Raw genomic sequence first — 68,902 nt, 5'->3', positions numbered from 1 at the left:
AAGAGCCCGGCACTGTCTCTGGTGTCTGAGGATCAAGGCACTCAGATCAGCTCTGCCTTTGACTGTGTCCCTACACACAAAAAACAAATGTAGCACAGACGCCTAACACACACACACACACACACACACACACACACACACATTGAGGAACGGCTGCTGTATGGGACTTTTTAGAGCCCACAGCTGAACTGCCGAATGTTGCTTATCTCTATCACTGCTGCAGAAACAGCACCAGTCTAGCTCATCAGTGCAGCCAGGGGCTTAACTGGCCTCTGCCATCATAAATGGTTAGTAGCGCCCCTGTCGGCTTCTGGAAGTCTGACACTGCTCTTTGCCTCACTGCCCCCACCCCCGCCCAGTGATTACTTTTGAGACGTGAAGTCCGTGTTATGTGCATTTGTAGCTCCTGTAATACGTCATAACACAGCGTTGTAGTGCTTAACTTGATGTCGTTTACCATGTAATTTCTAACTTGTGCAGTAACGTTCCTGCATGATTCAATGCTTATAAAACTCCGGTTCCTACCGGTACTGAAATATAGATACGGCAAAACAAACAAGTCCATGGGGTCAGAGAGTAACAGTTGGGGAGTGTAACTTTCCATAATTCTCAAATGCTCCTATTCCCTATACCATTACTCAATGCATTATATATCTCCCTTTCATGCTACAGGGTTTCAGTATTGGCAAGAGCTCTTGACATAGATACTTAACAGTAGGGAGTAGATGAAGCATTCAGTTGTATATATAAAAGGACGTTGCTTTAACTGCAAGTGCTTAGAAGCAAGATATTCTAGAACAGCAGATGTAGTGTGGCGGTTTATAGTTTGACTAATAGACACATTAAAGACAATTGTAACTGTAAATGAATAGCAAGGAACTAAAGTATACAGAAAATAATAGATGTATAGTGTAGCGGTTATTATTTAGTGTGATGCTATTGTTTTTGAAACTTCTTATTCTGGAATCACCTCACCCATCACACACCCATCTGCACTGCTTCTGACTAGCTAGATTGTCATTTTCTTAACAACTGAATTAAATGTGCATTAAAAGCTATTCCAGACTTAAATTTTACACCACAGTCTGCAACAAATCTGAGTGCGCCCAGTTACCAGTGTGTTGTACGTGTGACATAAGGGTTACTCAAGCTATCATGGCGCTGAATTCATTATTGATGGTGGAGGTGTAGGTTCTGTGTATGGGATCACTGCTGTTTTAAAAGTATTATGATTATTGAAGATGGGACTTGGCTGGCCAGATATTTTTAACATTTAATAAAGGTGAAAAAGTAAACATCAGTCCTTCCCTGAATGGGGGTTGTGGCAAGAGCGGAGTTCTGTTTGGGAGCTGCTGGTGTGGGGTGGATAGAAAATGGCTTGCTCCACATGGAGTGCTGTTTCTCCCACAATCCCGAGCATCTTCCTGTCTTTACCCAGCTTGCACTGCTCTCTTTGATCATTCCATGTCGTATGTAGTTAGATTTACACGGCTCCCCAAAGGCATCGGTTCAGGTTGGCTTCTGGGGCCCGCATGTGCGTTTTCTTGGTCTCTTGACCCCAGTGTTTTGATGCCTGACCTGCTGTCTCATTAAGTTAAAAGCTTTCCCTGGACCTTCTTCTTCATGTCTCTTTTTTAGCTTGTTTTTTCTAGAAAGATCCTGTGGCTCCAGAGCCCTTCAAGAATGTGTGACACATGCTTTGGAATCCAGTGACATCAAGACAGTCTGGCAACCTTGACAGACTACGTTTGATCTGAGGCGACAGAATCTTTTGTAGTCCCTGATGGGTTTGTAGGTCATAATTCTAATATGCCCAACAAAAACCAGACATTTGCGGCGTCTTTGAGGTGCAGAAGGCAGCAACTAAAAGCACTCATTCTGTAGGACGGTAAACACACCAGTCTGTAAACACAACGGCTTTAGCCTTCTCTCCACAGTCAGGACATCCTTAAGGAGATCTAAAGCCAAAAGACCCGTTTCAAGCGACGGTAGTCCAAAACTAAACTCGTGCGCGCACACCCTCAGCCTACCGCAATACATCATATCCGTTCATAAATTCCCCCATCCACATCATTGTTACGCTCATCAGTCAGCAGAAGTTCACCTAAACCAGCTTGAAAGCATTCCTTCCACGCCATTCTGTTGTTTGACCAGATCCCACACACCGCTCTACGTTCTGTTCTCGCACGTGCCTCTCCGAGGCGTGGCGTACGGCCCGCCTCGCTGGGGCAGCGACACGAGCTGGGAGCGTGAGCGGGTCCTGCGCAGGGGGAGAGCCGCTACACGGGGCCCGTTCAGGAAAGCGGTGACGGCACGGCCCGGTACGGCCCAGCTCCAGGGAGATCGTGGCCGCTCCGCCTGCCTGAGACGGGCAGAGAGAGGTTGATTGCGGGTCTCCCGCCCCCCCGGCACGGGTGCAGCGTCGGGTCGACACCTCCAAGTGACCTCATAACCAAGTCTGGACTGATGAAAGGAACACCAACACGGAGAAGCTGGGCTAAAGAGAGAGAGAGAGAGAGAGAAAAAGAGAGAGAGAGAGAGAGAGGCAATGAAGGAGAAGAGAGTAAAGGGTGAAAGGGTGTGTGCATATACAAAGATTTAAAGTTTCTTTTCTGCCTCCCACTCCTTGTCTGCACTTTCTGTCTGTCTCCATCTGTCCTTTTCTCTCGAACAGTGTCTTTCTGGATAGCCATCCTGAAGAGATTGGATAAGAGGCAGGACGGACTGGCTACACTGAGAAAGGGCTCCGAGGACTTGTGGTAGAGAATATTCTCCTCACGTGAGTCGGATGTCTGCGTGCCTGGACTGTCTGGTCTTCCCTGCTGGAATCCAATTTTCCTCTCACTCTGTCCACGTGAACGAAGTAGCCCCCCCCCCCCCCCCCCCCTTCCACTGCCAGCATGCACCGTGAATCAGAGCTGGGCTCCGGGCTCTGGCACTGGGCCAGACTGGGGCTTCTCATCAAGCCCATGTCATTCCCACACCCTCCCCTGCAGGTTCATTGGAGGAGTGTTCTGGTCTTAGCCCTTAAGTCGCCTAATGACTGATAACCGGATGGTCCTATTAACTATGTGATGCCTGTGGTGGCATCACATGTGGGAAGGTTAAAGGCAATGCCTTTGTGATGCAACATTTGGGGAAAACATGGTAATGAATAGCCATCCAATAGCATTCCACCTCTTCTGTGTGTGTGTGTACACTGTCCATCTCACATTTGACCTGTATGTTTGGGAAGTGCATATGTTTGTTAAATAAAATCAGGTGAAACCATGTGGGTCAGGTGACCCTGCTCACCGGATATGAACATATATATTTATAGCTAATGCGGGTTGTACCCTTTACCTCAGCTGTGTGTGTGTGTGTTTGTGTGTGTGTGTGTGTGTGTGTGTGTGTGCACACTAATTTGTGTAGGTTTTGTGTGTGTATGTGTGTACATCTGCAAATTTGTGTAGGTGTGTGTGTATGTGTGCTAATTTGTGTATGTGTGTGTGTGTGTGTGTGTGTACGTGTACAAATTTGTATAGGCTTGTGTGTGTGTATGTGTGTGTACATGTGCAAGCACAAGTATTTGTTTTCTGCAGCCTCACCACCACTCGGCCCAGTGTGGCTATAAAAAAAGTCTCTCTTGGCCGAGTGTGCAAATTTAACAAGGTCAAGAAACTGTGCGATTAGATAGTGTATTTGATTAAGAGCCCAGTCACCCCCACTCACACACACACACACACACACACACACACACACACACACACACACACACACACCACCACCACCACCACCCACCCACACACCCGCACCACGCTGGGGTTGGCCAGCCCAGCCAGCCGTGAGTGTTACACATTAACCCTGAAGGATCTGCGACCTGACCAAGGACGGTGGTGGCTTTCAGCCAGCGTTGTTGCCGGCTCCCCTCTCCCGGCCCACGCGGGACCACGGAGGCTCCAGCCGTGCCCCACACCGCCACGTGAACAAATGTCATTTAACCTCCTGCATTTTTCACTGCATGCTCAAAGTCTCGCGCATCTCAGGATCTTTTGGCAAAAGGGAGCGTTTGCACTGCACTGGCCTTGATCTAGTTTGAGCCCGTCTGCAAAAGGTTGGGGTCGAACAGGCCGGCTTTGTTACTCGCTATCTGTGTTTTTAAAATTTATCTACAAGACTGGATGAGACAGACGTTCGGTAGATCAGAAAACAGCAGGAACAGGAGAAGCTTTGCTTTGGAAAATGAACCTCCAGCTTTGACAATATTAGTAAGGAGGTTGGAAAGTTACTAATAAACTTAAAACAGGATCATGCAATAAAACATTATAGATCATGCAATTGTGTGAACCAGGATAGGATAAGAGATGATAGCATATTGCTTTTCATTAATATAATAAATTAATTAACAAAGCAAGTAGCAAGGCTTGTGGATTTCAAGTGCTAAATGTGATAAATGTAGCTAACTAACATTATGTTAATTTGTCCAATTATTTTTGACCCTCTGAAATGCAGAACTGTAGGTCTATGATCTTATATGGTTTGCTCAATATAAATTAAAAGTTCTTCAGCTGTTTTACATTTTAAATCCAGTGCTCTGGCTAATTCACTACCGAGTTTTCTATAGACTGCAAGGGAAGTTAGCATCTGATATATTATGATTGTCAGCATGTACGCTTGGCAGTTACAAGCTGAAAAAAAACACACACACACACACGCAGTCATTGGACTCATTGGACTGCCGAATGACGTATGGTCTCGTGTTAAAGAGGAACCTGTTGGAGTGTAGATACACCAGCCTGAAAATGTTTATTGTGGTTACAACACAGCAGAGGTGTCAGACAGACTGGTGGGTGAGTCATGGGGTAGTGGTAGATTGTACATTTACAAGTGCTCTGACACTTGCCCTTATGGTCTGAAGGAACTGGAACAACACGACTGCCTATGTCATGATGACTGCCCTTTTCTGACCTGAGTCACTATCACATGGTGCTTCATTCTTTCACCAACTGAGCGTTGGCTATTTTTTGCCAACTATCTTACCAGATAAGCATTTACTAATGTATTGAAATTTTTTTTTGGTTCCTGGTGCAGATTTGTGCTAAACTTGAGTTGGATGTTTGGGGGAAGTAGTTTCTCTCCTCCAAGCGTTCTCCAAATGTAGAGCAGCACGTCATAATTCTAAACACTGGAGAAGTTCCTCTACTGGGCTGAAATAAGCAAAAATGTGCATTGTTTCCCGGAATCCAAAAGCTCATACGTCCTATAGAAGAAACAAAATTCCACAGCATGATCTCCCTCTCTCTCTCCCTCTCTCCCCCTCTCCCCCCTCCCTTCCTCCCTCCCTCTCTCTCTCAATCTTTCATTTTCTCTCAGCCAAGGTCCCAGAGGGGGGATCTCTGTCTCTTTCTTGTCTCCTCTTGTCTCTCTCTCCTCGTGCTTTTCTCGCCCCTTTCTTAGTGGTTCCATGTAAAGTAGATTTGCAGCTCTCATGACTGCTTTTGGCTGGAATCATATTAACCACCTGTTACTAATCCAGGGCCCTGAATATGAGGGAGGGAGTCGCGTGTGCTGCCCTTGGTTCAGACATGCCCCAGCTCAGAGCGGGCACCTACTCCCCAGGCAATGAACTGGAGACTGTCCCCTACCAGGGAGACATGCTTGAACTTGTCTTGCTAGAAAAATTAAAATGTTAGGAAAAAAAAAAAACACTGCGTGCACACACACACACACACACACACACACACACACACACACACACACACACACACACACACACACACACACACACACACACTTTCCTCCCACTCCTCCTCGAATGGCACGCTATAGTTGCGTGGGCAGGACAGGCATATTCTGAGGGCATCACTCACTGAGCTAATTTTAAAAAGGCGGGCATTACTTCAGGTGGAAATGAGTTTTTGATCATGCCACTACTCTGCGGTTTTCCGGGACTCTGCATGAGGGCTCAGATGATCCAGGTGGGGTTGCAAAATATCCTGCAGTTAGCGTTCAACAGCCATTAGTTAGTCAGCTATCATCAAACCATTTCCTGTAGAGTTTTCTCTTTAAGCTCCCTCTGTGAGGTGCTTGTGTGGGCCCGGTCTGCAGTCCACATCACTGAGCCCTTACCCTTCACCCAATTGTGCAGGGGTTCCTTTATTTCAGTAGGATAAGTGGTAATGGTATGCAGCGGTTGTAATAGCAAGTTCAAGTCAAGCTAATGGTTCCTTTGGGACTGTCTTTACATTACCACACACACCACTACAGGGAAAAGAAATGAGAGGAGAGAAGAGATATATCACGACAACAACAACAAGAAAAAAAAGCCCTCTCCGAGACTAACGCGAGATTAAAAACCATTGCTCAGACGTCTCGCAGCCAAGACTTGTTGCCAGGCGACTGCAGCATGGCCTTTCGGAGGGCTGTCCGTCCTTAAATAAACGGAGCTGGAGCCTGCTGTCTCTGCCCTGACCACAGCCTCTAACCACAACTCACACGGCGGCTGTCGATGTGCACCAGCCATGGTAGCCCCCCCCCCCCCCCCCCCCCATGGGTTGCCAGGCTAAATTACAAATCAAAGATGGAGGACCACTGGAAGGAGGCAGGAACTGGTTCTGGAGGTTACAGAACATAATTGATTTTTATGAATGATTTCGAAGCCACCGTGTGCCTTTAAGCAAAAATATGAATGCTTTTGGGGCGAAGGAGTACAATTTTTTATTTTAGTTGACTTTCCCATACATCAGAAGGAGGCACGAGTTAGGAAGCTTTGAAGAATTACGTTTGAAAAAAGCCTAAAAACCTTTTTTGTCCCATTCTCTTTTTCCCCCAATCATTTGTCATGTGTAAGAAAGTTCCCTGCATCCAAAAGGCATGCTTCCCAAACAAGATCAGTATGGGGGGGTTGGGGGGGGGGGGGGGGGGTGTAGTGAGGCCAACAGCATCTCACACATTCTCCTCCCGGGCTCGTCCAGCATGGCTGGGTCGGAGTGCCGCGGCTCCCCGCTGAGCTGTGGGAGGCGTTAGTCACGGGCCACTGCCTCTCCCTTAACACGATACGGCTCTTCTGGGAAGGCCGCTTGTTCGGGGCCGATCGCAGGGATGACATCACTCGCCTAACACGGATCCTTATGTCACCGCTCCAACACCCCAGACACTCCTGGGCCCTGGGTGTTTGCGTTTCTGGACCGCATTTGTAGGCCTGTGAGGTCATCGCTGGTGTTTTCCGAGCGCACGCTTGGTATATCGGTACAGCTGGTGTTTGGGTCTCCTCCCACAGTTTTGTATACCATGAGGGTGTGTTTGTATTAAAGAAGTATAAGGGACACAATGCGTGTGTTTGTTTGTGTGGGTGTGGGTGTGTTTTTTGTGGATGTGGGTGTGGGGATGAGGGTGTGTGCGTGCGTGCATGAGGGCTGTCATCAAGGCTCAGGAATGATTAAGTTTACCAGTTGGCTCACATGCCATTAAAGCTATTATGCCAAAGTGACTAAACTCCCTTTTCAGGAATGCCTAGCCCCTCACTTGCTATACATGGCATTGTGCAAACACCTAACTTACTATCACTACGAAGACAGGCTTCTGTCTGTAAGCAGACAGACAGGTCAGAGACACGTGCAGTGTCAGTTGGTCTGCAGGCACAATTCCAGTTTGACAGTAGAAGTTAGTGTCTCAACTTACAGATTATTGCATTTCATTTTGTGGTTTAACAGCGTGGGACGCAGCCAGGCACTTATTGTATGTCACCCCCTTGCTGTGATCCCTCCCCTGTTTCATTGTAGCTGCTTGCTTCGGATTTTAAAAACACTGACGCTCGCCTACAAAGCCAAAGCTCAACCAGCTCCCACATACATGAAATCATTAATCATCCGCTTCTCCACACCACGGTGCCTTCGAGCCTCTAGAACAGCCTCAACTTGAACCACCATCACTCAAGACACATCACGACTCTGCTCTGGTGATAGAAGAACTTCTCGTGGCTGGCTGTACAGATGAGACATGGACTGTCTTCAAACGAAGACTGAAGACTCACCTTTTCGACTCGCTGAGCACTCAGTTATGCTCTTAAAAAAACAAAACCCCTTTTACTGTCTTGTTTCCTCTTTATCAATGGCTTTAGCCTGATGGTATTCTTTACACTAACCAGCCTAGGCTAGTAGGAGGATATGACCAAGCTCTCTAAGTCACTGTAAGTCACTGTGGAAAAGGTCATTTGCCAGATGCAAATAAAATATAGATGTATTTTATCTTGTGTGTGTTATTGCTGTATATCATTAACATTTTATCCAGGAAGGGAGGCTGATTTGGGGGAATGATGCAACCTTGGATTTCCACACAACACGGCAGGTTTTAGGCATGGTGGTTTAATGGGCCTTTGTGTATGAGTTTGCAAGTTAGTTGTTGTTAATCCATAGGCTTACGGGTTTGGATGAAAGTCAGTAAAACATTTTGTAGTGTTTAGCTTGTGATATGTAGCGGTCACTGAACTTTACCACCAAGTTCGTTCAAAGTGTGTCACTCCGGCTCACAGATCCTGGGATGTGGTGTGTGCTGGAAGAGGGCGAAGCACTGAACTGTGATATGGTCCTTCATGGTCCCCAGACACTGTCACACCCTCCAAATACAACAGGACTTTTGTTCTTTCAGTTGTTGTTGTTATTGTCTGTTTATTTGTTTTGTCAGGACTGATAACAGACCCGACAGGATTGCTGACGTTTCTAAGACAAGCCCGGGTAGTCCGGTATAGTCGGTTCTACGAGTCAGTGTAGTGAGGCAGGATCCCAGGGACCTGGTAGAGAGACCAATGGACCTAACAGATGCTCCAGTCCTGTGAGTCCCTCATCCAAACACCAGAGGAAGAGCTGAGTTGCTTGTATCTCTTTCAGTTCTGTTGGCAGTGAACTTAATGACGTCTGGATGTCTGGAGACTGATATTCTGTTAATGCAGCAGGTAGAAATGACAGGAGATATATAAATAGGTTTGCTATCTGATCCTGTGATCATGACACACAGTGTTTGTTTTTTATTACAAAGGGCGTTGTGCACATAGGCCAACATGGGTATCAGTCTTAAATTTCTATATGGTTATCACTCATATTACTCATTCTGTTGAACTTCTGAACTTACAATGAACTAATGAACTTCTAATAATTTTAGTTATTCATTTAAAGGTATCTTATTCGGTAATGGCTGTGGTAATAACTAATTTGTTGATTTCCTTGGAAGATTAACTACAATGAAACTATACTGAGGATGGAGAGTCTGGACACATTGCTGGATCCGTGGGGTGTAAGTCCTTAAAGACTTTTATTCTAGAGTGGGCTGGACAATGAGCCTGTTTCTATCCACGCTCCCTTAAGAGCATACTGTACATTAATATAAGAGCTAAAGAGATGTGCTGTCCTCGGTGAACTGATTGATCACCTGTTAAACACTCCAGGAATGTAAAAAGCCTCTTTTAAGCCAGCATGACAGTATCACAGCTTCCTTAATCTCCCATATGAATGACGAACAGCCCAGAAGACCCAGTTCCTTTTTCACAAAACGCTCAGTACGCACAGACTCAGTGAAGTGGCCTGTTTCACTCATTTGCAGCACTATCAGAGCAGAATTGCCTGGTGCTTACTAAGCCTGTCCTGTTTTTTTAACAGGCATTAAGTGCTGCCAGAGAGTGGTCTATGAATACAGTTCCAGCTTTAAACCTCAGGACTATGATGTGGAAATTAAACACTAGTATTTGCCAGTGCTAAATATGTCTGGTAATAACTGAGACGGTCTGAAAATAGAATGGGTAGGGTATCATTATCATTAATGAAGTATAAATTTGTCAGAATAGAGGGCATTTTGGAGTTCCAGTGAATCACAGTGGGTAATTGCCACATGGAGCCTGCATGCTTCAAAAATTATGGCATTTATTTATTTATTGCTCTATTCTTTTATTTTAGTTTTTCTTCACAAACTACCCTACTGCCATTCAACTCAACCACCAGTGTCTTAATTCCAGCTTTTCAGTGATTTCATGAAAATACTTCATGATTTGATAATACTTCTTTTCTATTATGTATAGAAGACCCGGATGACCAGGTCAAAGTTAATGTCTTTTAGGATAAAAGTGGTTGCTATGGCACCAGAATGACAAACCAACAAACAAATAGTAGCCCATGAAACAATTTAGCCTTTTTTTGTATGTGTGGAAATTTCCAACTACCCTTTCTACACCCCCCCCCTCCCCCTCCCAATGCCACTCTAAAGTGGAGAGAAGCCCAGGGCCAGGTAATATGTGAGCTGGATTAAAGTTTGACACCAATTACTCTTGAAACATGTTGCATTAAAAAGTTAATAGTCTTGGAAATTTTGAAGGGAGTTCTCCATGCGATGGTAATGTCACACTCCTTAGGGGATGTTCCTTAGGGGACGTCCTCCATGACAAATTTGAGTCAGAGCTGAACTGTGAAGAACTTGTGTCATTTTCACCTTTCCCTCTCCACCACAGTCACGCTTACAATGACTAAACTGTGAGATTTCCAGAATTTTAATTTGCTAAAATTATTCAAATTGGGACACAGCTGGTGCTTTATTTTCACATCATGGGTGATTACAATTCACAGAGTCAATGTTAATTGTTTACATTTATTTACAATTTTTTTTATTTATACTTTTGAGTCCACAATGCTGCCTGTCCTAGTAGTTAAACCAGTAATGCCCTGGCAGTAGCAGCATTCCTGTCAGACATCCAGGGCACAGTGTAAACGCAGATAAAGTTGATGGGTGATGTATGGGCCACCTCGGAGAACTTGGCCTTGAGTTGGGAGTTGTCCGTTTGCCTCCCCTACTACTGACAAGAGCAATCTTATCTAGGGTTCTACTCCCTGCTGGCTGCCCTGTCACCATGGAGAAGATAGTGTGCTTTCCTGAAGTCACAGAGGGCACTCAGACCTCAGACTGCTTCGTGACACTCCTCCAGACATCCTGGGTGTCTCGTGTCTTGTTTAACTGAGGTGTGCATTCCGTCTGCAGCCATAAAGGTATAAAACAATTTCACGGCCTGCAGCCTTGTCCAGCACAGTATTCAAATATGCTCATGTCAGCTCTGACTCATTTTTGTGACAATCTGAGCTTCCACCTAATAGAAACTGATGTGTGAGTAAACAGGCATGAACTCAGTGTTTTAGGCCTTATTCATATATCATTACTGTCATCCATTTGTGACTTTAATGCTACTCTTGTATGTGGAGGGCTTATTTCTTTTGGGATTGTATCATAAATACGAATCTTTCCGAATGTCAAACAAAGCTGTTCCCTCAGAGAGCCAATGAGTCATTGAACATGATAGACTGCTGCTTTAAAAAATTTATTAATTAAAGAAATTACATCCAATAGGTTACAGTAATGACAAAGATGTAAGCAACACTTAAACTTGTAGCCCAGAATGAACATTTGAATTACTGACATCTTTCACAACATTGGCAGTTTTTCTATAATCTGACATCTGTTTTACAAGTTTCTCTCTTACTTCAAAACTTACTTCATGGTGACATGTTCAAACAAATTGCAGGCCCATACTGAATTATGTGAATGACAATGATGTTTACCAGTTAATTCCTGTGTAATCTTGCAAAGAAATATGAGTAAGCTACTTTCTTTTTAGATTTAGGGATGGTCAGCCTACAGCTCAAGGTTAAACGTCACCTATAATGAGTTTATGGGCACTGCAGTCAACCAAATCAAGAGATATGGTGCTAGAGGCAGCAGCATATGTGTCCGTGATGACAGTGATGTCAGCTGGATCAGGGCATAAATGTCACATGTGCGTAAATGCCACGTGAATATGGGGTGTGTCTGCATATGGCCTCTGTCCAAAATGTCACGTCTCTCTGGAAACTTTGTATAATATCCCTATATATCTATGTAGCTTAGCTAAGTACATAAGTATGCTGCAGTTACTTACATGGAATCTTATATATATCTATATATATATCTATATCTATATATATATATATATTGTGTGTGTGTGTGTGTGTGTGTGCGTGTGTGTGTGTGTGTGTTTCTGTGTGAGCTTAATATAAGCTTTATTGTACAAGATCATATTATTGTTGCTTGACAAATATTACAGTTGCAGTGCATTGGCAAACAGAGAGAATAGCAAGATACACAGAGAATATAATGTTCTCTCTTGTCATAACACCGTGACTCTCCAAGAATTTGTGAAAATGTTGATTAAAAACATCTTATTAGAAATACCTTGCATGGGCACAGTTTGGATGTCATCACGCTGCTGCTATGCACTGCCATTGTCACCACAGTCACTCATCATCTGATCTCCAACTCACCACTTAGTGGTGAGTTTCTGACCACAGACGCACTGTTGCCTGGATGATTTATGAGTAGTAGACCACTCTCAAACAAGCAGGGGCAAAGACGCTCGCAGAAACTCCCAACAGTTCTGCATCTGCTGTCCACCCTCCAATGCCACATCACCACTACGTCAGTGTCACTGTTGTGTGGAGAGTGGCCTGCTACAGCCGGAGCTCACAGGTAAAAAAAAAAAAAGGAACAGTTTGCACATGGCAAATAGTGAACTGCACCATTTGCTCCTAGATGGGTGCTCCTCAAAAAGTGCATCGCCATATTAACATCCGTCAGCTATAACACGAAGGGATTTTCCAGAGAAATTCCTAAATGTACCACAATTTGCACTGGTTTGCCTGTCTATATTCTCAGAACGAATACATCCAAAATGAAACGGTGCTGGCAAATTTAACAGTAAGACCTAAGTTCATGTGTCACAGTCCCCTCACTGTGGAGAGCTCCATGTAACACCAGAATAATAGGATTCTTGCCTACCACACTTCATCAAGCTTCCGCATATGTGGTTAGTGATTTGACCATGACGATGTTACTTTTTCTGACTGTGTGCTCTGTGTGAAGCATACAAACACAACTGGAAATTCTCGTTTGTTTAATGTTTCTGAAGCATTCTGTAAATTAAAAAAATAATTACGAAATCTTTTTCACTAAGTATCTTTTTCATCTGCTGCATTTAATTAGAACCCTTAATAACAGCGCACGTAAATCTTGACAGATTTATGTTAGTAATCTTTATTTTTTGTGAAGTTAAAGTTCAGTCCATATAAATGATAGACGTCAGAATCAGACCTCCTGATGTGGTCTTCTACTGCTAAAGTCTTCAGCAGCTGGACTGTTGAAATGTCTTACAAAGAGACAGTGCCTACTAAGAGGAGGAGCTCACAACCATTTAAGTTCCTTACAATCAACAAGTCTCGTAAAATCAAGCCATACTATTATATGACTCATTGTAGACAACAAACAGATAAACATGTCTTATAAAAAGACATTTCCTGTCTGAGGTGTCATTCTTAAAATAACTATATTCCTTTATCTTTCAGACAAGGCTACCTGCATTCTTTTGATGACAGTTCTAGAGAGAGGATCAATCAAAGAAAAGTGATGAGAGAAAAAATGTAAACAAGTCCAGAAAAGAAAATACATCTTTTAAAAGAATAAATGGGAAAGAGAAACCTGGAAGACAGTCAGACAGACAGACAGACACCCACCCACACACACACACAAACACACACACACACACACACACACACACACACACACACACACACACACACACACACACACACACACACACACACACACACACACACACACACACACTGCAATCTTCTCTGTAAGGCTCCATTCAGGCCACTATAACTGCTTAATTAAATTAGTCAGGGTTTATGAGCTGCCTTCGCCCTGACTGAAAAAGACCCTCCATAAACACGGACGCCGCCCCTTTCATCTAACTGCTCTCTGGAATCATCTCGCCGTGGGCTTCAGCACAAATCCCAAGCACAGAGCCTCCTGTCTGCCTTTCATTTCACCCTCCAAAGGCCAGGCTGAAGGCCAGAGGCGGATGGCAACCCGTACATCCCTGCAACAACAGCACAGTGCCCGCGTCTCTCAGCCTCTTTATAGAGGTCAGAGTGGAATTACTTGGTCCACTACTGGGGCCATGGATGGAGTTCTGGGACAGTTCCTGTTGTTCTCTTGCAAGGAGCAGCCCTTCAGGCATGGGGGAAACGCCCCGCACTGGAGCAGCCCTACAGGCATGGGGGAAACACCCCGCACTGGAGCAGCCCTACAGGCATGGGGGAAACACCCCGCACTGGAGCAGCCCTACAGGCATGGGGGAAACGCCCCGCACTGGAGCAGCCCTACAGGCATGGGGGAAACGCCCCGCACTGGAGCAGCCCTACAGGCATGGGGGAAACGCCCCGCACTGGAGCAGCCCTACAGGCATGGGGGAAACGCCCCGCACTGGAGCAGCCCTACAAGCATGGGGGAAACGCCCCGCACTGGAGCAGCCCTACAGGCATGGGGGAAACGCCCCGCACTGGAGCAGCCCTACAGGCATGGGGGAAACGCCCCGCACTGGAGCAGCTCTACAGGCATGGGGGAAACACCCCGCACTGGAGCAGCCCTACAGGCATGGGGGAAACGCCCCGCACTGGAGCAGCCCTACAGGCATGGGGGAAACGCCCCGCACTGGAGCAGCCCTACAGGCATGGGGGAAAAACCCCGCACTGCTGCCGACTGAGTTTCCGCTTTAGCCTTCATCATTCCGTCTGCTTTCTCAAGTTGTTGATTGTAGTGGATGCCACATGTTGTTCAGATCTTCAGATGATGTACTTAGAGCTGTTGGTCAGCGTTTGACTTTGTTTTCAGAAGCTGGAAAGGTTTTAGTTTGTTTCTGTTTGTGTGTTTCCCCCATGTCTGTAAATAATAGTAGTCTGAACAGAGACTTCAATACCAAGAAAAGATAAGCTTCAGTTCCAGAGCTCAGGTGAAACTGTTAGGAGTAAATAATTTCCTGTTATTTTTCATCTGGTGTGTGTGTGTGTGTGTGTGTGTGTGTGTGTGTGTGTGTGTGTGTGTGTGTGTGTGTGTGTGTGTGTGTGTGTGTGTGCATCTCTGTGTATGCTTTCTGTTTTTGAACAGTAATGTCTAGATGTCTAGACATTAGTTCCTGAGGTCATCCAAACCATAAATTAGGCTGATGGCCGACTACACTCAATAAATTCTAAAGACATAATTTACCAAATGTAGTCTATTCCTGTACTGTTTCTTTCTGTTCTGTAACTGTTTTTATAGGCCTATTACTTTATCTCTCTTCAAGTACATCAGGACATAGAAAGGAAATTCACTTTGTCATAAAAGCCTTAGATAAGATGCATAAAAATTCGAAGGGCTGTAATCAACCATAAAGGAGCTATATCTCATTTTAGGTCGCTGGGTCAGAGAGCTTCTGGGTCAGCTGGCAGTGTAGGAAACTCTTCTGAAGGGAAAGCTCAAATTCCAGCTGGTACTGAAAGTCCAGAAGGAGCTGCGAAGTCTGTGAGTTTTAATGTTCTTTAAAGGTCATTTGAGCTTTGCTTTGTCTGTGACAGTGGAAGAAAGAGAGTGAGATACTCACCATCCATCACAGTCTTTATGCCTCTGTCCAAACCAGAGCAAACATGTCTGTAAACAAAGACAGTTATGTGTTGACCAACACTGCTTTGCCTGTCACACTGTAGGTATCACAATCACACAGATGATTCTCTTACCCTGTTGTTTATTCAGAGACGACAGGTTAACTATATATATGTATAACATATATATATATATATATATATATATATATATATATATATATATATATATATATATTAATCTTCATCTCATTGATGGAATCATATGATAGGAAAGAAATTATCCCAGTCCTGAATTACCTTGACTTTTCTGTTTGAAATTATATCAAATTCCTTTATCAGTTAACTGAAAGCTAAACTTGTGCTCATTGTGTCAGATCTCACGTAGTGTGTATAGTGAGATGCAAACAGCCATGGAAATTGTGTCGGGATGTCTCTGAAAAAAAGATGCTGACAGTGTTTCCATGATATGGGCTCAAGGGTTCTCCATTGTGCTAGAGTTTGATTTGGGGCTGTTGGCAATTTGCCTCAGGCCCTCCCCACCCCTTTCCTCCTAGCTCTCTCTCTCTCTCTCTCTCTCATAGTGAGTACACTTCTCTATTTGCCAATACCAAGACATTCCACAAGTTGGTAGTAGTTTTTGTTCCTCTTTCAGCCAACCCCATGTGCTGTTACTCAATGAGAACGCATACTGAGGTCTCATATATCTGCTCTGTATTCAGGGACATTCATCATTCTTCCCCAGCTGGACTGCAGTAACATTTCTACACACACACACACACACACACACACACACACACACACACACACACACACACACACACACACACACACATGCCCGAATCCTACGCTGAGGACATGAATGATATTACCACCCTGTGCTCAACCATAATTAGAGGTCGCTATCAACCCAGCCCACAGATAAGATAGGTTACGGAAAGGAATGCCTTGGTCATTCTGACATGCGTGTGAGGTGTTCAGGTTTCTGTTACGCTGTCTGATAAATGGCTCTTCACGCACTTTCACTGCATTCTCTTTGCTACTTCCAAAAGAGGGCAGCATTATGGCAGCTCGAGATATTTCGATCTTGTTTTCATGACATATTGATTAAACATGTGTCATGATTCATTGTGAATATGTAATCTTGCAATTTTTCATCTTTATTCTCATATCCTCATACAGGAATATAACTCTTGCATATGAGGAATATTATCCATTTACCTATGAGGATTTGGTTAGATGCTTGGTGACTGCTGTCTTTGCCAGCCAGAACCCTCCCCCCCCCCCCCCCCCCGTCATTTGCACATAATGACAGAGGGCCATTCCACCCAGCCCGAGTTTACTGAGTTCTTTTCATTACTGAGTTAGAATGGCATACACTTCACTGGCCATAGACTGTCTTGGAAGCCTTCGTGCATTGGCATTGGTGCCAATACTAATTTTTCCATGTCATAAGCCAAAATAGATGTCTCATGTTTGCTTTAGTTCATTCAAGGACAAATGTGAATATTCATGAATTGATTTCAGGACTATGTAATGAATTATTTAGTAAGGCACCTGCCGCATATTTGAGAGGGTAAAATCATTGCCTTTATTGGGCAGGTAAAAACATCACAATCACAGATTCCTGATCACATCTGAATCCTGATTTTTTAAGATAAGGAAATGTACCCAATATATAACCCATAGTTATGTTTGTTTTAATTTTTTTTTTCCTGACCTGTACACTCAAAACAGGAGTCCCAGGGCCAGAGTCCCAGGGCCAGAGTCACAAGGCCAGAGTCCCAAGGCCAGAGTCACAGGGCCAGAGTCACAGGGCCAGAGTCACAAGGCCAGAGTCCCAAGGCCAGAGTCCCAGGGCCAGAGTACCAAGGCCAGAGTCCCAGGGCCAGAGTCCCAGGGCCAGAGTACCAAGGCCAGAGTTCCAGGGCCAGAGTCCCAGGGCCAGAGTCACAGGGCCAGAGTACCAGGGCCAGAGTCACAGGGCCAGAGTCACAGGGCCAGAGTACCAAGGCCAGAGTCCCAGGGCCAGAGTCACAGGGCCAGAGTACCAAGGCCAGAGTCCCAGGGCCAGAGTACCAAGGCCAGAGTTCCAGGGCCAGAGTACCAAGGCCAGAGTCCCAGCGCCAGAGTCACAGGGCCAGAGTACCAAGGCCAGAGTCCCAGGGCCAGAGTACCAAGGCCAGAGTCCCAGGGCCAGAGTCCCAGGGCCAGAGTCACAGGGCCAGAGTCACAGGGCCAGAGTACCAAGGCCAGAGTACCAAGGCCAGAGTCACAGGGCCAGAGTACCAAGGCCAGAGTCCCAGGGCCAGAGTACCAAGGCCAGAGTCACAGGGCCAGAGTCCCAGGGCCAGAGTACCAAGGCCAGAGTCCCAGGGCCAGAGTCACAGGGCCAGAGTACTAAGGCCAGAGTACCAGGGCCAGAGTACCAAGCCCAGAGTCCCAGGGCCAGAGTACCAAGGCCAGAGTACCAAGGCCAGAGTCCCAGGGCCAGAGTCCCAGGGCCAGAGTACCAAGGCCAGAGTCCCAGGGCCAGAGTCCCAGGGCCAGAGTCACAGGGCCAGAGTACCAGGGCCAGAGTCACAGGGCCAGAGTCACAGGGCCAGAGTACCAAGGCCAGAGTACCAAGGCCAGAGTCACAGGGCCAGAGTACCAATGCCAGAGTCCCAGGGCCAGAGTACCAAGGCCAGAGTCCCAGGGCCAGAGTCCCAGGGCCAGAGTCCCAAGGCCAGAGTCCCAGGGCCAGAGTCCCAGGGCCAGAGTACCAAGGCCAGAGTCCCAGGGCCAGAGTCCCAGGGCCAGAGTGCCAAGGCCAGAGTCCCAGGGCCAGGGTCCCAGGGCCAGAGTACCAAGGCCAGAGTACCAAGGCCAGAGTCCCAGGGCCAGAGTCACAGGGCCAGAGTACCAAGGCCAGAGTCCCAGGGCCAGAGTCACAGGGCCAGAGTCCCAAGGCCAGAGTACCAAGGCCAGAGTCCCAGGGCCAGAGTACCCAGGCCAGAGTCCCAGGGCCAGAGTCACAGGGCCAGAGTCACAGGGCCAGAGTACCAAGGCCAGAGTACCAAGGCCAGAGTCACAGGGCCAGAGTACCAAGGCCAGAGTCCCAGGGCCAGAGTACCAAGGCCAGAGTCCCAGGGCCAGAGTCCCAAGGCAAGAGTCCCAGGGCCAGAGTCCCAGGGCCAGAGTACCAAGGCCAGAGTCCCAGGGCCAGAGTCACAGGGCCAGAGTACCAAGGCCAGAGTACCAGGGCCAGAGTACCAAGCCCAGAGTCCCAGGGCCAGAGTACCAAGGCCAGAGTACCAAGGCCAGAGTCCCAGGGCCAGAGTACCAAGGCCAGAGTCCCAGGGCCAGAGTCCCAGGGCCAGAGTACCAAGGCCAGAGTTCCAGGGCCAGAGTCCCAGGGCCAGAGTCACAGGGCCAGAGTACCAGGGCCAGAGTCACAGGGCCAGAGTCCCAGGGCCAGAGTACCAAGGCCAGAGTCCCAGGGCCAGAGTCCCAGGGCCAGAGTACCAAGGCCAGAGTCCCAGGGCCAGAGTCCCAGGGCCAGAGTCACACGGCCAGAGTCCCAAGGCCAGAGTACTAAGGCCAGAGTCCCAGGGCCAGAGTACCCAGGCCAGAGTCCCAGGGCCAGAGTCACAGGGCCAGAGTCACAGGGCCAGAGTACCAAGGCCAGAGTACCAAGGCCAGAGTCACAGGGCCAGAGTACCAAGGCCAGAGTCCCAGGGCCAGAGTACCAAGGCCAGAGTCACAGGGCCAGAGTCCCAGGGCCAGAGTACCAAGGCCAGAGTCCCAGGGCCAGAGTCACAGGGCCAGAGTACTAAGGCCAGAGTACCAGGGCCAGAGTACCAAGCCTAGAGTCCCAGGGCCAGAGTACCAAGGCCAGAGTACCAAGGCCAGAGTCCCAGGGCCAGAGTCCCAGGGCCAGAGTACCAAGGCCAGAGTCCCAGGGCCAGAGTCCCCGGGCCAGAGTCACAGGGCCAGAGTACCAGGGCCAGAGTCACAGGGCCAGAGTACCAAGGCCAGAGTCACAGGGCCAGAGTACCAATGCCAGAGTCCCAGGGCCAGAGTACCAAGGCCAGAGTCCCAGGGCCAGAGTCCCAGGGCCAGAGTCCCAAGGCCAGAGTCCCAGGGCCAGAGTCCCAGGGCCAGAGTACCAAGGCCAGAGTCCCAGGGCCAGAGTCCCAGGGCCAGAGTGCCAAGGCCAGAGTCCCAGGGCCAGAGTCCCAGGGCCAGAGTACCAAGGCCAGAGTACCAAGGCCAGAGTCACAGGGCCAGAGTACCAATGCCAGAGTCCCAGGGCCAGAGTACCAAGGCCAGAGTCCCAGGGCCAGAGTCCCAGGGCCAGAGTCCCAAGGCCAGAGTCCCAGGGCCAGAGTACCCAGGCCAGAGTCCCAGGGCCAGAGTCACAGGGCCAGAGTCACAGGGCCAGAGTACCAAGGCCAGAGTACCAAGGCCAGAGTCACAGGGCCAGAGTACCAAGGCCAGAGTCCCAGGGCCAGAGTACCAAGGCCAGAGTCCCAGGGCCAGAGTCCCAAGGCCAGAGTCCCAGGGCCAGAGTCCCAGGGCCAGAGTACCAAGGCCAGAGTCCCAGGGCCAGAGTCACAGGGCCAGAGTACCAAGGCCAGAGTACCAGGGCCAGAGTACCAAGCCCAGAGTCCCAGGGCCAGAGTACCAAGGCCAGAGTACCAAGGCCAGAGTCCCAGGGCCAGAGTCCCAGGGCCAGAGTACCAAGGCCAGAGTCCCAGGGCCAGAGTCCCCGGGCCAGAGTCACAGGGCCAGAGTCACAGGGCCAGAGTCACAGGGCCAGAGTACCAAGGCCAGAGTACCAAGGCCAGAGTCACAGGGCCAGAGTACCAATGCCAGAGTCCCAGGGCCAGAGTACCAAGGCCAGAGTCCCAGGGCCAGAGTCCCAGGGCCAGAGTCCCAAGGCCAGAGTCCCAGGGCCAGAGTCCCAGGGCCAGAGTACCAAGGCCAGAGTCCCAGGGCCAGAGTCCCAGGGCCAGAGTGCCAAGGCCAGAGTCCCAGGGCCAGAGTCCCAGGGCCAGAGTACCAAGGCCAGAGTACCAAGGCCAGAGTCACAGGGCCAGAGTACCAAGGCCAGAGTCCCAGGGGCAGAGTCACAGGGCCAGAGTACCAAGGCCAGAGTACCAAGGCCAGAGTCCCCGGGCCAGAGTCCCAGGGCCAGAGTCACAGGGCCAGAGTACCAAGGCCAGAGTACCAAGGCCAGAGTGCCAACGCCAGAGTCACAGGGCCAGAGTACCAAGGCCAGAGTCCCAGGGCCAGAGTACCAAGGCCAGAGTACCAAGGCCAGAGTCCCAGGGCCAGAGTCACAGGGCCAGAGTACCAAGGCCAGAGTCCCAGGGCCAGAGTCACAGGGCCAGACTACCAAGGCCAGAGTACCAAGGCCAGAGTCCCAGGGCCAGAGTCACAGGGCTGAGTTAGTAGCTCATGGTGATTCACTTTGTCTACTCGTGCTTGTTGTTCTTTTGTGCTGGAGCTGTTGGTGCAAGTGTTATGTGCAGCACATCCTACCCACCCTGAGTGCTCCTCATATAGGAAAATGTGCTCTTTAGAGCTTTAGATGCATTTAGATGCAAGGGCAGTCATGGCCTGGTGGTAGGTAACTGGTCTTGTGACTGGAGGGTCGTGGGTTCGATTCCCAGACCTAAGGCCATGACTGAGGTGCCCTTGAGCAAGGCACCTAACCCCAACTGCTCCCCGAGCGCCGGGCTAGGGCTGCCCACCGTTCTGGGCACGTGTGATCCACAGCCCCCTAGTAATCACTAGTGTGTGTTTGTGTGTTCTGACTGCACAGATGGGTTAAGAGCGGAGGATAAATTTCGATTGGGGTGTACAAATCACAATTGACAAAATATGGAACATTTACATTTTAAGGTGACATTTACAGCATGTGTGTGTGTGTGTGTGTGTGTGTGTGTGTGTGTGTGTGTGTGTGTGTGTGTGTATGTGTGTGTGTGCGCGCGCGCATGTGTATGCATACATCAGGACATTCACTCTGCCATAAAAGCATCTGTGGTCACAGTTTGTTTGGTTAGACCAAGTCATCACCAAGTCAACACTTCTACAATTCCTAGAGGCATGTTATGATGTTCTGATGCAGGGAGGAAAATGAATTTTCTTTTACTTTCAAGGCTTGCTGTATGATTTCGCCAGTTATGTTTTGAAATGCCAATGGGAATTTTATCTTTTGTTTTGTGGCTCAAATGTTACCAAACCAGTGATTTCTGTCCTTTGTGCGAGGGGTCCTCTATTCTGTTTGCCTGCATTGCCAGTGAGTGTGTTGAGTTCGGCTCGGAGAACAGCGATTCGCACACACAACAGATTGTTTTCTTTCAAATGTGATTGGTTGCCGGTGCCCTGATGTGAGTTGTGGCTTCACAGCCACAGATGGACACCACTGGTTTCTGTTAGATGTAACTGTTTTCTCTGTTCTGCAGGGCCTATGTCTCTCTGTCTGTGACACATGCAAGGGTGTGGTGCCTCTTTGTGACAGAGATGTCGTTGCAGAGTAAATGTGTCCTCTCTGTGTGTGTGTGTGTGTGTGTGTGTGTGTGTGCGTGTGTGAGTGTGTGTGTGACTGTGTATGTATATTGAGGGGCAGCTCACATACATACCAACTCCCCAACTCACGTATGTTGTATGAACAATGTTGTAGTTCCAACTAGACTTGGGTTCTGTAGGATTGTCCACATCTTCTAAACAAGCATAGGTTGTTATGGAAGCTGAACCCCCATCTCCTGAGGACAGTTCAACAGTCTAACATTCAGCTGGTTAAAAAGCTTTAAAGAGTTATTTTTGTTGATCTCTGTCCCATTTCGCAGAGGTGATTAAATACTCCTGATAGTTAAAGCATTGCACAGTCCTCTAGGTCTATGTTCAAGCACTAGTCAACACACCCTGCAAACACTGCAGAGACAGAAATTAAGATGTGAATTCAAACAGGAACTAAAGCTGCAGGGTCTGGCAAGAGGACCAGGCTCAGAAATCTTTCTAAAAAGGGATAAATATTATACAGCAAGCCGTAGTCGGTGTTGATTCTGGGTTCAAATGAGTCCTGTTGCAGACATGAGCAACTTGTGCAGCTACGAAGGCATTTAGTTTGCAAACCAAAGCCGAAGTCAACATTTAGAGTGGAACAAAGTCGATGGTTTCTCTGTGATACCCACTGAGTGCTGTGCTTTCTGCGATAAAAAGGACTTCGTGTTGTGGCTTCTGCATACTAGCTCAGCAAAACCTGCTAATTTGTACTTTGCGTGTCCTTTCTAGGGCATCTCCATACACTGTCCTTACTGACTGGAACATTTTTCCTGTGGTTATTTGTGCAGATCAGAAACACCGGTTACTTGCTTTCTCTAAAGGCAGTAGGAATTCCAGAGAGGAGCCGATAAAACTGTGAATGTACGTAGGACTGCATGAGCCCTAAAAACTGTCTGAAATCAAAACAGAATTGATTGTAGTCACACATTCACCCTGTGTTCTGAGCTTCTGTGTGGCAGAAGCATAGAGTGCTGTATGCAGCATGGGTTACATGACCGAGAAGATTTGTGCCAAACTGTTTAAAGTTTATATTGGTCATTTGTGTCTATGTGAATGAGCTCACGTCTATCTTCATGGAATGGTAACCTGTAAATTCATGAATTACATTTATTACTTGAAATTTCCAGATTAAAAAGTTTTCTGGACTCCCACTGACCTGTTCTAAAATTTTACTAAGGTGCTGAGGCTGGTTGAGTTCTGTAGTACAGCATGGCACACAACCAAGTTATCTGTTCTGTATGAAAAAAAAAATTAAGGTGGCTGTTTGTGATTAACAGGAGCATGGGTCACCTCAGGAGTCGATTGTTGTTATTCAAACCATGACCCTCCGCAGTCACACACATACGGACACATACTTTTGTCATCAAGACATGCGGTGAGATGAAAGAATTTAATCTGTGATCGGAACAGAGGGGGAGGAAAAAGGGGGGAGGGGGGGGTAATATAGGTCACACTGTGAGTGGAAAACATGGAGAAAACCAAAACCACGCATGCTTGTGGAGTTCACAGCGAGACACTGGGCCCGAGATGCCAGAAGACATAAAAGGTCCCGTTGGCAAAACAGGGATGTTTACATCCTTCGTTTGGATGGGTTTTGGACGAAGTGAGCGCAGCTACCAGCCAGAGCTGTTTGCACTCCACGGCTGGTGCAGGTTTCTTGTCGACCCGAGCCGAGCCAAAGCACATGACCACTGGGCAAGTAGGGGTGGAAAATAAAAGTTTTACTCAGCCACATAAAAAATCATCCAGATTAATAACAACACGAAACAGATGAGAGGTTGGATTTCCAAAATAAGACAGACAGTTGCTAATGTTCTTTTCCCAGTGGGGAAGCCAAATATGAGGTCATGTTTGGTTCTGTTCAAAAATGTCTATTAATAGGGGCAGCTGTAAACATTTTGCAACTTTACAATCGCTCTTTCCCCGTTATCTGCCATGTTGTTAAATTAGCTGCCTGCTAATTTAGTCTGGGAAATGTGGTGTTATTTTGATGGAGTTCAGGGAAGCTTGGCCCGGGCTGCTTTTCAATGTTGTGTGAAGAGACGTGCTATTATGCTTTAGCCCCAGCAAAGGAGCAGCTCTCCATTATTGATATGTTTCCCTGGAACTGTTTGAGTGCTCTAATGATCTAACCCAGTAGACGATGGCAAATCTGAACGAGGCAGGACACACTTCCACATCCCATTTGTGAGGTCATATCTGGCAGAATATGTTCCGGTTGGCTTGTTATGCTGTGTGATGAGGTCACCCCCTTTCAGAGGTATGGGGAGGTGCCTCACAAGGCCCAACTCAGAGGTGGGAAACCAAGCTGTTGCTTTGTCCAACCAGTAGAGGTCCAGATGAGCTGGTCGTGGTGTAACTTCTTTCTGTCCACAGCTGCCTTAGGAAACATTTCCCACAGGCGCCAGAGAATGAAGATTATCATAATAAGCTATAGTGAATATAGCTTTGAACAGTGTTTCTAATAGTATTAACAGTGGGATGCTTTGGGGAAAATGGCCCCTGTAGTCTGATCTCCCAGCATTCGTTGTGATTTGGAGAATGTATTAAAGGCATTTTTCTGCATCTGATCCTTGTTCAGACATCTGTTATGATCATTAGCCAGTGTTCCTTGATGTGTGTAAAGCGCAGACCTAATGGTAACCATCTGAATATCCCTGGACACTACCTGCTACCCTCAGTATGAGAGGCTGAGTTTCAACCAAGTAAGCCTAATGTAATGTATTGATCAACCCTCTAAAGCAGAGATGAAACATAGTTCGTAATCACTCATATCAGATTCGGCAAACAAAATGTTTTTAAGCTGTTTGCATGCACATTAGTCATCAAGCTCATTTTATAACTCAAAATAAGAAAGGTCAACCAAAAAATGCTGAACTTCAAATTAAGCTCCTGAAAATATATGGAATCTATGATTAGCGATATCTCCAATCATTTAGATTGAATAGGGAATAGTAACGCTGATCAAAACTTAATTTAAGATTTCTCTTCTGACAAGGAAACCGATCATCTGAAATCACCTCATTACTCCACAACTTGCAGGTTAGAAATGGAGTCTCCTGCAACTTTGCTCCATGGTTGATGGGCAATACTCACTTTCTAAAGTGGAAATGTCTGGATTAGAGGTACATTGCTCATATCATAAATGATATAAAATCATCTCACCATCTCTGTCTATATTACCTTGTTTCTCTGTAGATCAATGTTATAGGTTCCTTTCATTTTTTTTGTTCACATGGTAATAGCTAGATCCAGAATCCAACATGTGATTTGCTCATTTAATATTAATTCTCCTTTGCATACCAGTATTTTTTATTCATTCCAAGTCCTTAGCTTGCGGCATGGAGCTAATAGGGGAAAGAAAGCCTTCTAGCCCTGTGGATTCAATGTATTTTTTTGCTATTTTAAAAGGTTTTACCTACTATTAGTCTGGCAATTTGTCAATAATGAACTTATTCTTGTCTTCAGGATTTTAGAGAAGGTAGTGGCTAAACAACTTTGTGATTCTTTGGAAACATAATATTTATGAAAAGACCCAGTCTAGTTTCAGGAAATGACACTCTACTGAGACTGCACTATTAAGAGTCTCAAATGATATTCCTGTCTTCAGATAAGGGTGATTGTTCTATATTACCATTATTTGATCTTAGTTCCGCATTTGACACAATAGATCATGATATTCTAATTAAGTGACTATGGGACTGGGTGGGTGTAGCTGGTATAGCATTAGATTGGTTTAGATCTCTTTGGCAGAAGGGAGGTATCTGTGATTTTATTTCAGTGTCTTCCCCATAGTCCCGTGGTGTTCCCCAGGGCTCGGTACCAGGGTCTATGCTTCTTTTCATTATATTTATTCCCCTTGGGACAGATTATAAGAACTTCTAATATTGCATAGGATGTATTTGTTGATGTTCAACTTTACTTTAGATGTAAATCCCAGGAGTTACACATGTTAACTGAGTGTTTAGTGTTTTTAGAAGTTATTATGGGATGGACAGCAGGTAATGATCTTTTTGCAGTTTATCTGATAAGACGGATATATTCACTGTCACTTCACACAAGGTTGTTCCTTTGATCAAAGTCTTGGTCTCTTCTCTACTATTCCTAGTCTACACGAAGGTGTTCAATTTCATCACTATTTGTCTTCTGTTACTCATATAAAACGTACTTGTGCTATTATTGTAAATATTGAATTTCTTGTTTTTGACTTTTGTGTTGTATTGGTGTTGCTGTCTCTGTGAACTCTGTAAAACTTCATGAAATCTATCTGGAATAGGTGCAATATAAATGAATCTTATTTAAATGAAATTGCATTTTTATTCAAATTACAAAATTTTATGTCTTTGATGTGTTAAATAGTTTTCAACAAGAATTTAAATATGTATGCAATATAGTTAAAAATAATAGCGAAATGAAATCTGCAATCAAAAATGCATAGGTTATACAGCAGTCCTCTAAAATTCTAAAATAAGAAAAAGGCATTGTTGTCCTTAAATTGAAATAATTGTGGATACTTCAACTGTTTATTTATAAATGACTGGGGTTTTAGAACTCCACCTGAAAGTTGAGCGTGTCACGGGATACCCACTACGGAATCCCTTGAGACTGTGAGAAGAATTGCTAGGCTTTCAAACTGGTTCATAGTGTAGCACTTGTTATTGCTTCTTAAAGTTGCTACAGTACTCACAACTCAAACAGCATCTGATTGTGAGTTTTGGGATCAATTCTATATATTTGCACTTTACAGACTCTCTGTATTTAGTTATTCACATTGTGCACACTGAAAAGAGTTAGATCAGAAGCTGAGTAAAGTAACAGGAAAGAAAGAAACAGACTAGTGATGAATGAGGCAGTCATTGGCTGACAAGATGAGCATTGCAACAGATGGATTACAGACTGTAATTGTACACCTATAAACTACACCTATATGGTATGCCTAATAAAGTGGTCATTAAGTGTATCGATGCATGGTAGTTTCTAATAAAGTGATAAATGTTCATAGCCTAAAATCAATAATCTATTTTTTTTTCATCCATGTCTCTTTAAAATGACAGGACTTTTTACCTGAACATTCTTTCCAACATACATTTTTGCCCAGGTTATTTCCACTCTTAGTAACTGCGATGCTGCATCGAGTTGAAATGGAAGAGCTTCGTCGTCTACGTCTGTGTCCTCTTATACCCACTACTACAGCCACTTGTGGCATACTGGTCGAGTTTTTTAGTGCCGGCTACTGGTAGCAACTCCGTCTGAAAGCTCTTTTCAGTGAACTATACGTGGCGGTTGCGTGGTTTGTGTGAACTAGCGCACAGATAAAGATGCGTATATGGCTGTATTACACTGTAGGCGAATGAAGCGAGCATGCACAGAACCACAGTACAAAAACCCATTCCAGTCAGTTTGATTCGAGTTGCTACCTGAACGTGCAACTTTAACTCACATTTCCCGGTTGATTTTCACGTTAATGCGAGTCGTGTTTCACGCAATGCTACGTTTTTGTTTCACCATCCCAGAGATGCCCTGGGTTCAGATGGTTATTTCTGATAAAAGGTCGATTTCGAGTGTATCCGATATAGTGCGTTTTCTCTGTCGACCGTTTTTTGCAAACATCAGCAAAAAAACAAAACAAAAAAAACCCAAATGTGACCAATGGTACCAACGCGGGGCTGTACTTTGCGAAAAGAACACCCTGTACCGACACGAGTTTACCCGCTCCTGATACGCAGTGAAGGCAGACCTCAGTGGCTGAAATAAGTGGTGTGCTTTTCTTAATGTTTGCCTGATTGGACAAACCCAATGTCAGTATCTTATCAGTTTTTTTCCCTTCATGGGACGTGTCCTTGTTTTTCTCAATTGAAGTAGGATAAGGATTTTGGAAGTCTGGAAGTTGGCCGAAAAGGCGTATGTAAAGTCTACAGTTTGTGAAAGTATCGATGGAATGAACAATTGATGTCTAATAATCCAGTGAGATTTGTTCAGTACATCACACCGTAGACGAGTGAATTTTAAACATTCGGCTATACCGAAAAACAAAACTGCGTGACTGTCTCAAGTGGGTATAGATCATATCCAGTAAGACACTGCGGGCTCCCTGTGACGAGACTCGTGTCCTCAAAAGAGATATGCTCATAATATTAGAGAAACTCACAGAGCCGATTCATACACTGGGATTAAACTAGTTGAAATAGTCCCCAATGGTGTAGCTGTTTTCAGACGAACATGTAGCCTGTGTGTATTAGTTACAATTAAGAATAACGTTATCTGCGTCATATTTAAACATGCATAACATATAAAATCATTTAAAAATCAAACACACAAAACGATTTGTAAGGATTGCGTATTGATCATTATTTGGCCTTTGCCCGGCGAACTCACTATAAGTGCAAAGTTTACTTAGTCTCAGTGGAAAGTGGATAAACTAATTGATCTTTATCTCTGCAAAACTAAACAATCACAAATTTTTTGTTATATATGTTTAGGCAGACAGAAGAAACATGAACTAGAAGGTTGATATAATGATTTTTAATCATCTCTTTAAACAAGCAATACAAAATCCACATCAAAATTTTATAGGCTCAGTTCGCAACCTTGCACAAATTCTATTCAAAATCTGAAAAATAAACTTATAAAAGGTTTATAAAAAAAAGCACAATGCCACTTTGGATAGTCATACACAAAAAAAAGCTTAACATAAATAAGTTAGTATAATTTCCTCAGTGTTTTTACAAAGCATTATACACAGGTACACTTCAAAGTTTTACACACATGCAGTGTAACGTCTTGTTTTGATGTTTTCTACATAGTTTCAGGACAGCACATCATGTTCAACATGAATGCCAGGTATGTGGTGACAAGTGACTAAATTTCATGGATTACTACGGTTCAAAAAATACTTGACCCAGTGTTTACAAATATATATTTTAAAAACTCTGCTACACAGCGATGTAAGAAAAAAGAAAAAAAAAAAACACAAAAGGTGACTAAGATTACAATTAACTGTTCATTTCACTTTCCCTTTTCAAATTCTTATTTACTCAGTAGGTTTTGTCATTCATAAACAATTTCCAAAATGTATTCTTGAAAAAGAAAAAAAAAATAGTGGAACAACCCAGGGATATAATAATACTGTGAAACACTGTCAAAACCGTAGACACACCCTTAAAAGTAATATCCCTGCCTGAACATGTTTGTAACTTTGGCAGATTTTTAATTCAACATCACAGAATCAAGTACCAATGCACACTTCTGTGGTATTATTGCTAATCCATAATTCTAATGTGAACTAATTCATAATTCTTATCTTTTCATGCAGACTATCTTTAGTTAAACACAAGTCTCCAGTTCTCTCGTCCTTTTCTATGTTATAAAATGTAGGAACCTTATTCTACTTTAGAGTACAGAATTGATCAATAATGAAATTCAGACTGACAATATGGAGATAGTAGGTTATGTAGAAGTGTGTTTTATAAGGGAGTACAATTGGGAGTTGTTTCAAAAACTGCACAGCAATTCTTCAAGTCATTCACACTATCTTATGATTTTTTTTCCATCATAATGTTATATTATGTGCTACATATAAAACGAGAATATGTACATAGGTAGTAAAGACCGAGGGAAAAAAAAAAAAAAAAAAAAAAAAAAAAACACCAATTGCACACTGCTACATTGTCTGCTTTTGAGGCAAATGTATTCTGTTGAGTGCCAGAACTTTAGTGTAAAAATTCAGTGCTTCTACTGCCTTGCACATCTTTAGGAGAGGCGATATGCTTTTTTTTTTCTTTCATTGCTGTCCCTGTTTACTTCATAAAGCTCTTGAAGTCTGATGGAGAAACACACATTCTTCATCTCTGTAGAAAACAGAACAACACCTATTTAGCAATAAAGTAAATAGTGACATGGTGAATATGTCTAAACAAATACAAGGCATCATAAGGCTTCAGGGAGTGTAAAGATTAATTGGTCAATATTTTAGGTAAAACCATTAAAATATGTACAAACAATTCATGAAAAAGGTACAGACTAAAATGTTCATTAGATGATTCAGCAAATGAAAATGAGTATTCCCAGTGACTACCGACGATAAAGTTCAATAGCAGGCACTACACGTACTTAGTATATAATTTTGTACACCCACCTGCAACACCACCCATCCATGCACCCACATAGTGTCGATGACGTGTTACTACACTGTTGTGCATTTGTTTACAACGTGAAAGTGACTTCTGAACCCGATTAGTGATCCTACGACGGACCTTAATGTGGCAACTCGGACAAAGCCGAAACGATACGACGTACGCTTTTCCACGTTAAAGCTACAGCAACACTACGCTTTCGAACGGCTTACGCTATTTGTAAACGGTCCCCAAAAGTGAAGTACTCACCTTTGCACACAAGTCCTAGTTTACGTCTTAGGGTCCGTTTTTCTGGGGGTCTGCTCTACCGAACGAGTCGCGTCCTGACGGTGGTTTGCTTCCTCCGGGTCGTTGTTTGATCTCTTACTTTGACACGGAGAATCTGATTTGAAAGGGAAAATTCGGTTAGATTGTCGTGCGCCGATATTACAATTCAGCACGTTATAATCATATGTGTACGAAACTACACAAGCCCATCAATCTACTGCACGTATCGGACTACAGGGACTATATCGACTGTACTGGGCCGGCAAATGGGCATCAAATAAGTTGGGCAGATGCTGAAGAGTTGTTTAATGGACCCGCGATGTCAGGGTAGTGTTGTCCAATATGCCTGCGGGTCAGAATCACCCGCCACACACCCAGCCTGCATTTACCCCGGTCTGATGATGAAGGTCTCTTCCTCGACGCGGCTCCTCTCTCCGTCCCACTCTCCGCCGCGGTGGTTTCACACTGTCCTCCGTCCTCTTGGGAGGGAGTGATCAAGAAACGACCGCGATTGCCGTTATGATCCACAGAACCCGCCGAGGTGGCCCGTCTCACGTTATGCGGCGGTCTCGTGTAAAAATCTGGCAGGACTTTGCCGTCCACCTCCTCCCATTCGTATTTACCCGGCGAAAGCGGCTCGTGTCTCGAAAAGTCAAAGTTCCACTTCTCAGTGGACACCTTCTCCACCTCCTGCAGATGCTCCAAACAATCCCGTTTAAATGCATCTGGATCTACAGATCCGAACAGGTTTCTGCACACCGGCGGCTTGGTGTGATCCGCGAGCCTCGCGTCCACCCTCTCCAGCGGTGGACTCCCATTAGAGAGACGCACATTTGACATTTTCCACATGAAAATTTGTCCAAAGCGGTAGTTTCTGTGGATGCAAAACGCGATTACAAACACGTACTCCAAGAAAAGTCGATCAAATCACAAACGACCATAGGCGCAGACATGCCAAACACGAGCATTGGAGTCGGAGGGAAGTCCAGTGGAGCCGCGCGCGCGTGCAGGTGATCGCGAGCGCACGTCAAGTGTGCAGCTGCGGAAGCCACTGCGATCTACTCCTCGTAGTAATTCCTACAGGAAAAAAAGACAAGTCATTCGAGCGCCCAATATGGCGATCGCAAGCAAAGCAACTGGAAGAGAGACTGACAGTGAAGGCTATTTAAACAGAAGAAGACTTTCATTGGTTGAACAACACGGACCGCCTATTTCTTAAAGGGAACGGGGACTCCGTCCGACTCCCCGGCCGTCCACCACGGCGTATTTGCACTCTCGCAGCACGCTTCGCCCCTCGTGGTTTTTTTTCACGATCACCAAGTTTGACTTATTGCGCAGCGAGGCGGCTCGATGTTGAGATTCTCTCGCAGCGAGCCTCCTGCACGGTGCTTGCGCGCGCCCTGCACGGTGCTGCGCGCGCCCCGCGTTAACACGTAGTCTCTTTCTGCCAGCGACTGAGGTCATAGTTGGCGAGGAGCTTATCTTCAGCAGCTCTAAGCTTATCTTCAGCAGCTCTGTCGTGCACGAAGGCGCTCAGATCCATGGATCATCTGATGGTCTTCGTGGCTGTAGTTTAACATAATGAAACTATTACCTCAGTTTGGAGGTAACAAGGAACGACTTTTGTTTATTTTTTTTTGTATATTGTGCACCTTAATTCTCATTGAAACACTCGATATAGTCACCAATCACTTCAAAACAAGGTTTTACGGTATATTTATCATATGGAGTGTATAGAGACGTTACAGACCTAACACATAATACAGATAGTACACTACAGACAAACGAGCATAATTTACATTCCAATATAAAGATACAACACTATTTAACCAAGGCCTTCAAAATGCTGTTCCACAACCCTACAAGCACACCGGCCCAAACGAATCACTGTAAATGTGACTGTGCAAGGGCCCTGACAACAATACGTACTCAGTAGTATAACAACACACTCCGAGACGTTATGACAAGCTAGGCAGGCCTTAAATTTTAGTTCGTTATTAATGCATACAGCCAGCGGGTAAAAACTATTATGAAATCAGTGGTTACATTATGAATAGTAATGGCATGACTACCACCACCGTCCTCGTAGAGCCAATAAAATGCGGGTTTTGGTGATAAGCACTCTTTATTATTTATTCATATTTAGGTCACAGAGTGAGACGATAACGTGAGGGAGGAGCAGATGTTAGCTATGAAACCACTTTAAAAGTGGGTCAGTTATGATTGTTGCACTTTTTAATAGCTATTCCAAAGTCGGACTAGCCATGAAAACACATTCAAATGTTCACGGGCATGTGCACGTCTTTGTCAGGGTATTCATTATCTTATGACTGTTGCTTTCGTCGTTTTCTTTCTATGGACAGATATCATGTACCTTCCTCATTCTACTCAGTGTTGCAGCCCAAGAAAGACTAAAGTTTGGGGTCTTGACATTGTCAACACAAATGCTTTTATTGACATCTAGTGGTCAAAAATAAATAGGAACCAACTGCTCAGTCTTAACTGTTATTAATGGTCTAACGTTGGACTGGATTGATCTTAGCTTGTTTTGAGAAGTGCCAAGTTGGTAAATTTGGGTTTGGTTGATCAAAAAAAAAATTAGTCATATTAGTCTCGTCTGTGAAAACACAGTAAATCCTAAAAAGTGTTCAATCCGTAGTTGTAGTATATATATACATACATACATACATACATACATACATGTGTGTGTGTATAAATATATATATTTTCTGCATGATCAAACCAGTTGATGTCTGCACCTAAAAGGCCATTTCTTCTTTCTTCCATGAAATATAACAATTTGAAATACGTGGATAATGCATTTAATGGCAAAAGGGCAGTGTTAATTTATGAGAATGAAGCCCTTTTACTCTAGATCTTTCACCTCTTGTTCTTGAAATGGTTCCCTCTATAATTTGCTCAACCCAGAGTCTTTTCTGGTTCATTGCTTCGATCAGTCCAATGTCATTTAGGTGAGTGGCCAGTGCCATCAAACAGGAGAAGAGGACGGAGGAGTGGATTCACTCTGAAGAACGGGGCACTCCCCAATTTGAAATCAAGCAGAACAATAAACATTAATCGTACTAGTTTACACACAGTTGTACAGCTTGGTTGTTGACATCAGCATGTGATGAAATAGGAGAACACGATTTAGGTTAAGGAGGGCCATCCAGGAATGGGACACTCCCCAGTTTGACAACAAGGACAATAACACTCTAATCAAACTAGTTCATCCAGTGTTAATATTTTGCATTTTAAATGCAGTTTGATATCAGCCTCTACGTAATGGTGAGATCTCAGTTTGCAGGATGTTTGGTGTAGCTTTTCTCAATCTGAGATCAGTTTTAAACCAGAATTTGAAGTTGTATCCTTCTGATAATGCCAGCATGTTCACTCAATGTTACATCCGAGGCATCACTACATAATCTATAAGCACATAAATGGACAACAGAGTAGGGTTTGAACTGCAGGACAACACAGGGTTTTTTCCCTCCAACCACGTCTCACTAAAAAGCCAAGCCTATTCTCAGTTACATTCTTGGCAGTCATGATTAATCCATCAAACCAAGACGTAGAATTCCAAATTTCCTCCCATTGAGGAGAATTTCTTTGTCAGTGACTTTCTCATAGGAACAGCAGGAACAAATGTTTCCAGAAGCCGAACTTGAACATTCCAGTCAACAACATCGTCAAACTACAAACAACAAACTACACTGCCAAGCTGCCACAAACATGCCATCATGGGCATTTGTCTTTTCATCATGTAACTTTATCTCCATCTCGTGTTACTAATTCTGTTCTCTTGCATTCGAGAGACCATTATCAAAAGCAGGATGGAGTCAAATCAGTATGCTCTTCAAAAAAGAGAAAAGATGAGCAAAGAAATGTTCTATGTTCAAAAGGTTCTTTCTCCAGTTTGCCGGACATTACGTTTTCTGGGCAGTTTTTTTCTTGGCAAGCTCCATCTGAATCTGCTGTGGAAACTGCTCCAGGTGGTTCCTCACACATGCCAAGCAGAACCGTTTGGTGTAGAAGATGCTGCACTCCTGAATTAAGACAGACATAAACAACACTGTAATGTATGGCTGTCCACAGCTGCTTCTCCTAAAACACACACACAAAAAAAGTAATGATTGGCAAAGTTGAAGAAACCTAAAAAAGGAAAAATAAAAAATATTAATTATGAGCTATATCTTTATGCCTTAACATATAGGATTTTTTTTTACTATAATACATTTCCGTTAGCTTATTTAAAATTAATTTTAGATTTTCTTGTTTATTTTTTCTCAAGGAAAAAAAAGCTACATGCATTAAAATGTGGTGTCAATAACCTCTGAAATCTCCTGTTCTTTTCTATTTCTTTATTTTGAATTGCAATACCGCAATATAAATAATGTAGCCTAATCATTTCAATGACAGACATGTGGCTCATACCGTTCCAACACACACAGTCTTTTTACACAAACAGCACTTGGAGCCCAACACAAGGAACTTCTCTCTTTCTGGGTTGAAGGGATCACGCATACCATAGCATTCCTCCAAGAGCCTGGGGGACAGAACACAAACAAGGTTTGTGTACAAATGTTAAACAGGGACACATTTATACAGATAGTGCCCTCCCTCAGTAGGTTCCCTCTGTATGATGTGGGTCTACAACAACAGTTGTTGCGCTTGTCACAACAGAAACATAAGCAAAAGCTGCCCGCTTTAAAACTTAAAGTTCAGCTGCATGGAATAATAGCTGTTTATCCTATTAGTGTCGAGCAATTACAAGCCTTCCCTGGCCCATGAAGGAGCAAGTTAATGACAGTTCATGGGACAGAAGGAACCATGTTAAAAACAAGTCTACACACTCCCCACCAAATTTATTATAGCTACCTTGCCCATGGGACACTTTATTAGGTATATCTGCCTTTCTTTCAGATTAATCCTAAAAGATGTTCTGCAACCATCTGTTCCTACAGACAACCAATTTATTTGGTTATTCATACACTGTAAAACACTTTGATTCTGGCACTGAATTAAACCTATAGCTTTAAATAAGCAAACTCATTTTGACAACATAACTGGATTAACAAACACCTATATATAACCATCATGAAGAATTTAACTTTCTTAATAATTTATTACTTTCTTGTGCTTAACCTAGGTTTACTTACACAATAGCTCTAGTGTTAGGTGGTTTTTGGCCATAAAACGTGTATGGACTTGACAAATCACACAGTTCACAAGTAAACGTTCCTATTGCAGTTCCCTCGCTTTTGTCCATCTTTCTTCTTCTGTTTACTGACGATTGGCGACTATTGTGTTGATGGTTTACTGCCACCTGCTGTAATGAATAGACCAGAGTCAACAATGCAACATGCAATTAATGAGTATACTATTTAGTATAGTAGTATAGTATTTTGAATATACTAAATATACAGCCTTATGTTCTAAAATTCATGTTAATATTCGTTTTGTTTAGTTAGTTTTGTGTGTTTACTCTGTTTCATAAAAAAGGAACCGACACAAGGGCTTTAGTATTGAAAAATCACCCACCGGAAGTGTAGAAGGAGTCTGGCTTCACACAATAATGGACGCGATTGGTAAGAAGGGAAATTGACAGTTTGCATATTCTTCTGCTGACTATATAATGTTTTCCACAGTTTAATTTATGTAACTCGGGACTTAAGTGTAACGTCTTGGACTTTTGAGAAAATAAAACAGTATTCTGTTCATGAAACAGCATAGTAATCGTTACCGTGTTTAGGCGTTTTGGCCTCGAGGTTAGCATGGAAACTAGCTTACCAAAGTTAGCGCACAGCAGTTTCGGTCTGGCTAAAACTTTCACTTGTAACGTCCCACAAAATCTAATTATACATTTGTTGGTCGCAAATATGTGGCATCGCTTGTTATCTTCTTTATGCAATGATTTTGTCTAAAATAATGCTGTTTTAGGTACTTACCGTGCTACATTCTGTGGGTGGATAGCTAGCTAGCGTAGTTCAACGTTACAAGCGCGCTTGGGCCGGGACTTCCCCCGTACGGTGCTAAGCGAGGAGCCACGCCTCCTGCGCTCGTTCGAGCCACGCCTCCTGCGCTCGTTCGAGCCACGCCTCCTGCGCTCGTTCGAGCCACGCCTCCTGCGCTCGTTCGAGCCACGCCTCCTGCGCTCGTTCGAGCCACGCCTCCTGCGCTCGTTCGAGCCACGCCTCCTGCGCTCGTTCGAGCCACTCCTTCTTAATTTTTAACCTAACAGAAAAGAGCGAAAGTCATTTAGTACAACTGCCAGACTCATGTTCATCCTTTTCATCCCTCCCGTTAAATTACAATAAATAATACAGTAATATTGTAAGTAATGATATTACTGATTATAACATAGTATCATTAACTGGCTAGACCAGGCGTACTCAACTAAATTTGTCCGCGGTCCAATTTTGCCAGATACCTGTGACATGAGGTCCGGTGCTGCGGGGGTGGCGAACGTAAGTTGTTGAGCGGGGGTGAGTGGGTGGGGGTGGCAAACGTAACACTCGTGATGGAGTGTTTTTTCAATAGCCCTGAAATAAATGCTCCGGTTTTTTTTGTGGTCCGTATCCAGTTAATCAGGAATGAGATTGGGTCCGGACAGGACTGCGTTCGGGTCCGGATCCAGACCGCGGTCCGCCAGTTGAGTACCCCTGGGCTAGACCATTTTAGTTTTGCATTTAAGGTAGGCATGCTGGTGTGGGCATAACCTTTTTGTCTGGAGCCTGAGTAGCTTACCTGTCAACCCTATGTTGTCTATCTGATAACACAACTTATTTTCTGTCAATGTTGCAAAAATATCCTTTTTAAGATGCATTTGAACTCACATAGTCATATTTATTTTAATTTACAGACAGTGACATGCAGGGAACAGAGGGGATATTAGGAGGTCATGAGGTCAGAAGAAGGATCCCCATCAAACTTCTTCCCAAACAGGCTAGAAGTAAGACTCAACTGAGGAACCTTTGGGCCAGAACAACATTGTCAATAAGATAAAAAAATATTTTTCTATTATTAAACATGCAAAACACACACATGTAATATAATGTGTGAAATAATAAAGGTTTTGTGATGGGTCTGTTGACAGAGAGTATTGCCTACAAGCAGGAGGAGAGATCGGAGTGTGGAGCAAAGGCGGGAGATGCTTTTGCAGGCCAGCGGCGATACCCTCAGCAATTCTACTGGGATTATAAGGTTTTAGCCTCTTCTATGAGTTTCACTTCCAAATAATTCCATTTTGTATCAACTGAACAAACAAATATTAACAATCCAGTGACTTGTGGTGCTCTTTTCTATTTTTTTTCCAGCTGAACCTGATTGGCGAGAGAGATGAGACTCCCATCCATTTCTGTGATAAGTGTGGCCTGCCCATTAAGACTTATGGCCGCATTGTAAGCTTTTCACGTTTTCCAAAGATATTAATTCTGACAGCCACTGCTATGATTCCTTAAACATATACTTTGTTTTTAGATTCCTTGTAAACATGTTTTCTGCTATGAATGTGCAGTACTTCATGAAAGAAAAGGGGATAAAATGTGCCCAGGGTAAGTGATGTTTTTAAATTATTTTCAAAGGATAAATATAAACTCTTACTACACGTGTCCCCTACTGGACAGCTGAACGGTCCCACTTTAGCTTGTTTTTCTCTGTGTCTTCAGCCTGACGCTGTACAGCTGCACAGACCCGGTCCAGAGGATTGAACAGTGCCTGCGAGGCTCTCTGTACATGTGCAGTATCATGCAGAGCTGCAAGCGCACATACCTGTCCCAGAGAGACCTGCAGGCTCACATCAACCACCGGCACATGCGACCCAGCAAGTCTTCGGGGCGTTCCGACCCCGTCCTTCCGGTCTCGTCGGAGGTGTCGGAGCGCTATCGCGTGCCCCCACCTCACCTGCCCAAGCCCCACGTGTTAATTCCCCCCCCTCTAGCGCACGCGGGTCACGACCACTTCGGTCAGCCGCCCCTCGCCCCCCACGACGACCTACGACAAAGCCAGCTGCCCGCGGCCGACATGGGCCCGCCTCGCTCTCTCGCTCAGGAACCCTTCCGAATTGTGACTACTCGTAAGCACAGCAACCTCATCACTGTCCCGATTCAGGACGATTCGGCGAGCTCCGCCCCTCGCGAGCAGCTCCCGCCTCCCGCAAACGCTCCCCCACCACACCACCACCCAGGGGACTACCCGGGGCACCCCGTGGGGCCCCAGGCGCACCACATGATGGCCCCGCCTCAGCAGCGCTACGGGCCTCCGCCTCCCATCGCTCATCCGATGCAGCACGCAGCGCAGGGCTCCAGCACACACATGGTCTTCAACCAAGCCCCGCCTCCACCTTTATCCTCGGTTCCGCCCCCCCTCAACCCTCCACCGGGACACCTCATGACTCAGCTCCCACCTTACATGAACCACCCTCCTCCAGGTCCACCTCCACAACACGCGGGCCCCCCAGTAAATGCCCCCCCACCCCACCACTACAACCCGCAGTACTCGGAGGACAAGGGCACACTGAGCCCACCTTTTAACCAGCCAGGAGGGCTCAGTCCAGGTTTATGGTCTGCCCCCAGAGGGCCCCCTCCCCCAAGAATGCAGGGTCCACCGGGCCCGATGCCTGGGCCTCATCATCCAGACCAGGGCCGCTACAGACCGTATTACCAATAGAAGAAAAAAAAAAAATTGTTTTTTTTTTTTTTTTTTTTTTTTTGTATGCATTTCTGTGAAAGGGTTTTATATGGTTGCATAGTTCACGCTTAGTGTAAATTGGGACTAAATATCTTCAAAGAAATTGTAATGTTGGATGTTAGAGTAAACATATGTTTAAATATAGCTGTTATTTTGGAATTAAAAAGGTTTTACATAATGCTGAATGTGCTCTTTCATTAATGTAATAACTATTTTTATAATTACTATTACTATTATATGTAATAATGAAACATTTCATTACCTCCCTTATTCATTCTTCAGTACAATTCAGTTTTCCTTCTTCCTTTGTCACTCTATTTAAATGTGCACTTCATGTTGCCAATCTACCAAATCTGTATTTGAACCCAAACTCCTACATGCAAAGATGTATCATGTCACCACGAACACATACACATACATACGTGTTTACCCCTACACATACAAAAAATGAGGGCACATGTATACAGGGTATCTGCACATTTTTAAATCTCAAATTCAATGACTTAAGACCTTTTTAATACCTCTCACAAGAAAAAATAATACTATTACTGGGGATGCAGGTGTGTTCCACATCGTTGACGGTGTGGCGAACGAGAATTGTTGACGTTGTTGAGGCCGTATACTCCAACGCTATTGAAATCAGTATTGAAAGTAACTTGATAATCCTTTGGCCTTGTGCTTAAGGAGACTGTGAAACTTGCACTATATTTTAAGAGAAATATGTAAATATGTCGCTAACGTTTAAGTCGTAGTTTAATGTCCCCACACCAGGCAGGTCTCCTCTCACTGTGATGTACGACCTTTACTGTGTTACAGTAGAATGATGTGAAACTTCCACTTTTGAGTGGCAGGGTAGTTCTATCCTTTTTAGCTTCAAGGCCATGGGCTTGGCAAAATGACTGGAGGCAGACATCCCACAGACTTTGGTTGCAGAAACCTGAGGATGAAGTGAGAGTTTATAACATACTATAACACAGCTGGAAATGACTAGTGTGAGTCTGCAAAGACAACAAAACCATTGCATATTTACACATGTTGAAAGCTGTCCAACTCATTGCAGTATCACTTTATGGTTAACTGAGTTACAAGAGGGTTTTAAGTTACAGGTCCACCTGTTTTTCCATTTCTCCATTTTGATTGGTCTAAACCAAAGACTTAGTTCTTATGTTCTAAATTTTAGAATATTCTTTATTCTATTTATTTTATTTAGACCTTTGTGCTGTCTAGTCTGTGTAGAGATAGCATTGAAAAATGGAAATCAGTCAATCAGTCACTACATCCAGGGTGGCCAACTTTTCAAGATCACTTGGAGTGAGATTTGAACCGGGGGGGGGCATAAATTTGACACAAATTAAGTATTATATCGCGATTGATCGCCAGTGGTTGGCGCCACAGAGAACTAGTAACCCATTGAATCATAGATATGGACAGTGCCGTTTCAAGGTATTTGGGGGCCCCAAGCAAAGACACCAACCGGGGCCCCCCCAACCTCCACACCAGAAATCTCATGCCCAAACCCCCCTCCGGCCAAAAAAAAAAACATATCTGGCCACGGTCCACCTTCAAGAACCACAGCATATACACCTCAAACTAACTACTTTACAAATTTACTACTTGTAGCTGAACATAGCAGATTTAAGTATGGGATTACCCGGGACGTATATATTGTTTTTAACCTACCTGCTGCTAAATTACACCATTTGTACTGGTAGGCCTAATTTATCCAGTGTAAATCATCACTTACCACTGTCTTGTGTTTTTTTGTGTTCCTCTTCCTTCTTTTGTTTTCTCTTTTGGCTTCCTGATGGATAAATTTGCTTCATGGTTAAGTTTCATATTTGCCGGCGTCTAAAACTTGACTGTCTGCCAGGACAGTGTCTGCCTGCCTTCAGCAGCTGGTGGGAGGGGCCCCCTTGAGGGGGATTCTGAGAACAGTGTCATTGCTCATGACTTTGAGAATGTAAAGGGGGGCTCACACAGTTTGTCGCTGCATTTAATTCTTAACCTGTTGTTGTCTGGGGGCCCCAGGCCAGCTTGGGGCCCCAAGCAATTGCCTGGTTTGCCTGCCCCATCGCGACGGGCCTGGATATGGATGAGAGGTAAATAAACTTTTTTCGGCGTGAGAAATCGGATGTGTGGCGTGTGAAGACAGTCAAATGCGTGTGTCTCACACTCATTGCGTGAGAGTTGGCAACCCTGCTACATCTATTTGAATCTACATCTATTTGATTTTACATCTATTTGAATCTAAATCTGTTTTTCCCTAATTGTGAACATCCTACCAGTTAATATACCAGGAAGATTTACCCTACAGTTTTCCTTGTATCTTTGTAATATCTATTATACATTTTTGTCAAGAGCTTTTGTTATTTCTGATAACAACAAAGAAACTGACAGGGAATTGCAGTGATTTGTATAATTCTCATGTAGCAACATTTTATTTTAATTAACAGTGATCTCCATCCACACATACACACTGTACAAATAATAGATTTTAGCAAAACTAACACACAATTTGTAGCAAACAATCCAACAAAGAAAATAAAAGACTGGACGTTCAGAAGTTTATTTTAAATAGTGGTATGCACTGCATCCCAAATATACTACACTATACTACAAAATCTATTCCAAAAATATTTTACATATACAAAAGCAGCTCTGAAGGACAGTCCATGTTTATCTCCAGTAACCCAGAGACATTATAAAGAGACCATATCAGTGTTTCCACTGATGCCTCACATTTAAACTGTACAGTATAACAGATTTTTTATTTACAAAATGTAAATTAAAAAATATTTGCAGCATCCAGCAGTCTCTGTTTCCAGTATATCTGGAAGCAGATGTGAAGGTGTTTGTTAAAATCTGGTCTCTGGTGCCTTGTCCTGCAAAAAAGAAAAATTTCTTGAGTACTTTGGTGAGGTGTTAATTAATTTCTTAAAATTCCTACAGAATCTGCAAAAATTAACATGCACTCACCGTTTTATCTCTGCTGCGCAAGCTGACTCCATTACTCAGCTCAGACGTGTTCTTGAAAACCTGTAAAAGTCGATTATTTCATCATATGAGGCGAAAGGATTTTCCCCCAAAGCCTAGCATCAAAATGTACTTCATTGCAAAGGTTTTATCAGGGCTTTGCACCAATGAAATGTAATCGTGCATCGTGGAGACTGGTAATAACACAGAAGCTTTATTATGCTGAAGCTCGCTCACCTTTTCACTCACGCTCAGGGGTGGATTACGCTGCAGGATGTGCAGCATTGCATCATGGGTGGTCAGAAAGAAGATTGACGTCTGAATCTCCTCATCAAAAAATTCACAGCTCTTGAGTTTCTCAAATATGTACGCTGCAAACAACAATTAGAAGGTTAGACATGGGTCATTATGTTCTGTTTTATTACATTTGGTAACATGACTATTGCGTGGTAGTTTCTCATGTTTCATGGACGCAGCGATAAGGGAAAGATGATTATACTTACGGTCACAGGCCACAATATAAACCTCAACGTCGACACGAATGAACTCCTTCAAAGCCTGCAAAATTTATTACACAATATTATACCATTTACAAAATGTAGAAACCCCCCCATGTCACCATTTCTTTTGCTTGTTATAAAAATGTATATAGACAACACTACAGTATTGAATATGTAGCTCGCACTGTACTTTATTGTTGCTCTATATTAATTCCTAAAAATGCTTATTTTTTATTTTTGCTGTCTTCCTAGGAAACATTAAGAGAGCAAACAACCACAATACCATTTTGAGGCCCTTGAGCGCTGAGACATCGATGAAGGAGACAGCAGAGAAGTCCAGGACCAAACTGTGGATGTTGACCGGAGGTACGGAGATGCTGGCAGGAAGCTCGGCTCTCCAGTTCACCTGGACAGGAAGCCCGGAGAAGTCCGCTGGCAGATCCAGGTCCTCTACACTGCTCTCATCCTCAGAGCCAGACAAGGAGCCTGCTGTCTGCAGTCCTTTCTGGACCCAGAGAAATGACTGTCAAAGGAGCCTAATAGCTTTACAACAAGTATCGTCCTGGAGTTGCCAGCAGGGACATTAAAGCACGTTACCTCCCATAAGGCCAAATTCCAAACTTAATACCAAAAGAAGAACATAAAAATGGTTTTGAGCCTCTTATTTACTGTCCCATAAGGCCATTTAAGCATGATGGCCACATGACTGGCGCACATTATTACACATTAGATTAGCATTACTAGTAAGTATCTGTCTTACGGAACGAAGGTTGAAGCACAGTTCACTACAATCGCTCTTTGCTGGACTTACAGATGTGAGGCTGAGTTGCCCTTTCCGTAACAGTTTCCTGATTTTTCTCAAGGCTTTGTTTCTCTTCCTCAAGACTCTCAGGGGACTGAACCCCACCTGTAACACATAAAAGATGACTGTATATTAAATGAATCGACAGATGGTGTCTGGTTCCATGGCGTACTGTTATGTCTGGCATGTCCATAACAGGTTCATAAGTTCATTATAAGAGGCAAGTTAGAACAGGGAAGAGTAAATTACAATGCCAAAACAGTGCCATAACCTTTTTAAAAATGATTTCTAATCATTTGATCTGACTTGTTGATGAAGCTACTATGGCTATATGTAAAGCTAGATGAGCTAGAGAACTGACTCAAGGTCAAGCTTTCATTACTAAGCATATTCAATACTTACAGCATCAATCAATTTCCCCCTTAAGAAGTCGATATTTGCAAAGAAGATAGGTGAAGGGATCCTGAAAATCTTGACACCCTCTGGTTCATATAGCTGTGTAAAGTTTAGAAGAAGAAAGGTGATCTTTTTTTTCTATGAAGTCTTATTCAGTTCAGTTAGCAGTTTCATCTCATTTATATGCAGTGATGCACCCGTTATCACCACTACATTGTAATCATCAGCACTGCAGACTTAAGTCAGATCGTTAGTATTGAAGCAACAGTGGGTTCAGACATCTTTTTGGGCATTAAGGAAAGGATCGAGGACAATTCAGTTGGTTTGAAGGGGCAATTGTGACTAAAATTCACTCACATCAACATAGTCCTTGCGGTCCCTGTAAATATCCGTCCCAACGATGTTTGCCAGGACACAACAGCGTGGACTGCAGGATGAAGATGGTTTTCATTAGTAACAAACTCAACATCCTGTAGGCTCAAACGTAATGCGTTTTTAAAATAATTTCCAACTTTAAAATATATGAACTTTTAAGTCGCAAATTGATCTTCTCTTTCGTTAACACCTAATCGCTACTTGGTACAGGCAGACAAAGGGCTCTTTTCATAAGACTCTTGAATTCAGACTACTGGTCAGTTAGCCACATTAGCACTTACAACTGTGTCCTGTAGACCACAGCAATCAGCTCTGCTCCGAGTCCAACAGCCAGTCCCAGATCTAGGCCCAGCAATACGGAGGCCACAAAGGTCACTAACCAGACAACCTGCAGGGAGGGAACGGACAGTGGTTTATAAAAGCCGCTACAAGTGCGCCGGTCAGAGTAAGTAAAACGGGCACTTACGCAGTCAGGCCGATCCTTCTTCCACAGATAAGGAACATGGCACACTTGCAACAGCATCCCCTTCAGATTCACCATCACCACGGCGCCCAGCACCGACTGCAAACACAGCACACAGGTGTGGATGAAACAGGTGTGGGTGGTTTGCCTGTGCATGGGGCACTTATGCGTATGACACCAACGCAGGCAAGTCTTACCTTTGGCAACGGCTCTAGCAAGAATCCTATCCCCAGGATTACTATAAGAACAATAACGGCAGACAGAACACCAGCAACCTGTAAAATGAAATGTAATTATTTCCTTTGCTTTCTTTTTGGTGGGAAAGGTAATAGAAATGTTCACCGGAATACGGTTCGGGGTTCAACCCTGTTTTGGTTACTCAAGGAAGGTTCAAGGATAGGCCACATATTAAATACTCTGACATGGATTTATTCCTTTTAAACACAGCCAGACTTGTGTTATACAGTACTGTTAAACTGATAATTTACAATTTAGAAAGTAAACTGCAAACTTTTAAAGGCACCTTTAAAAGTGAAGGTAAAGTGAGTCACTGTGTTTTTGTATATGGGCTCTTTCTGACCTTGCACCAATTAAATTCATTTGAACACTAGAGGGCAGTATCTTTGTGCTATTGAAAAATAATCTCACGTGGCAGTAACAGACATATCTTGTAGAATCTTATATATCTGCTGGTATATGGTCTTTGTCAAATAAATTCCTCTATTTAATTTTTTTTGGTGGGTTCATACATGATCATATTGAACTTGAAACACAACTCTGTAGAAATACTGTGGGTACTGTAGGTAGAATGGCTCTTAGTAAATGGCTGTACCTGTGTTTTCCCGCCTGTGCTCTCTTGCACTGCACTCCTGGAAAGAGCTGTGCTGGATACCAGAGATTTGAATGCTCCACCAATAATGTTACTTGCCCCAAAAGCAATAAGCTCCTGTAGAGACATTATGAGTCATTACCACTGCAGGTTTTAAGTTTGCTACATTTCTACTTTTCCATAAATGCATGCCTGTTTTGGGTATTATTTTATCACAACTAAAAAATATATATTTAAAATTATTAATTTCATTATTGATAAATTGTTGATAAAAAACACAAAAGAGCAAAACTGAAAACAGTAAACAATGTGGAGGTAGACCATGTGCTGCTATCTCTCCTAGGTAGTCATTTACAGGTTAATGGCACATGGCACAGATAATAGCACTGACCTGATTTCCGTCAATAACATAGTCATGTTTGTTGGAGTAGACCTTTGCTACAGCAAAAGCCACAGCAAACCCCACTATGGCCATAGGAAAAGCTTCTAATGCAGTCTCCTGAAAGATCTGGGGATTTGGGGCCATGGGAGCCTCGAATCTAGTGAAAGGGAAGGCATAGTATGTTATATATTATACTGATATGTTAGTTATAACATGGATAATTATGAAATATATATTTTTTGGAGTTTGTTACTTACTGATCTGGTATTCTTCCTACAATGTCCACACCATAATACTCGTTGAAACTGAAGGCATAGGAGACGCCGCATGCTATGATAGTCTGTTAGGATGTGATAGACGAATGAATTCTCAATTAAAATAATCAGCATTGTATCACATAAGTCAACAACAGTTATTCTGTTATGGTAGAATATATAAATGAATGGCACTGATATTAGTCTGCTTTTGTGGGTACTGGGTCACCACTCACCATGATGACCTCTATTGGGATAGGCACGGGAAGCTTGGACTTGAATCTCTCGTTGAGCTCCTTCACAGTTAACACCACGACCATCACGATGACGGATGTGACAAGGTCATGAAGGTTTGTGGAAGTGATCTGGCCGAAGATCTTCTCCAGAGTCTACAGTTAAAACGAACAATGAAAGCATGGCATGACAGCATGGCCACAAGTGTGCTGAGGTGTTTTAGTGCTGAGATAAGCTATCTATGATGTGTCATGATTGTGTGTGTGTGTGTGTGTGTGTGTGTGTGTGTGTGTGTGTGTGTGTGTGTGTGTGTGTGTGTGTGTGTGTGTGTGTGTGTGTGTGTTTGGTGGCTATATCAACCTGAGAAATCGGGAGAAAAGGGGTTAGCCCCAAGTATGTTAAAGTTCAAGGAAGATAGTGGCTAGATAATGTAGGCCTACTTTAAAGTATGGTCAACTAATGTGCTTGAAAATACGGTTCATTAATGACCTATGTGCAGCTTGTATGAGTAACTCAGAGCCTTGTAATATACGTAAACTTACATATATTATGGAGAGTGGTCCACTGAAGCCTGCTACCTTCAGCCCTAAAACGAACTTGAGCTGTGACACCAGGATGTGCACTGCAGCAGCTGTGGTGAACCCAGACACCAGAGTATCTGACAGGTAAATGACTATGAATCCCGCCTGGAGCAGGCCCATGGCCAGCTGAGAGAGAGCAGAATGACATTAAGGTGGGCCACGCTGCCTTTAATATCCAGGACCTGCAACAGTGTCTCAGAGCCTTGGTGTGATGCAGATTTTGAGCGAAAGACTCCAGTCGTATGGACTTAATGACCGCGACAAGTCAGTCAACTCTCGCTTTGATATCAGCAGCGTAGCATAACGTTTTTGCATCACGGAAAGGGAAGTAATAATAGTAACACATTTTGATTATATAGCACCTGATATATAGGCAATAAAAAAAAGTTTATTGTGAAGAGAGGCCCGGGCCTACCTGGAAAATGCCAATGAGGACAGTTAGTGAGGCAGCTACCACGGCCCTCTGCTCGTCCACTGATAGCCCTTCAAAGCCTGTAATGTTGGCCTGGGACCCGTTCTCAGGAACCAGCCTAGTCACGACAGTCCCTACCATCAGACTCAAGACGGGGAACGCTCCTGGCATGGAAACACAAGAGGAGACGTTAGGCAAGGCAAGGCAATACTTGACCCTCTGTCCAAATGTAAAATAAACAGGGCCATGTTTGGCTCTATTTTTCTTCTGTTTTGTAGCGGATCTGGGAGGCAGATGTCCACCAGTTAGCATCTTGCAAAAGGGTAAAAAAATCTAAAATAGCCTTACGTTGTCGAATAAGTGTTTATCTGGTTTATAATACTTCTGACATACTGTTTTCTATTAAAAGGACAAGTAAATTTAAGCTGAACCTCTATCTAAGCATGAATGATTTCTATTAAATATTCGCAGCTCCTTAGGCCATATGTATTCATATTGCTTCCCATATTCACGTTACTTAAGACAGTTGCCTGAAACTCACCCACTGAAATATGTCGAGAAGTGCCCAGGAAAAAGTAGATGACCACTGGGAAAAAAGCCGCATATAACCCATACCAAGCAGGAAGAGATGCCAGTAAACTATATGCTAGCCCTACAAAACAGTGAAGAGAAGATTAAGAGTCATTATTTACATTAGCACAATCTTAACATGAATTGTACATCTATCAATTTCTTCATCTGTCTTAAATTAGTCGTGATGTGAGCCAACATTTATGACTGTAAACTAAAATAAAGTCAGTAAGTGCAGTTCATAAAGATATAGTATCACATAATAAATGAGATAAAAGTGTAGAGGATCAAACATATTTTAGTAATGATGGTAGCATCAGCTCGCATTAATGTCTTAGATGCCATCAATAAAATAGCACTTATTTACATTTCAGCACAGATTATTATTACTTTGTTTGCTTGTTATTTGCTTTGTAGTTTACCTTGCAATACAGCCACCAGTCCAGTGCTGACCCCAGAAACTACATCTCCCATCAACCACTCTTTGATTCTGTAGATTTTCATCCAGGATATGATGGGCAGCACAGAGAGGAGGGCATTCTTTGCCCGTTGACGATTACATCTGTGTTATCACACATACACACATGGAGAGTAAACCAGGACTAGTCAGCCTTAGCTTTGTTCTCCTACATATTAATCACTGCTGCGTTTTCAAACACACCATCGGACTAAACAGACGTCTTCCCAAGTCTTCCCCATATGAGTGACTTTTTAAAAGAGACAACTTGCATCAATTCTTCACAAAAGGTTTACTTCCTTTCTTTATCAGACATGTTCTTATGTTCTGTTTGAATTAAACGGATGTTTGTGACTTACGTGAAGTATTGCTGAACGTGGTTCAGCATTGTCTTGTGCTGCCGGCACACTTTCTCATGCTCCTGTGTAAAATCATCCTCTGTGTAGAGTGGTCTCTTCACCATATACTGACTTACTGATGTCCGCATCATTGTGACTCCTCTGTCAGAAGTGTTGGCGATGAAATGGTTGTAGAATTCTGGGTGAGGACAGAACTCTTTTTATGAAACAATTCTAAAACAGCTGTAGAACACAGTTGTTGAAGGAACCTTTGCTGAAGAAGCAATTTGATGTTATCTGTATTGACCACCCTGCCAGCACATTTAATTCTACTTTAACTGTTATTGTAGTCCAGACAAGCAAAAACATTTTTTCTTAGTTATAGTCTACATGCTGATGGAATCTATTTGAATCTTCTTCATACTTCTTAAGCCTTATGTTCCACAAGTGTGCTGCAAAATCAGGTTCGTCTTCTCCTCTCATCCCTTTAGAAGAACAGGCCACTAAAAACTATTACTGTGACCCACGAATCTCTGTTGATTTATCCTTTAATCCCAAAATTCTTTGAACACCGTGTTACGAACAGGACAAATCACGAACTGGCAGTACAACAAAGGTGCAGCCCTGTTCTGGTGCAGATTAACTTCATTAGGTATTTTGTGTCATAAATTATATCTGTCTCTTGCAGCAAGTGGTGGAAGAAAGCAAAACGTGTGTTCACTCAACCACATTAACCCCACAAAAAAGAGGATGTACAATGTGCAAATTTGAATACATCTGTTAAATAAGCATGTTAAAAATTATTTTAATTGACAAAAAATAACAGTGATCTGCAGTTATAGTGTAACAGGATAATCTAACTAGCATAGATATAATATACATAGACCGCAAAGATATAACATTTTGACTTTACCTCAAATACTTGGTTATGTACTACAGTCTCTAGTGTCCCAGGTGTGTCCTCTTCTTACAAACAGCTCTCAAATGAAGATCTCAGTGTGATTCTCCCGAATATTTCCAGCCATAAATATCCGTTTTCTGTAATCATTAACAGCAGTCCTAATAGATCCTTTATGGGTTTCATCTCCTTGACCATTGTTCTTCTTGATAAAATCCTGATTACATACATTAATGACTTGTCTTCCATAGAGACCATCAAAATGGCTAAAGCCACTCTAAGTGTTTCAAAGAAGATTCAAAGAAGTCACACTGTTGATTGAGTGCTCTATTCAGTCATCCATTCCCCATCCATTTAAATTCTGGATTATTCCAGTTCCCAAAACATCTGTTAATCTGCCTTGTTTATGTGCATTGAGAACATATTGTAGGGTGATTGGATTATCTTAAATGATTGAATGACCATAGACATGAAGGGGGTTTTGCCTTTTTTTGTTAATAAATGTGCAACAAATCAGTCTGGCCCTTGTCAGCACCAGAACAAATCAAGCACTGTGTCAAATCCAGATTTTCCTTCATGAGTTCATGACTGAAACACACATCAAGCTTAGTCCACATGCAAGAGGCAAAATGTCAGCTATCTTCCCCAGCAGTCAGCCTCCCCTGTATTCTTGATACTTCTATAAACACACCTCTTTTCTTTCCTCTAATTTACTTTTGCTATAGATTCTCTTCATAAGATACATGTAGAAACATCTACACACATGCAGCCATTCAGGACTAGGAAATATCAACAATGTAATAAAGACAAATGAAAACAAGTTCATATAATAGAGTGAGAACAAATATAAAATATCATTATAGTTAAATAAACAGAGAAGTTCTTAGCTAATGATATGCTGGCCAAACAGTGTCAGAATACATGCTTTCTTATCAATCTTTTGAATCCAAAGGTCATAACTTATTTTATTCTTACCAAAATAATATTACTAACCACCTCTCACCAAATCTCCAGAAAGAAAATCATATAACTCAATATGATTAAAACATTTTAGAAAGCTATATGTATCTATACAGCAGTTTAGATTAATCTGTTGGCAAAATTAATAATTTTCTTAGTTACAGGATTGTTTGTATGATGCACAGTCAGAGTGCTTATCCTTACATGCGCAGCTAGAGATTAGACATAATCAGATCGGGACACAATGCATTTACAGAGCTTAGTGATTTTATCAATAATTAGGGCAATAATCACACTGAGTACAGGACTGTGTGGGTAATCTGTTCACAGAGACACACCCTTATCCTCCTAACACCATTTACACCTCACGCTGTCACCACCAGGGCATCCTAATGCAATTATAATTGCTTGACAAGTGTTAGAAAAGGTAAATCTATACAACGGCTATGTGACCACGTCAGAACCAGTGGTTTTCAATATTTGCACTTTTTCCTTAAGATGTTTCTGAATAGGTCAATTTGTTTGGTTTTGAAGGAACACACACAGGTAGCTGCAAACTACCTGGTGCTCTGTGCTCTTCACAGATGAACTACATTCGTATTAGATATGAAAGAACAGTCTAACTGTGACTTACCTCTCTACTAGAGTCAGGCAGTGAAGTTGGACTGGGTGTGGGTATAGATTTTAGGAGGTAGGTGTGTGTGTGATTGTGTGTGTGTGTGTGTGTGCATGCGCATGTATGTTTGCTTGTGTGATTAATGCCGTTAGCTACTGTTACTAAAAGTGAGGGGAGAAAAGCACACAACAGACCTTCAAAGTAACCAACAGAAGAATGTCAATGAACACAAGTGCTTTATTGTAGCATAATATGACCCCGTTTGTTCAAACATCGAAACTACTGCATCTATTCTACCTAATCAGAAACTACCAGAGCACTGCACAGAGCTTGAGAGTCTTACAGAGAATACAACGACTAAAACCTATGTGCATTTGACTCCCAGTGAACATCCATTTCTTTGCTGTTGTGGTGGAGAGAGACAGTGCATTTGTGGTAGAGAGAGAGACGGTGAGAGAGAGACAGTGCTGTTGTGAAAGAGAGAGAGAGAGACGGTGCTTTTGTGGTAGAGAGAGACAGTGAGAGAGAGATACAGTGCTGTTGTGGAAGAGAGAGAGAGACAGTGCTGTTGTGGTAGAGAGAGACAGTGAGAGAGAGAGACAGTGCCTTTGTGGTAGAGAGAGAAAGTGAGAGAGACACAGTGCTGCTGTGGTAGAGAGAGACAGTGCTGTTGTGGTAGAGAGAGAGACAGTGAGAGAGAGACAGTGCTGTTGTTGTAGAGAGAGAGAGACGGTGAGAGAGAGACTGTGTTGTTGTAGAGAGAGAGAGACAATAGAGAGAGAGACAGTGCTGTTGTAGAGAGAGAGATAGTGAGAGAGAGACATTGTTGTAGAGAGAGAGACAGTGAGAGAGAGACAGTGCTGTTGTGGTAAAGAGGAGTGCTGTTGTGCTGTTTACTCTCTGTTTGTTGACTAAAAACAGGAAGTTGAAGTTTTTTTTACTGAAATGGGACATTTCACAGCTTTTCTGTTGGTATGGCAGTTTTGGTGAAATTACTCCCACAATGTTAAATAACAAGAGATAGCAAAGAAAGAAAGTCAGGTTATCTCCTTTTGAAACTATATTTATTTCATTATGTTCTGACAATTTCAGTATGATTTCTATATCATACTTAACTTTGAAAAACACACAACAAGCAAATGTTATTACTAAGTGTAACCTCATGCTTTTCAAAATGTCATTAAACATGAAGAATTGGAATATGAATCTGCTGTTGCTGGACTCCTGTGTGTGTGTGTGTGTGTGTGTGTGTGTGTGTGTGTGTGTGTGTGTGTGTGTGTGTGTGTGTGTGTGTGTGTGTGTGTGTGTGTGTGTGTGAGTGTGTGTGTGTGTGTGCGTGCGTGCTCATTGACAATCCACCCTGGCAGTCTGTGGCCAGGGGGGACAACAAGTAAACTGTGTGGTAAACTGTGTGGTAAACTGTGTGGTAAGCTCTGTGTTGTGCTGCTTTCGTTGCATACAGTGGTCAAACAAAACCAGAAGGCTCAAGAAAGGACCAACATTAATGGCAAAATGTAATCTAGTGCAGAAGTGTGGTTAGCATATATATATGTGCTTATTGTTGTTTAAGTTTCCAAGACTGGTGAGTGCAGCAGGAACACTGTATCTGCCTCTGCCCATGTGTCCAACACTGGAAGTGCTTTGGGCTCAGTTTGAAAATCCACAAATAGCCTGTAAATGAAACGCAGAGGATTAGCTTCTGACGCTGTGTGACATTTGCTTGTGACAATGTGACATTGATACAGTGCTGCTTGAAAGTTTGGGAACCACCCAATCATTTTCATTGTTGTTAGGCAATTATTGATTGTTGACCTGTTCTTTACGCATTGACACAACAGTGGTTTGGTTAGTTTCCTCTACCTTTTAACAAGTGTGGCTCAAATCTTTCCCCATGGGCTTATCATTTGATCGGTCTGCTTAATTGATCACTTGAGCACTCACGTGTGTTTCACCTGAGTCTTTTACCTAATTGGCTGTACAGATGCAGCTGTGGTTCATTTACTTTTGCACATGCTCCGATTCCATGATTCAAGTAGTCTGCTGGCAACTCACACATTTCCCTCAATAAAAAGTAAATGGAATTGATGAACATAAACCATTTCATATACTAAAACTGATGATGATAAGAGATGGTAAAACATCAGAAACATCCAAACTACTCAAGAACTTCACAAACCCTCAAGCAGCACTTTATATTACCAGGAGTTAAATACATGAAGCAGCTCTTTTCCATCCTGCATTTTTGTAGACAAGGCAAGTATGAAATTACTGATCCATTATTATGATAATAAGTTAATTTTTTCTGTCATTTAGCAAACCAGAATTGTTTAGAAGCATCAATCATGTAGTGTATAAAAATGGCCTTTAAAGAGTAATTATGTCTCAAAGGTATTACATTAAGAATTTTGTCTGCTAAATGATATAAAGCAATAACATAAAACTCTATAGACATTGTTAATACATGCTTAAAGTGCCCTTTGACCCTTGCATATGTTGTCAAGCTAAATCTCCCATCTAACCTGGATTCAAGCTAATATAATCATCATTACATCCTTCCTGGTTTAGCATGTAACCTGTAATTTCCCACTGGAGGCTTTCAACATGATGAAAAGGATGGCATCATGGACAGAGATGAAGATCATGTCTGTGGTTATCATCTCATCAAAGAAGCCCATGGTCTCCATTCTCCTGACAGTCTCATCTCAAACACCAGGAGCCGCTCAGCCATTTACGCCAGGATGGAGAAACTGGTGGGATTTTGGCGTTTGTTATATAATGTGATTAATGGGAAAATGTTTTTAGAAAAATACTAAAAACATTATAATTTTATTTATTATACAAAATAAATTAGCATATGTGGCACGTGAGGTTTGAGGCAGGATACGGAGGCGAGAGCAGGTTAACATTCAACGTTTTATTTACAGTGACGTAGACTTAGTTTAATCACGCAATCGAATGATACCAATGACATTAACATTGACACCAAGATTCAAATATGAAGGCTGAAGCTGTGTGATTCTTATCTTGACTGATATGTGTTATGACACAAGCCGCACCATCACAACCTGCAATACAAACGCTGACTCCAATGCGTATAAATTCCTTTATGATCTGTGAAGGTCAAAGACATAGCAAATCAGTGACTAATGGCTACGAGAGGGCTATCACTAAACACACAAAGTTCAAAATGAATGGTACCTTTGTTATCTAAAAAAAAAAAGACTGTTGACCAACACAGTCATTTACAGTTTTTAATCTGATATGTAAATCTAAAATGGAACAATATCTTTCTGACCCAAATGTTTTATCACATTTCCAATCACAGCCACACTTTATACACCAGAATGTGAAAAAGCTTTAAAGTAACCTATGGTGTGAATGATGGGGCCTTTCGTTGCTGAATATTAGTGTGGGTCTTTCTATAAAATATGGAATCTGTGGTTGTCTGTGGGATTTCTATAATTTTGAATCATTTCAAATGCGAATTTTAGTGAATTCTATTTGTTTTACGGATGACGAGCACCATGTGCTCTGGGTTTTTAAACATCAGTTCAGGCAGAATTAGAGAAGAGTTCAAAATAGAATTAGGACACACCAATTTGAATGAATGTTCAATTTATATAGCACATTTCAAGATATCCAAGGTCACTTTACAATTTTAACACAGGTACAAGTCTTACACAACCAATTACACACCAGTGAGAAGTGGCAGCCAACTGTACACAGCGTACTCTCTACCGGGATCCACAGGCCTGGGGGACTGAATGGGGTGCAGGAAGGGGAGAGAGGACAGACCCTAGTGGCAGAGCACCATCTACCACTGGGCATACAAGCACACACACACACACACACACACACACACACACTCAGACACTACTTTTTATTGAACATAGAGACACAGACACACACTCAGGGAGAATTTGTCAGGGACTGACAATTTACTTAACCTCCATGTCTTTGGACTGTGGGAGGAAACCAGAGACCCCAGAGGAAACCCACGCAGACACGGGGAGAACATGGAAACTCCACTCAGATAGAGACTTGAACCCAAGACCCCAGTGCTGAGAGGCAAACGTACTAACCACCAAGCCCGAGTATTGTCCACTTGAGCCCATTTGAGGGACTTTGCAGCCATCACGTCCAGGAAGGAGACAGCAGAGAGGTCCATCACCAAACATCACCAAACTGTTGACTTTGGGGACACATTGACAGGAAGCTCAGAGGTCCAGTCTACCTGCACATCTGATTCTGTGGTTGGAGAGACTCCGCCCTCTACATCTTGCTGGAATTTTCCCTCCACCTACTCAGGGTCCTGCTCCCTCTCAAAGGCTCCATTGTCAACACCCAAGGGCTCCACCGGCACTTACCCGTTCTGCAGCAGGTATCAGTGTCTTGTATCAAGGGTAAGATTACTCTAGATTACGCTCTAGGAACTTTCACTTTCTATCAGCTTTGGACAGCAGAGCATGTTAACCTCCTTACATTGTTATGCATGTTCTGTGTTCTAAATTCTGGAAATAAATGTTAATGAAATATTGAGACGTAATAGTGAGGTTGTGTCTGTTCTGAGGTTGTTTAAATAAATGTTAATGAAATATTGAGATGTAATAGTGAGGTTGTGTCTGTTCTGTGTTTGTATAAATAAATGTTAATGAAATATTGAGATGTAATAGTGAGGTTGTGTCTGTTTAATTAATCTGTGCATCTTCTTTAATGCTTTGGTCCTTTTTTTAAACACCCCACAGCATCAAATCCCTGTTCTTCAGTAATCACGTTTGTCCATTAATCCAAAACAAGGAAAAGTATTAAAAGTATTTTTTAAGCTTTAAAGTATTAAGAAACATTAAACAATAACACCATGCAAAAATAGTACGTAGTAACATGTTTCTTAAACAGGTTTCCTTTTTATTTGTCTATATTGATGAGATGATGAGATGAGATTAAACTCACTGCATCTTGTAACTGCTCTTTGAAGTAATCGATGCTGGCAAAATATATACATACATAATATATACATTACATTTGAAAATGTGTATTCCAGGAATCTCACCAATCTAAAAGCAGGATATTCATTTGGAAAATAAATCTTTAATAATAATTGCTTATGATGTACAATAGCATTTTGTAACGCGGGGGTGCGGGCGGAATGACGAGGCACAGACTCCAGCTCGCACACTCAAGCGTCACTTTAATGAGTGTATTAATCAGCGCACACACAACACAAACATGGACGTATGACACTCAAACAAAGACGAGCACGGGACACTGCATGAACACACATTAAATAGACAAACCACATAAACCCCAAGTGATGACGAGACGAGCCACAGGTGAGACTGATAATCACACACGGACACAACCACACCCACAAAGATACACAGACGTAGACGACTAGACACAGACGACATAAACACACGCCCAGCAGGGCGGGGTCGGGAGCTGTACCGTAACAGAGCCCCTCACCAAGGGCACTACCCGTCCCGGGGTGCCAACAGGACCGAACGCCCCGAACCCACACCGATGGGCGGATCCGGAGCCCTCCGCCCTGCGTCTGGGAGATGACCGCCCTCGGTGGAGAGTCCGCCACGATCAGCTCAGAACTCCCTCCCTGGGAAGACGGGGGGGGAAAGACGCCAGACACAACGGCACATTTACAAACACACACATCGGTACATGAACTACAAGCGGCACAAGAGGGAACAGGAGGTCCCCGCACGCGGCGGACGCCCCAGCAGCCCTCTCGGTGGGCGCGCGACCCGTTGCTGGACGTGGCGCAGGGTACACCTGCCACCTTTCCGTCTCCGCCCTTCGAACTCCCCCTAGGGGACCCCCGCCTCCTCTGGGTGGTTGCTCTGCCGGCCGTGTCCCGTGTGTGGGTTCCTCCACCTCCATCTCCATCACAGAGCCACCCGAACTCCCAACTCATCGGCTGCTCCGGCGTGTCGGCCCGGGAGCAGTCCATCGGGCTGCCCTCGGGGAAGGGAAGAGGCACGCCTTCTTTAGCACGCCTCTCCTCCCTCACGGTCTGTCCGGAGTAGTCCGTCGGCGTTGGGCTCTCCCTCTCCGAGTGTGATGCGCCCTCGGAGTGGTCGGACGGAGGAGGGCTTACGTCATGTTCCTCCTCCTCGCTGTGGTAAGCGGTGGGGGCGGAACACTCCGACGCAGGAGGGCTGACGTCGTCTTCCCCCTCACCGTAGTGTACGGTGGGGGCGGAGTACATCGACGGCGGGGGACTCACGTCCTCCCCGTAACACTCCGTGGGAGCAGAGGTTACTGACGGGGAGTAGCTGGCTCCACCGTCCGTCTCATCCTCTCCCGAGTCCTCACTCCCGAACTCTTCCTCAGGAGTGGTCACGCCCACCATCCCCGCATACACCACCAACGGGTCCTCCGGGGGGCGTGGAGATGACGTAGTGGGGAACCCCTGTCTGCCAGCCGCCATGGGAGTGGAGTCCCTCGTCGGGGAGCCAAATCCCAACCGCCAAGCTCGCTGGGACAGACTCCAGACTCCAGCTCGCACACTCAAGCGTCACTTTAATGAGTGTATTAATCAGCGCACACACAACACAAACACGGACGTATGACACTCAAACAAAGACGAGCACGGGACACTGCACGAACGCACATTAAATAGACAAACCACATAAACCCCAAGTGATGACGAGACGAGCCACAGGTGAGACTGATAATCACACACGGACACAACCGCACCCACAAAGATACACAGACGTAGACGACTAGACGCAGACAACATAAACACACGCCCAGTGAGGCGTGGGCGGGAGCTGTACCGTAACACATTTCTTCAGTACAGTATAATATTCTAAACGAATTACATTTTAAAAGAAGCAATTAAGTAATTATTAGTTATTAGTTAGTCCAGATAACTAAAAAGAACAATACCTAATAATAACAACAACTAAACTATAACAAAAACTAACAATAACTATATATAACAATGACATTAATGTACAATAACAGGCATTTACTATTCTGAGATAAATTCCCAAATGTCAGCCTAATTAACAAATATGTCATAATGTACAGGCAACATTTCAGCAAAGGTCAAGGAGAAACATTCATGTTTTAATAAATGGTTTAAAACATGTCACAACTTTGGAAATTGTAGCATTTGTTCATATCAATGTGATTGCCACTTTACATATGCTTGTCCATGGTAGGTCCACTCTTAGCATATTCTTAGTTCTAACTATAAACATACAATACCTCTAATTTGGTTTGTTTTTTGACAAAAATGACAACATGATATTTGTAGCATATCCTTTTATTAGAATATAAATATAAACACATCTGTTTTTTAACAGATAATATACTGTATATTGAAAGCTTTTTAATATATAATATTGCTTATCTGATGTGCTATGCTGGAGCCTCTGGGCACTAATAATTTATGCAAGATTAAGATTTAACCTTTAACATAATTTAAATGTTTTTATGGTGACTAATCTCTGAATTTGATTGACGTCCTGTAAGATCTTGCACTTTGACCTTCATATGATCTCACTGCATTACAATATCAGATTTTAGTAGAGTTTTATCTGTAAGGCTATAATCAGCACATCATGACATATGTTATTCCACATAATTTCAGGTTAACACATTAATATCCCACACAGCTAAAATAAATACCCATAAACTAACACAACAAATATAAAAATATAATATAATCTTCTCATGCTCATTTCACTTCAGAAATTGCCAAAAAAAATGACTTACAATTGTGTCCTTACCACCACCGTGCCCAGTTTGAACACTGCACCAGTCAGCAAACCCACACCCAAGCCCAGCACGATGCAGGCAGTACACGTAAACGTCCAAAGGCACTGGGCAATTGTGCAGTACATCATCAGCATGAATTTGTTACATTTGGAAATACTTCTGAAATCATTGACCTACTTAATCTAGTTGAATTCTGCACCTTTATTTTATTTACTAATCTAGTAAATAATCGAAAGACAGGAGACCTCTCCCATATGCCGCCACATCTCCACCAGTCTCAGAGAACAGAGCAATTCAAACCTTCTCCAACCTTCTAGGTTATACAGAATCATTCCAACAAAACTCATGATCAGCCAAGTTAAAAGACGCCCCCCCCCACTTAATGCAAAAGTAGACCGGAATATGAAGAGCACTTCTGAAGTATTGGTACAGCTCATTCAAATAATTTCCAAATCAGTTTAACACGAAATTAGAGCCATTTACATGTTCAGCGAGTTTGAAAATGCCATGTGTTATCTATCCACTTCAGGTTGATTATACATATTCAGCATTGTCTAGACAGTAAAGTTACTTCAGTAAAGGTAATTTGATAAAACTGTTACATTAATTATCCACACAATTTTAAAAGATGTTCTTTACCTCCAGATCCTATTGTATAGAGGTTCTTCTATACTGCTTACAAACTACCGTCTGATCTTGCTTCTAATATGTGACTCTTTGTCCCACATGGTTGTGCCATGTTTGGGTCACTCACACAGCCTGCCTTGTTCTGCCTCCACAGTACAGGCACTGGTGATTTGCATGAACATGCCTTTCAGATTGGCTATCACAATGCCAGCCAGCACTGACTGGAAATCAGAAATGAAGAAGATATATGCATATCAGCACGACTGTGAGAAAGGAGAAACTAGAGTGTGTTTATCCATCTATATATAATATATATTATGGGCCTTACATTCAGAGTATTTTACAGTTCCAGAATATTTTACAGCCTTTACATTGTTGATGCGATTCTCCATAATAGCCATACAAGCACTACGTCTCTCTGTCTGTTTACAAACCTTCTGTAGTGGCTGAAGTAGAGGACCCAGTGCCACGATCACTATCAACACCATCAAAGCTGAGATTATTCCTGCCACCTGTGAAAGCATCACAATCAGTCTAGAGAACACAGAGCTCTGCTGAGGCTACATGAAGTAACTATTAGTACCACTTTCCGTGTGTGTGTGTACTTGAGTCTTCCCCCTCTGTATTCTCCTGTATTGCTGTGCATGAGACCCACATAAAATTTTGTTGCTGACCAAAGGCTAAGAGCTCCTGTTTGAGGGAGCGGTTAGTCAGACACTGGTAGAACGTAATGATGTCTCTTAAACACTGCGCTTCCTGCATTCCAAAACTTCAAGGTGATGGGAGTCTCTGTTTTCCATCAGCTTCTCTTTATCTCTGTTCTGGCCAGTGGGGGTGACCTTTGTAAGGTCAATCAATGCACTCCCTCTTACGTCACAGAAACTTTTCACCTTGCGAAAGAGATACTATCAGATTAGCACCTCAATTCAGGACGTTTCCCCGTGTACAGCTACATGCATACAAAGACCTACTTATGCAATACACAAACACACAAAGGCATCCGGTTACTTGCAAACATATTGTTGTAGATGGACAGAATCAATAAGCAAGTTCCTTTATACATACCCGATTACCATCAATTTTGTAGCCATGTTTGTCTGCATAGACTTTAGCCACCGATACTGCCACTGCATATCACACCACTGCAGTGGAAAAACTGGAGCTCACAATGTCCCCGGAAAGTGAGCTGGAACAAACCTGTTGAACACATGTTCACACATGAACTCACAAACACATTTGTAAGATCTGGCTTTGCATTTACATACTTGTTTAAATAATACTTAAAAATCATCTTCCTTTAAAAGCAACCTTTCTGCAGCATACATCATACAATGACTCTGAAAGTGATTGCATCTTGGTTTCAATTTTACATTGTTCTTTCTTATCCTGGACCAGTGTTTTGTTTATTTAAATTGTTCCACCGATTGCATTTCAGATTGTGTCATCTGCTGAGTGACTTACAGGCATCGAAATTAATAAAAGTCATCAGTCTCCCCAAACACTCCAAACACAGGAAATGCCACAGAAAGTGTTCTCACCCCCTCTGGATGGTTTGAACAATGCTGGCACCATAACGGGATTTAGGTCCACTGCATAAGAGATCCCTGTAACAATCTACAAGAGAGAAAAGAGAAACAACTTTTTTTTAAGGATGATCTAGAAAAAACAGCTATACCACAGTGAAATGTTTTAAAGTTTTTTCATTTTTTCATATTAATTAGTAGCTGGTACATACCACAATCACTTCAATTGGTATTGGAACTTGAATCTTTTACTGAAATTTGGTGTTGACCTCTTTCACTGACATCATGGTGGCTATAGCCAGTAACCCAGCAACCAGGTCAGCCACATTGGTTTGCTTAATATTTTGAAACACATCACCCAGAGTCTGGAGGGAAATTACAGTATGTGAGCAAAGCCTACAATGTGTTCTTCTTTGGGACATTTAGGCTCCAGAAGATGTTGTAGACATTGTAAACTGTATTACTTGGTAGTTGAAACCATGACCATGAGTTTGAACAAGCTGGTTTTGAAATGTTTTTGTACTAAACTAGATGACCTGACCTGGAGTACAAACACCAGAGAACTGCTAAAGAAGACACAGCAGAGACTGGACTTTCTGAGAATCCTCAGGAAGAACCCATCCATTATCTGAACCGCTTAATCCCGCTAGTCAGGTTCACGGGGGGGCTGGAGCCAATCCCAGCATCTCCGGGCGAAGGCAGGGTACACCATGGGCAGGTCGCCAGTCCACCACATGGCCAACACACACGCACGCACACACACACACCTACGGGCAATTTAGAGTGATCAATCAACCTAACACGCATGTCTTTGGACTGTGGGAGGAAACCGGAATACCCAGAGGAAACCCACGCAGGCACAGGGAGAACATGCAAACTCCACACAGAGCAGCCCAGACCGAGACTTGAACCCAGACCGCCTTGCTGTGAGGCGACAGTGCTAACCACCACACCACCATGCCGCCCCCTCAGGAAGAACCATCTTCCCAAAAATCTACTCCATGCCTTCCATCACAGCTCTACAGAGAGCGTACTCACATACGGGCTGTGTGTGTGGTACGGCAGCTCCACATCACTAGAACAGAAAGCGCTCCATGGGGTCATCAGGTCAATGGAGAAAACGATTGGCTGTACCCTCCCCACTCTAGATCAAATTTACACCTCTCGACACCACCAAAAAGCCATAGACATTTCACAGGACTCATCGCATCGTGGGCATCGTCTCGTCCAACTGTTACCATCAGGCAGGAGATACAGGGTTATGAAAACCAAGACAAACCGCCTTAAAGTTTTTATCCCAAAGCCATTATAGCCTTAAACTCACAATAATACTGCTTTTCGGGACCGCAAAAATGTTTTTTGTTGTTTTTGTTTTTTGTTTGTTTGTTTGTTTGTGGAGTCCAACTGAAGCAACATTGGTCTAATTAAAAGCAGAACCTTTTTAAGAGAGCAGCACCTCTTACAGCTCCCTTGAGAGCATTCGTGTCCTAAACTCACAACAGGGTTTGAAACCAGCTTTTCAGTGGAATTGTAATGAGACTTTGGTAAAAAAATAGTGGGTTTTTTTTTTACATCCAGAGTAACCTACTAACAGAGAGGTGTCTAGAGATGCTGAGAAAGAAGTAGGTGAGGATTGGGAAGAAAGCAGCGTAGAGTCCATATACTGGACCAACATTCACCAGCAGAGCAGAAGCTAATCCTGTTGGAGAGAAATATTACAGTAAATGACAAACTTAAAAAGTGTATGTTTTCTATTCACAAAGCGACAATCCTGTGGTGATTCCAGATACGAAATCACTTGGAAGCCACATCTTCATTGGATACTTGAGCAGCCAATCCGTGACTGGGAAAAGCCAGTCACGGATTGGAGGAGAGTGGTCGAGATACACAGTAGTGGTGTGAAGTATGGCTCACCACCATGTACTGTAACCTGCTTTAAGGGGCAGCATAGAAAGGTTAATGTTGCCGAGAAAATTAGGACGTAAGCAGCAAGGTAAACAATCTACATTTATGTAGGAAGAATAGAGTCATATATATAAAAGTACACTGAAACTAGCTAGTTAAATACCAGGACAGGTTAAATAGTCAACTGTACCTTGTCTGCTTAAATAGTTCTCAATCTAGCTAGCATAGCTAACCAAATTAGGTGTAGTTGGTGAGTAGATATTAATTAAATAAGTCCTTAATTAAAACCCAAATAATTAATAGGTAAAATTCATTTGGCATGTCATGACCACATAGCAATTGAGGTGTCTTAATAGCTCCTAGTGTCTTCCTGAATGCATTCATTTCAGTTTCATTCATTCTCCCCATGTTCTCGCTTTTGCATGGTTTCCTGTTAATTTCCTAATTTATTTGCTTTTCCTTTTCATTTATAATAGTTCTCTTTATTTATATTACTCCTGTTATATTTTCAAATATATTACATTACCCCTGCTACCTGCAATGTCCACACTAGTCCTTCCATGTTCAATTTGCAACCACTCTCCAGGGTCTCTACTGAGCAAGCTGCCCTATTGATATAAGAAACACCTCTGAGCTGAAGAAAGTTAAGGAGGGGAAACGCCGGACTAAAGGACTAAAGCACCCTTCCTCTCAATTAGGGCAGTGTTCAGGAGCCACTGGATCAGAACCCTATGTTCAAAATTCTAAGGACTAATATCTTTAACAAAGAAATACGTTCTGCCAGTTTGTGTTGTGTTAAATGAGATGTTGTGTATTCTGAGTTGTTTCCATGGAGAAGCTTCTAATAGTCTACTGTATCTGAAATAGAGTAGACATGGAAACTTTTTTATGTTTTGGATTGGAATTTTGTCTGTTACTGTAACTTTAACACACACATCACTTTCATTTTTGTGAATATTTTTTATTGTTAGCTTTTTTTTTTAGATAAAAATGTTATATGTTATAATACTTGACTGGGTTGTGGCAAAAAGAGGTTGTTCTGTGAAGGAACATGTAACTTTTTACAGTAACTCACATCTTGTCTCCCTCTAGTGGGACTGTTGGTCTTAGAAACTTTACAGTAACTTAAAAATGATTAAAGTATTAAAGCATTATGTTACTATTCTGTTCTGCTATTTATCTGTTACTGTAACATTTGCTTTAAATTGCTTTTAAAAGAGTTAGGCTTAACAGGAAAGCAGTTTTTCACCATCATTATATGCTAAAAATAAATAATCAAATTAATAATCAAACTTTCTAAAATGCAACTGCATTTAAATTATACTATGGAAATGTTCATGTAACAGCGGACATGTATCTGTGTAAATACTAGTTTACAAGCTGTTTCTCATAACAGTCAGCCAGATATGCAAATGTGTTCAGGTCTGAAGCAGCTCTAAAGCTGGGAAGACGGAGAGGACCAAGCACAAGAACTGCTGTCCACATTTCATTATAACCACTCTTAAATGGTTTTGCTTTAATGGGCTAAATTCTGTGAGATTTCATTTTACTCTGAAAGTTACTTCCTTAATCTCTTGCCTTTCAGACTGCTGAGTTTCCTGGAATCAAAGTTTTCAAATGTACTGCACATATATATTTTGCCAACATTGATTACCTAAAAGACCAAATAAAACATAAAGTGAGTTGACCTTCATCTAAAATTATTTATGTATGAATTAAATTATGTGAATTTTACAAGTTAATGTTTCCTGTCTTTTGTCTGCAGCTGGGATTTGATGCTGTCCGGGTGTTTAAGAAAAGAAATAAAGCATTAAAGCAGATCTATATTTTAATTAAAAAGGGGAAACTGAAAGTGACAGAGGTACAGAACCACACAGCAACCTACACGTATTTATATTCAGTTTAGTCAATCACTATTATTTGATTTTCTAAGTACATTGGTGAACCAAGGTAATAGTGTTTAAAGCATAACTAAAGTCTGAACTTTGACCACAGAGAAGTTCTTGTATCCATGCGTTCTGAGTCCGGGATTTACCTACATGAATTCCTGGATGGAAACATTTGGATTTCCATTGCTGTATCAGTGAGTTATAATACATGAATGTTACAGTAACTAAATAAAACTGACATGCAAAGTAAAATCTGTGTAATCAATCTATCCTGTTGTGAATAAATTTATATATTTGAACTGCTCAAACAGGCCGATAATACAGATAAGTAGGTATATGGATAGAACTACCTGGAGTGTGTGTGTGTGTGTGTGTGTGTGTGTGTGTGTGTGTGTGTGTGTGTGTGTGTGTGTGTGTGTGTGTGTCTGTGTCTGTGTCTGTGTCTGTGTGTCTGTGAGTGAGTGTGTGTAGTTCAGTTGATGTTTCCATTGCCTGGAAAACCATGTTGCAAATGTATAACATAAATTTATGCTATTATAATTATTGTTCCACCACTTCAACACCATTTAAACATGAGAAGTAAAAAGATAAAACATTGTTTTGAAGAAATATGAAGACATTTTGGACTTTTATCTTACCTTTTCTGATTTTGCTGATTTATTAGATCCAGGGTCAAGACGTGAGGTGTATCTCAATTCAGGGGCTGCAGCCCACGAAGTGCGCATTTGTAGGCCGGTTACGTCACTGCGCCGCGGCGAGGCTGTCCCAATTCGTGGACTCCTTCTTATGCGGCCGACGAATGTAGCCTTCAAAACCCCGAAAACGAAGGATGCATCTGAGTATCCTTCGCGTCCCACCATATCCCAGGATTCATTGCTCTATGAACAATAAACAGGCGGAGTCTAGTGTACGGGCCGAAGAATTCGTTTTTAAATGTCGGTATTTTTTAAATATGGACATTTATACTGCAATGAGATGCTAAATAACATGCCAGTTATTAATGATATTGCAGGTAAACATGTGCTTTGAGTATTTACTAAAGAGTAACGTTTATAAAAATACATTGAATTTTGTTATGAAGTTATACTTCCCGCCAAACATGTGAATACATGTTCAACGCATTTTCTTTTAGGCATTTGTGGGTTATGTGATATTTGTCGGACAGCTCGCTAACACGTATGTAACGTATGAAACGGGGCAGAGCGTGGTCACGCAAACATACGTCTTGCGAAGACTAGACTGTTTCATTTAACAGCCGTGAGATGCAGCCTACCCTGCCTTCGAAGTGTGTGGCCACCGTGGGCTGCGGTCTACGCGGTCTACATAGGCTGCAGCCCCTGAATTGAGATGCAGCCATACAGGGCAAAAGCAGCCATGTTGTGTGCTATCTAATGCATTTAAACAAATATTCACTTTTGATAATACACATACTGCCATAAATATAAGCAGGGTAAAACAAATCATTCATATATGTATATATCAGAACTATGTGGCATCAGTGTGCAGTCTGATCATTTTGCATAATCATGGTTTTTAGAATGCTTCAACACATTGGATATCTGTCTGCATTTGTAAACAATTCTCACTCAAATCTGTCAAATTTTTCAAATCAATTTTTTCATCAAAACAATCTGAACATCTTTATTAACAATATGAAAGTCTTTATTTACTTCATGACAAGTGAAATGTGTAATCATGAAAAATCAATGTTCCCTTTTATCATAATACCATGACATTAATATGAAGCATTTTGCTGCATTCTTGACCCATGATGTATGTGAGTTATCTTGTCTCTCACAATAATGTGAGATTATGTATCTATAAGATTGCATTGTACACACATTAAGTTGTTTAGACTCAATTTTAACTTGTTTTCTCCCTGCTACATATTTAGTAGTTAATTAAACCAAAACATATTTAAAGTATTTTTGATTATGATTATAATGATAATAACAAATACTGTTACTGTAACATAAAAATAAGATTTAATATATTGTTATTACATTGAAGTATATATATAGTTATATATAGACACAAATACACAACAATATAGTTTTTATACAGCATTGTAACAATTATTTTAGAATTTTTTTAACAAGTGCTTTCGTTGTTTTGAAATGTCTTGAAAATTTTGGTTCGGTGAAAAATATGTTCTCTATTTAATATGATCTCATGGCATGACTTATGTCTGGTAAAGTTAAATGTTCCAGGAAGTGGGCTATTATGAATTATATATGTAGGGGGAAAAATAAAAAATAAAATAAAAAATGATCACATTGCTGTATTACTATAAAATACCACGATGTGCCAAATCATGGGACAGGAACTACTGTCACTAGACAGGAACTAGTATCACTACAGGACCCCCTGTATCAGGGTAAAGTGCAGCAATGTGGCATTCCACAAACGGCCAGAAGACGTCTGGAGGGATCTCATCCCGTCTGTATAGCCACGTGGTATCTGTAGGTACTGGATCTTGTGATGTGATCTCTATCACATCCCATAAATGCAAGATTGGGCTCACGTCAGACAAACGTGAAGGCCACATCATTTGACGGGAACCCTCCAGAATGCTTCTCGATACTGGTCACCCAGCAGTGAAACAGTGGGCACTGGCTACGATGTGTTTTGGCAAAGCAATGAACTCAACCGATACCATGAGAACACACCCCACACCAGAACTGAACCACCATCGGCATGTACAGTGTTTTGTTGACAGAGGAGATCCATGGGTTCGTGGGATCTGTGCCAAACAGAAACCATGATGTCTTGCCATGAGCACACTGGCCACTATTCAGCCTCACTCGAGATAATACCTCACAACCTCTACAGTTGTGGGCATTCCCAAGCTGTCTCCTGGGACAATGGTACTTCATAATCAACATACTATTATCACATGATGTTTTTGCATGTCAGTGTGTTTTCCTATTTGAGCTGTTAAAGATATGGGCTATTTATACTGTATATTTTACATATGTTTATGTTACACAAAACTATCCCATGAGGGCTCACAATTATTTAAACAATAACAGCCTAAGCACATGAAACATTTTAAAACATTTGAGCCTAAATTTAGGACACTATTAAAGGTAGATTTTCCCTGCATATATTTCTACTCTATGTTTAAAATAAACGTAGTGACCTGAAAATCCTGAAAACATTATTGTTATCAATATTTTGTGTATACAGGATTGCGTAACTTTACAAGATAACCAAGCTCCCCAAGCTATGTTGTCTACGAGTTATCTGAAGAAAAGATATTGTCTGTTTACTCTCCGTAGGAAGAAACCATTGCCCTTTTTTGAGCGGTCCAGAAACAATGGCATGGTTTTGCTTAGCTTGCAAGCCCATGAATAGCCTAAAAATGAAAAAGATATTTTGTGTAAAGTAATGACTAGTTGTACTAAAATCAAATTCAGAGTCTATGACTAAAACCAAGTTACTAACAGTTGAATGAGGTATGTTGGTCAAAATGTAGGTTGCTATATAAAATAATTAATGCATTAATTTATTTGTTAATTCTAAAGGCTTACCAAGTGCTGGTTATCATAGGTCTCAATGAAGTCGTCATCTTCAATGAATGGTGGTGGCTCCTTGTCATCTTGCATCTGTGAAATCTGGATGACAGTCAGGAAATCAGCCTCAGACGTATAATAACCACGCTGGTAACCAAGGATTATGGTAAATTACAGTCACTCTAACTAATGCATTTTCATGAAACGGAATAGAGTATGTGTCTAACTGCAGTTGGAAAAGGACTCGATTAGCAGTAGTAACTTGTTACACGAGGGTCAGAAAGCTACAACATGCACAAGCATCTGTTTGTGGTTTTACTTCATCAGAAATAGTGATGACTCCAGGAACCGCTGGGGTCAAATAAACAAACAAAGAATGACTGGTGTCAAAAAAAGACAAAAAGTCTGATGTCTGTTGACAAAACATAACCAGGCTACTTGGAATCTGATCCTGGATTCTTGTTATCTTGTAAATTCACAACAGCAAAGATATTGTGTGTTGATCAGTAACTCCAGTTTGTGTGGAAAAATTTGTTGTGCACTGTATTTATGCATTC

At 42.9% G+C, this 68,902-nt stretch overlaps 5 protein-coding genes and 1 pseudogene across 7 annotated transcripts in view; 1 reads left to right on the top strand and 5 right to left on the bottom strand.

Moving 5' to 3' along the window:
- Positions 1-29,767: 29,767 nt before the first annotated feature.
- On the bottom strand, positions 29,768-31,775 carry cdkn1ba (cyclin dependent kinase inhibitor 1Ba). Its single transcript, XM_077004976.1, has 3 exons — positions 30,808-31,775; positions 30,401-30,533; positions 29,768-29,866 (listed from the first exon to the last, which is right to left on the bottom strand). The coding sequence occupies exons 1-2, from the start codon at positions 31,265-31,267 to the stop codon at positions 30,421-30,423; spliced, it is 573 nt and encodes a 190-aa protein (XP_076861091.1). The 5' UTR covers positions 31,268-31,775; the 3' UTR covers positions 29,768-29,866; positions 30,401-30,420.
- A 1,069-nt stretch (positions 31,776-32,844) lies between these two features.
- Positions 32,845-36,669, bottom strand: cdpf1 (cysteine rich DPF motif domain containing 1). Its single transcript, XM_077004977.1, has 4 exons — positions 36,367-36,669; positions 35,578-35,747; positions 34,853-34,964; positions 32,845-34,464 (listed from the first exon to the last, which is right to left on the bottom strand). Exons 2-4 carry the CDS (start codon positions 35,685-35,687, stop codon positions 34,345-34,347), a joined length of 342 nt encoding a protein of 113 aa, XP_076861092.1. The 5' UTR covers positions 35,688-35,747; positions 36,367-36,669; the 3' UTR covers positions 32,845-34,344.
- cbll1 (Cbl proto-oncogene-like 1, E3 ubiquitin protein ligase) lies at positions 35,966-39,284 on the top strand. Of its 3 annotated transcripts, XM_077004974.1 has the most exons (7): positions 35,981-36,006; positions 37,002-37,112; positions 37,281-37,370; positions 37,515-37,621; positions 37,735-37,818; positions 37,898-37,971; positions 38,086-39,284. In XM_077004974.1, the coding sequence occupies exons 3-7, from the start codon at positions 37,289-37,291 to the stop codon at positions 39,083-39,085; spliced, it is 1,347 nt and encodes a 448-aa protein (XP_076861089.1). In that variant the 5' UTR covers positions 35,981-36,006; positions 37,002-37,112; positions 37,281-37,288; the 3' UTR covers positions 39,086-39,284. The 3 variants fall into 3 exon arrangements, with proteins under 3 accessions (XP_076861088.1, XP_076861089.1, XP_076861090.1); XM_077004973.1 differs by lacking the exon at positions 37,002-37,112 and having other exon boundaries at positions 35,966-36,006; XM_077004975.1 differs by lacking the exon at positions 35,981-36,006 and having other exon boundaries at positions 37,002-37,070.
- A 2,262-nt stretch (positions 39,285-41,546) lies between these two features.
- Positions 41,547-51,284, bottom strand: LOC143514132 (chloride anion exchanger-like). The gene is made up of 22 exons (XM_077004972.1): positions 51,165-51,284; positions 49,586-49,710; positions 48,694-48,871; positions 48,300-48,439; positions 47,849-47,959; positions 47,311-47,471; positions 46,857-47,021; positions 46,317-46,469; positions 46,084-46,166; positions 45,836-45,983; positions 45,448-45,561; positions 44,813-44,890; positions 44,619-44,714; positions 44,434-44,540; positions 44,135-44,204; positions 43,784-43,876; positions 43,391-43,486; positions 42,863-43,084; positions 42,583-42,637; positions 42,317-42,450; positions 42,083-42,142; positions 41,547-41,988 (listed from the first exon to the last, which is right to left on the bottom strand). Exons 3-22 carry the CDS (start codon positions 48,822-48,824, stop codon positions 41,962-41,964), a joined length of 2,244 nt encoding a protein of 747 aa, XP_076861087.1. The 5' UTR covers positions 48,825-48,871; positions 49,586-49,710; positions 51,165-51,284; the 3' UTR covers positions 41,547-41,961.
- A 7,132-nt stretch (positions 51,285-58,416) lies between these two features.
- LOC143513743 (pendrin-like) lies at positions 58,417-61,661 on the bottom strand (annotated as a pseudogene).
- Positions 61,662-66,798: 5,137 nt separating this feature from the next.
- Positions 66,799-68,902, bottom strand: part of slc26a4 (solute carrier family 26 member 4) — a 10,052-nt gene continuing 7,948 nt past the window's right edge. Inside the window, exons 20-21 of the mRNA XM_077004971.1 lie at positions 68,364-68,447; positions 66,799-68,188 (exon numbers count right to left, since the gene is read on the bottom strand). Of these exons, the coding sequence (XP_076861086.1) occupies positions 68,165-68,188; positions 68,364-68,447 (108 nt within the window). The 3' untranslated portion in view covers positions 66,799-68,164. The remainder of the gene's footprint in view (positions 68,189-68,363; positions 68,448-68,902) is intronic.

The sequence above is a fragment of the Brachyhypopomus gauderio genome, chromosome 5 (assembly GCF_052324685.1).
Source record: "Brachyhypopomus gauderio isolate BG-103 chromosome 5, BGAUD_0.2, whole genome shotgun sequence".
NCBI lineage: Eukaryota > Metazoa > Chordata > Actinopteri > Gymnotiformes > Hypopomidae > Brachyhypopomus > Brachyhypopomus gauderio.
This window is presented reverse-complemented; position numbering and strand designations above follow the sequence as displayed.

Excerpts from the sequence above, each read along its gene's own strand:
- LOC143514132 (XM_077004972.1), bottom strand. The coding sequence starts at position 48,824 with ATGATGCGGACATCAGTAAGTCAGTATATGGTGAAGAGACCACTCTAC. Across the intron at positions 46,470-46,856 it reads GACCACTCTCCATAATATAT|ACTCTGGAGAAGATCTTCGG; the intron begins GTAAGTTTACGT and ends TTTTAACTGTAG. Across the intron at positions 43,877-44,134 it reads ACCGCAAGGACTATGTTGAT|CTATATGAACCAGAGGGTGT; the intron begins GTGAGTGAATTT and ends AACTTTACACAG.
- cdpf1 (XM_077004977.1), bottom strand. The coding sequence starts at position 35,687 with ATGGACAAAAGCGAGGGAACTGCAATAGGAACGTTTACTTGTGAACTG. Across the intron at positions 34,965-35,577 it reads CCTAACACTAGAGCTATTGT|GCTCTTGGAGGAATGCTATG; the intron begins GTAAGTAAACCT and ends TCTGTCCCCCAG. Across the intron at positions 34,465-34,852 it reads AGACTGTGTGTGTTGGAACG|GAGTGCAGCATCTTCTACAC; the intron begins GTATGAGCCACA and ends GTCTTAATTCAG.
- cbll1 (XM_077004973.1), top strand. Across the intron at positions 37,622-37,734 it reads AATTCTACTGGGATTATAAG|CTGAACCTGATTGGCGAGAG; the intron begins GTTTTAGCCTCT and ends TTTTTTTTCCAG. Across the intron at positions 37,972-38,085 it reads GGGGATAAAATGTGCCCAGG|CCTGACGCTGTACAGCTGCA; the intron begins GTAAGTGATGTT and ends CTGTGTCTTCAG.
- cdkn1ba (XM_077004976.1), bottom strand. The coding sequence starts at position 31,267 with ATGTGGAAAATGTCAAATGTGCGTCTCTCTAATGGGAGTCCACCGCTG. Across the intron at positions 30,534-30,807 it reads ACCTTCATCATCAGACCGGG|ATTCTCCGTGTCAAAGTAAG; the intron begins GTAAATGCAGGC and ends CTTTCAAATCAG.